This window comes from Mus caroli, unplaced genomic scaffold (assembly GCF_978045245.1).
Source record: "Mus caroli unplaced genomic scaffold, Mus_caroli_1 scaffold_5, whole genome shotgun sequence".
Classification (NCBI taxonomy): Eukaryota; Metazoa; Chordata; class Mammalia; order Rodentia; family Muridae; genus Mus; species Mus caroli.
Window position 1 is genome coordinate 35,036,333 of NW_028227260.1, and position 72,089 is coordinate 35,108,421.

The 72,089-nt window shown below is 38.7% G+C and overlaps 2 protein-coding genes, 2 long non-coding RNA genes and 2 pseudogenes across 4 annotated transcripts; 2 read left to right on the forward strand and 4 right to left on the reverse strand.

The window, feature by feature from the left end:
- Nucleotides 1-7,201: 7,201 nt before the first annotated feature.
- LOC147004545 (uncharacterized) lies at nt 7,202-8,780 on the reverse strand. Its single transcript, XR_015047077.1, has 3 exons — nt 8,719-8,780; nt 7,686-7,740; nt 7,202-7,273 (listed from the first exon to the last, which is right to left on the reverse strand). It is a non-coding gene; the product is annotated as an uncharacterized LOC147004545 (long non-coding RNA).
- A 5,525-nt stretch (nt 8,781-14,305) lies between these two features.
- On the forward strand, nt 14,306-14,419 carry LOC147004546 (small nucleolar RNA SNORA17; annotated as a pseudogene).
- A 13,743-nt stretch (nt 14,420-28,162) lies between these two features.
- LOC147004547 (melanoma antigen preferentially expressed in tumors-like) lies at nt 28,163-43,839 on the reverse strand. Its single transcript, XM_085837584.1, has 4 exons — nt 43,746-43,839; nt 31,448-31,747; nt 30,421-31,002; nt 28,163-29,318 (listed from the first exon to the last, which is right to left on the reverse strand). Exons 2-4 carry the CDS (start codon nt 31,735-31,737, stop codon nt 28,808-28,810), a joined length of 1,383 nt encoding a protein of 460 aa, XP_085693710.1. The 5' UTR covers nt 31,738-31,747; nt 43,746-43,839; the 3' UTR covers nt 28,163-28,807.
- A 6,668-nt stretch (nt 43,840-50,507) lies between these two features.
- On the reverse strand, nt 50,508-52,051 carry LOC147004548 (uncharacterized). The gene is made up of 3 exons (XR_015047078.1): nt 52,016-52,051; nt 50,991-51,045; nt 50,508-50,579 (listed from the first exon to the last, which is right to left on the reverse strand). It is a non-coding gene; the product is annotated as an uncharacterized LOC147004548 (long non-coding RNA).
- A 5,432-nt stretch (nt 52,052-57,483) lies between these two features.
- On the forward strand, nt 57,484-57,597 carry LOC147004549 (small nucleolar RNA SNORA17; annotated as a pseudogene).
- Nucleotides 57,598-61,314: 3,717 nt separating this feature from the next.
- LOC147004550 (melanoma antigen preferentially expressed in tumors-like) lies at nt 61,315-64,721 on the reverse strand. Its single transcript, XM_085837585.1, has 3 exons — nt 64,429-64,721; nt 62,597-63,181; nt 61,315-61,828 (listed from the first exon to the last, which is right to left on the reverse strand). Exons 1-3 carry the CDS (start codon nt 64,716-64,718, stop codon nt 61,315-61,317), a joined length of 1,389 nt encoding a protein of 462 aa, XP_085693711.1. The 5' UTR covers nt 64,719-64,721.
- Between the last annotated feature and the right edge of the window lie 7,368 nt (nt 64,722-72,089).

Sequence of the window (72,089 nt, forward strand, 5' to 3'; positions counted from 1 at the left end):
TAGTCAAAATAAAGAAAAAAAAACTTATGTTTCCTGTTTTTAGTGTTTCAGAGGTGCAATCTTGAGAGAGGCTAATTGTTTGGGGCAAAACACTCTGGTAAATAAGAAACCAAGAACAATTGCAAAATGAGGACTCGAGAGAGGCTGCCAGACTGGCTTTGTGGGAGACACCTGTAGAAGGCAGTGATGAGGTTTGGAGAATGACAGACAAGGACACGCTGAAAACATTGCCAGCAGCAGACCCTCATGAGCCACAGCTCAGATGCCATATCACCAGTGTGTCAATGAGTAAACCCCACCACCAGGTAACACCTTAGGACTCATATAATCCCATGCTTGAGACCACGCAGCAGCTCTACGTGTAGTGCCACTTACCTTCAGTAAGGGTCAAGATTGCAGAAACTTGAGATTCTCGAGTTCCCGACCCACGAAGGCCTTAGGCTGCAGCAGCCTCCTTCCTCTCACAGATGCTCTACTGTTGGGTGATATATGAGTTCAGTGAGACCCAAATTCCAACACGAATCTCGGTGCTCTCTTTCCTTCCCCTAGTCTGTACTCTTTATTTTATAGTTCATTATTACTTCTACTTTTAAAATAGAACACTTTTATTAATTACTTGAAAATTTCATACATGCATGCAATCTATTCTGTTCATATTTGACACCAGTCCTGCCCACAAATCTTAGATATACCCCACCTCTAAACTCCTCCCAACTCCATGTGCTCCTTTTCTTAGCCATTGGGTACAATTAAAACTTCTACTTTTAACCAAATTGAGTTTAAACTTCACAGTTTACTGTCCAATAATAATAATTTCTGTCAGTATCTGCTTCATATTTGTTGGGGCACATTCGCTGGCTTTAATTCTTTCTCTGTGTTTCTTTATATAGTTTAGTTAGCTACTACAGTGGCCTCTTTTCTTCTTTTTTGGATTTGAGAATGAGCCCTCCACTGTGAGAAAGGTAAACTTGAAGATATCCACATCCAAAATAGTATAGAAGTCATAACACAAAAATATAACAATTATGGAAAACTGGGCAAATGAATACAAATACTCATACACCATTTAAAAAAATACTGAAGTGTTTAAAATGCTGAACAAATAGTTTGACGGAATACTTGAGGGGGCTAGAGGGATGGCTCAGCAGTTAAAATCACTGGCTGCTCCTCTAGAAGAAATTGGTTCAACTCCCAGCACCTATATAGCAGTACTGTAGAACTGTCTGAAACTCTACTCCCAGGGTATCTGACACCCCCATACAGGTGCACATGCACGCAAAACACCAAATGCACATAAATAAAATTACATCAATTATTAAAACAGGAAAGTATACTTGAAAAAAGTTCAGGAACATTCACACATATGAACGAAATGAAGAAATCAACTCAGAACATGTCTGTATAGGGGAGAAACATAGATGAGAAAGTCATGATGGGTTTAAAAGAAAACAAGCAGAAATTCTGAAATTCCAATCGATAAAAACCACAGAGCCTGTCACTACTAAGTTAAGCTTTGAAGAAAAGTTGAAAGAAATTTCACAATTATAAATGAATAAAGAAAAAAAACCTCTTTAGCACAAGGCTCTGGAATATGACCAGAAGACAAAATGTAACCTGAAGGTATAGAAAATATAGTCGCTTAAATTATACCAGAAAATTTCCTGATGCTACAGAAAGAAATGAACTTTAAGCACAAGAGGCACTTAAACTGTAAAACAGGCATGACAAGAAAATAACTTTTGTACTATGTATTAGGAATAAAATGTAAGGCTATGAAACCATGGATATTATACTAAGTTTAAAGAACAAAGACACAACATTAAAAGCTGAAAAAAAAGCCATCTATTTCACTTAAAAATGAAGACCAAACCTAATAACAGCAGTCTTCTTGGCAGAAACGGAAAAGCCTTGAAAATAGCAAATGATGTAATTTAAGCATTAAAGTAAATAAAAGTCAAGAGCCATTATAACTAGGAGTTATATCCTAAAACCAATGAACAAATAAAGATTTTCCTGATAGCATAACCTATATATGCTACTAAGCCAGCATATAAGAAATGCATTTAAAGAAATACATACAAGAGAGGAATAAATACAGTGTTAATTGTGAGGAAGCTAGAGACTCCTCAAATTTTATGATCATATAAGATAAAGACTGTAGAAAAAGCTCTACAATTCTGTAAACCATCATGTGTCCAGTACAATGGGGGTGGGGGGATAGCAAGGACAATTGAATAAACCATGAAATAAACAAAAGATTTCCCTGAATGAAAAAGGCTCTCAATAATAATCTTAAATACAACAGTTCTAAATAATGAATTTAAGATATAAACTCGCTGACTGCATTTCAGATATGCATAGATGGTTGCTGCCTGGAGGAAATCAACCTTTTTGGTCAAAAAAGTAAAAACTGAAAATGAAAGGGCTGAAGTTAAAATACTAGGTTATTGGAAGCAGGAAACAACCAGGACTATGCTCCCATCTGATAAAGTAGATGTCAAGTCAAAACAAATTTTTCAGAAGACACAGACTGCCAATAAATATTAATAAAGAAAACAACCCACCAATATGCTATTATCAATATAAATATGTAAGCACTGAATATTGATGTATATAATATAAAACAAACAATCCTGTAGCTACTCAGTGTGTGATGACAATATCCAAATCTTGTAAAATGATAAATAAGACAAACATAAATTTGACAGTATACTGTAGACACAATTCACTATTGATCAAATAGAGTTAGATATTATGCTGGTTTAGTTTTTGTCAAATTAACAAAAGCTAGGGTAATGTGAGAAGAAGGAACTCAGGAGTTGCCTCCATCACACTGCTTATAGGCAAGGCTTTGGAGCATGTTTTTGATGAGTGATTGATGTGTGAGGGCCTACCCAGCTCTCTGATGGAGAAGCCACTCTTGGGCAGGTAGTCCTGGATTGTATAAAAAGGCATTTGAGTAAGCCAGGAGAAACAAGCCAGTAAGCATCCTTTCCTCATGGTTCTTGCCTCCAGGTTCCCGCCTTGACTTCCCTGGATGATGGACTTAAAAGCTAGAAGGTGAAATAAACGCTTTCCTCCTCACATTCCTTTTGGTTGTGGTGTTCATCACAAGACAGCAAACCAGAAAAAAAATCTCTATAGAATACTCAATAGCTACATAATACACAGCTTCTCAACAGCTCATGGGATATTCCATGATATAGATGATAATTTAGGTCAATAAGCAGGTAAAATATATTTAAACTTAAAAAAATATATTTTTGATCTCGTTTGATCAGAAAGCAGTAAAACTATAAATCCCCATAAAGAAAAATTGCAGAAATGAAACAATTTAAATAAAATTAAACATTACACCCTAGAGATCAATAGCTCTGTGAAGAAATCAGGGAGGATTTTGAAAATTCCTGCTATCAGTTTAGGGGAGTATAAGGAATTCCACAAGCAATATATGCTATTGCCATTACCCACAGCTGACTACCGGGACTTAAAGTTATGACCCTATTTTGGTAGACACCACACATTTCAGGCACAGGAATTAGAGGAACTGAGCTTGAAACAGCCTTCAGCTCACTTCCCTAAGGATGAGTTCTCATTCAATGTTGTACACAATGTGAGGGAGAAAAGCAATCAATAGTCAGAATTAGCCTTAGGCTTATTGTGTTAGTTACACTTCTATTGCTGAGAAGAGGCACCATGGCCAAGGAAAAATATAAGACCATTTAATACGGGGTTTGCTTAGAGTTCCGAGGTTTAGTCCATAACCATTAAGGGGAGGAGTATGGTGACAGGCAGGCAGGTATGGTTGTTGGAGGAGTAGCTGAAAGCTTACTTCCTGATCTGCAGGCAGGAGGAAGATAGAAAGTGAGAACATGACTGGCACTGGCTTTTGAAACCTCAAAACTCACTCCCCAGTGACACAAGTCTCCTTTAACAAGGCTGCACCTCCTAATCCTTCCTAAACTCTCTACCAACAGGGAACCAAATACTCATATACTTGAGTCTATGGGGGCTCTTCTCATTCTAACCCCTACATTCCATTCCCTGGCTCCCATAGGCCTGGAGCCATATCATAATGCAAAATACATTCAGTCAAACTTCAAAAGCCTCCACAATCTAAAGACGGCTTAAAGGTAGAGGAGAGGGCCTAAAGATTTTATTTTTCCTGAGACTCAATGTGATCTCTGAACAGTAACCATTGTAAATTCAAAACCCAAAACTCAAATCACATACTTCTAACATATAATGTCACAAAATATACATTACTATTCCAAAAGAGAGGAGGAATGGGACATGGTGAGGAAATACTGGCTCAAAGAAAGAATGAAACTTAGCAGTAAAAATTCGCTATCTCTGTGTCTGATGTTAAAGGGCTTATTAGATGGATGGATCTTTTATATCCCACAATTCCACATGTTGTTGACTACATCATCAGCTTTCCTTAAGGATGCAGCAAGCTTCCAAACCTTCTTTCTGCTCATATTTTCCTTCATAAAACCGCAGCCACATGGCTTAAGCTAACAACTACTGCTTGCTTGGGCTAAAATCTGCCCTCTCCATGACTTACATTTGCATAAGCTGTGACTTACTAACAGTTTCTGATAGTATGCCCTGGCTACAGAAGACAACAAAAGCCCTGCTGACTTGTCTTGCTGCCATAGCTTAATTGTTATCTGTCAACCAAACTCATATCTCAAATGAAAAGGGTAAAAATTGTAGGAACCAATATTCATAAGTTGTAGACTAAAATAAAATGGTGTTTTTAATAAGAATGGCCTCCTATAGAATCATAAATTTTAATACTTGGTCTATAATTAGTAGAACTATTTGGGAAAGATTAAGAGGTTTGCCCTTCTTGGCATGTCATTGGCTTTGAGGATTCAAAACCCCATGCCATACCCAGTCTCAGTCTCTGTCTCTTCTTTCCCCCTCTCTCTGCCTGCAAATTTCAGATGTGAGCTATCAGATAATCCTCCAGCTCCATGCCTGTCTTTCTGCCTACTGCTGCCACACTCCTTACTATGATGATCATAAACTAACCCTTTGAAACTATAAGCAAGGCCCCAATTAAGTGATTTTCTTTTATACTGTCTTGATCATAGGGTCTCGTCATAACAATAGAAAAGAAACTAAGAAGTGGGTACCAGAGAATGCTATACTGCTGTGACAGGCCTGACCATGCTATTTATGGATAGAACTTGTACCTTGGTGTTTTCAATTAGGAAAGTGGTTAAACTCTTTATGTGACGATCAATGGGAATCTTAGTAGAAACTTGAAAGAGAAAAATAGTCTCAGCTGGAGAGGTTTGAAAGGGTAACAATAGCAACTGGCCTAGAGACCACACTTAAGATGTTTTGGCAAAGAATGTGGCTGCTTTTTGCTCTTGTCCAAATAACCTGCCGGAGGCTAAATTGAGGAGTGTTAGACTAGTAGTGTTGACAGAGGAGATTTCAAGACAACCCAGTATTTTCTGTCATGTTATTAGTGATCTCTCTTATGCAGATGAACACAGCTCTTTTCATGGCGATAGCATGCTGTTTTGTTGCTATCGTTCTATGATATAATTTGAAAGCAGCTAATATTTACTCACTGGTTCTTGTGTGTAGAAGGTCTTTCCCTCTTAATTGTCTTCTTCAATTTCTTCACTGGAATAAAAATTAGACTGTCCAAATTAGATCCTAGAACAATAGAAACAAAAATAGCATGTTAGTGCCAAAAAAGGAGATGTCCAAGTTGCTAGAAGAGAATAAATATCCCAGAAATAATACTATACATCCACAATCACCTGATTTGTGGGGAAAAGTGCCCAAATATACAATGACAGAAAAAGAAAACCTTTTTAAACAAAAAGAGCTAATGAAACTAGCTATGTAAATGTGGAGAGATAAACTCATATCCCTGTCTCTATTTACAAAAATCAATTTAGAATGAATGAAAGTCCTAATGTAAGTTGCAACATCTTGAAACTTTTTAAAGAATAAGTACAAGGCAAACAGTTTTAAGGCACAGGCATAGTAAAGCTTCCCTAAGATACATTCTGGAAACAGCTCAGGAAACAATAGCAGCTACTGACAAATTAAATTGGATGAAATGAAAAATATTTGCAGAGCAATAGAAACAACAATGTGACAAGAAACAGGACGGGAATATTATTTTCTAGCTATAAACATTTTATAGAGAATTCATATACACTTTAAAGAACCTAAAACATTCAGTATCAAATATAGAAGCTGCCACACTGGTAAATAACAAATTAACTAAACTTGGCTCGAGAGAAGAAATATAAATAGTTAATAAATGTACTCATAAATGCTTAACTTCCTTAGCCCTAATAAAACTGATAATCAAAAGTACATTTGTGATGCTAAATAACAAAAAATGCTAGTGATGATGTGGGAGAAAGGAACTCTTATATAATGCTGGTGAAAATATGGAAATCCTTATTGAGGCTCCTGAAGAAAAGGAAATCTAGAAGTATTTTACTGTCCACGCATAGCATCCAAAGAAATCTAAAAGAACACACCATAGAAATACCTGCACATTCACTTTTCTGATGTTGCTTTTTACAATAATCCAGGAGTGAATTCATCCTAGAACTCTATCAACTGTGAACAGATTCTAGAAGTAAGGTGTATGCATGCACTGGAGTTAAGACCAAGTGGGAAAGAGAAACAAAATGGTGGCATTTGTAGGAAAATACATAGGAGTAAGAACCAGCCTGGTGTGGTGGCTCACGCTTTTAATCCCAGCACTCGGGAGGCAGAGGCAGGCAGATTTCTGAGTTTGAGGCGAGCCTGGTCTACAAAGTGAGTTCCAGGACAGCCAGGGCTATACTGAGAAACCCTGTCTCAAAAAAAAAAAAAAAAAAAAAAAAAAAAAAGAAAAACAACAACGAGAAAGAATCATCAGGTTACTCAAAAATCCTCCAGATTTATGAGATAAATATTACATACTTTCTCTAAGGAAAAACTTAGATTTAATATATATTCATACTTACACAAAAATATGCAATGAGAGCAACACAGAGTCTGTTTGAAGTAAGGAGAATAAAGAAGGAGTGGGCACTGAGAGAGAACAGGAGCAAAGGAGCAGAATATACATACTGGAAATGTAATACTATAACAACACAATGTATAATTTTTTAAAAGGATGAACCCACAGCAACTTGAAAAAAATTCTTACCAATCCTCTTCAAATGTTTCAGGCTTATATGGCAGAATGGGACTATGGAGAAATGACAACTAAATTCAGCCAAGTCTTGTGAATGGCGTTCTGAAATACAAAGGGAATCGATTAGAATAACATATATGCAGCACTAATTGGAGTCAGTGGGGTATCAAAAAAAAAAAAAAAAAGACATGCAGACAAAGTTTGGAAGAGGACATGCTAGAGAGGGAATGTGGGAGGAATTGGAGAGAAGAAATGTGGGGTGAATAAGATCATATTTCCTTGCATGCATATATAAAATTCTCCATAGGGAAAATTTATAATAAAATAAAAAACACTGAAAAATTAAAATGAAATCTATAATAAGTTGTACTTCAATGCTAATCTCCTAGATTTGGTATTTGTAAAATGTCCATAGTAGAGATATCTGAGAGAACATATTTTAGAACCCTAAAATTATTTTTTAAAGCTTTAAAGATAAAAGTCAGGCATGGAAGAAAATACCTGCAACACTTACTCTCAGAATGCAGAGATAAAAGATCACAAAGTTGATGACCAGTCACAGCAGGGCACTGAAAAAAATTCAAAATGCCTTGGAAATGAAATCACACTTATCTCCAACAGGTAAATGAACAGATATTTGTACTAGACACAAAAGTATTTTAAAATATAAATTAAATAAACTAAAAGGGAAATGAATAAATTATCTCCACTGCTCACTTTTCTACTATTTTAAAAAGCATGTCATATAAAACTAGTGAGACTAAGAGGCAAAGGAAGAAAAAAATTGTTTTTTGTTTTTGTTTCTTCCTTTTTCTTTGTGATAAGGCTTCACCATGTACCCATACTGACTCAATGGAAAAAAAATAGTGGAGTTTGTGAGTTTTTAATTTGTTTCTTGGTTAGTTTTTCCTCTTGGAGGAAAGAGTTTATTTTAATTTACAAGTTAATCAGGGCAGGAACACAAGGTCTTACCATAAACCCAGGCTGATGCAAAGCATTAAAAAAAATTAAAAAAAAAAAAAAAGGTGTTCTGTATTTAAAAAAAAAAAATGGTGTTCTGTAGGTTTTGCTTTTCTTTATTTATTTGGCTGCGTTTTTTCTTTTTCTCCCCCTCCACCACCACCAGGCCCCCTAAGGCTTCACTGTGGAAATAGACTCAAGTAAAAGATGAAAAAAATAGTTTTTTGGTTTTTTTGTTTGTTTGTTTTTGAGACAAGGCCTAACTCTCTACCCAGGCTGTGCCAAAACGCGAAATCCACTTGCTTCAGCCACCAGTACACCATCACACCTGGACTAAAATAAATCTTTGAAGAAGAGGTGAAACGATGTGTGGAATATTTTAAATAGAGAATGTGAAGAGATTGGTCACAAAATGAAGTGACACACACCTCAGGAACCAATACCTCTACACAGTAACACAAAATTGACCTTCGAGCATCCAAGGCGGAACCCGTAAAAACCCGTAAGATTGATAAGTCCCAAAAACCCCGTGTCTATGTCCTTCATCCCAAATAAGTTCAATTTAAAAAGAAATGTCTGTCATTTACCTCAGTGAGAGGGTCGGGAGAATCTTCTGACTTTTCCGGCACCTTTGTCGCACGGCAGCAGCTTATTTCTAGTCAAGAGATCCTCAAAAGCGGAGAGTGAGAAAGCACGCGCAAGCCCAAGGGCGCGGGTCCTCAAAAGCCCCTCTGAGGACCCCAAGGGTTCCTTTTCAAACTTAGCGCTCTGACTGGGGGATTCCTATTGGCTTAGCTTGGGTCAGCTGACCTCTCTCCACCTCAGCTCCGTGCGGTTCTCCAGGCTACGAGGCCCTGTCCTGACTGGCAAATCACGTTTAGGTACCTACGCATCTGCCTACATCTTTTTTCAAGAAAAGTTACGTGGAATATATGAGTATGACTTAAGCACTGCCTGACTTTCTCCCAAGCGAGATTTCAAACTCTGAGAACTAAGGTCACATCTAGAGGACAAAAGAGCAGAAGTTTTTAGCTGGTGGTGGCTCACGCCATTAATCCCAGCACTGGGGAGGCAGAGGCAGGAGGATTTCTGAGTTCGAGGCCAGTCTGGTCTACAGCGTGAGCTCCAGGACAGCCAGGGCTATACAGAGAAACCCTGTCTCAAAAACAAAAATTAAAAAAAAAAAAAAGAGAGAGACAGAGAGAATGAGAATACGTTTTTGACTTAAAAAAAAAGGCCATTGAAGGAGAGATGGTTCAGAATACTAGTTCCTGGGAACTCAGTGCCTTCTTCTGACCTCCATGAACACCAGGCAAAACACTCATATATGTAAAATAAATATGTCTAAAAAGTTTTAAAACACAGACAAAAAAGTTATCCTTAATTCTAAAATTTTGGCAAATGGTTTTTATTTACAGCATTTTTTCATGGCTGGAAACACAGTCATTTTATTTATCTTAAATTTGTTAATATAGTCAAACAAAACGGGGTGTTTTATTATACTATGTGTTGATAGATTCAATTTGCTAATGTTTTATTGAGGAGTTTTACAACTATGTACAAAAACACTTCCTTTTTCTTTCTTTTTTTTTCTGACAGTGTTGTCTGGGTTGGTACAGACAGTCTTGGTGTCAAAATAAAATAGAAAGTGGATCATATTTATATCCTTGAAAATGTTATGCAAAGTAGATTTATTTCATCTTTAAATTTTGTTGGAATTCACCCACGTTTATTACTATGAACCCAGAAATTATCACTATTGCTTTGAACAGCTTTTAAACTATTATTATCTTTAATTGCTTGAAATCTAATAAAAATTTCCATTCTTTCATGGTTATTGATTGTATCTTTCAAAGAATTGTCAGGTGTGTCTAGTTTTCACATGAAACCACTATTAATAACAAAACCACTGTTAAAATAACCAACGTCTTATAAAGTACATTTGAGAACATATTTGACATTATTGATAGGAAATATATAAATATATCATACAACAAAATAAGGAGGCAATGAGTAGTTTAAAAGGGCCAAACTTGAAAGGATATTTCTTCAAAGACAATGAAAAAGCATATCATGTGCTCAATATTTGTAACTATCAGGGAAATGAAAATGAAAATGACAAAGAACCCAAAGTCTTCACATTCATTGATGACTATTACCCTTTCCTAAGAGTGGGACTTTAAAATTACATATTCACCCTGGATCAACTTGTGTCATTTAATAAAGAAATATATTTAGGAAATACATATACTCATATAACAAAATCTAATTTAAAAATGACTGTTGAATTTTGAAGGCCGCAAAGAGAGGCATATGGAACAATTTGGAGGAAGGAAACGAAATGAGAAAATGATATAATTATAATTTCACAAATACAATAAATAATAAATAAACTTTACTTTCTTATATATCTAGTAATTTCATATGTACATCCTCAAAGGTATTGGAAGAAGAAACTTGAACAAGTATTTGCAAGGCAATAGGCATGTCAATATTATTCATAATAATACAAACATGGAACTAAGTCAATTTTGACTGTACATATGAGTGGATAAGCAAACAATGACATGTTCTATTAGGAGAATGCTGTTTGTCCTAAAATGGAGTGACAGCATAGTAAATACAAAATGAATAAAACTTGAAATTTTGTGCTAGAGAAATAATATGAGACAAAAATACAAATGCACTGTTCCATTCATAGGATATAGTTAAAATAGTAAATTTATTGATATAGAATCATAGTCACTAGAATTTTAGCAGACAGGAGAATGTGAAATTGATGGTCAATGGCAAAGCAACACTTGGCAATGAAAAAAAAAGCTGTGAAGGTTGATTTTTACTCACTTTTCATAATAATATAAATTCTTTTAGTGCCACTGAACTGTAAATTAAAAATGGATGACATTATAAATTTTATGTAATGATATCTTTACTATGCTAGAAAAAGGTGTAGTACTCTCCAACTCAGGTCTCAGTACAAAATTTTCGCTGAAGAAATGATATATCACTTGAGGAAAGGAGGGAACTAGAATGATGGGAGGAAAAAAAGGACAGAAGCACCCCAATTGTAGGTAAGGCTTTGCATTCATTTTTATTTTAATTCAGCTGTGGGGGCCCACACTTACCCCTACACAGCATTTCTTGGATACAGCCAAGGCTCTTCTGTCCTCCTTTGGAAGGCTACCTAGACTGATAGGGTACAGTCATTTTGATTTTTGAATGGAGCTTTAAGGGATCTATGGTTCCCTTTGTCATAACATTCCTTCTTCCTCATTCTAGCAAGAAAGTGAGCAGAAAAATAATTAAGCACTCATTGTACTATGTGTCCTTCTAGCCCTGTCACTAAACAATTATGTTTATAATGACAGATAAGACCTCAAGGGACACTTAATTAGCCATCATTTACCACTTGGGTGAGAACATTCTCTGATGAATTCCTGGGGAGCCACCACACATCTCCTAACCTATGTTAATAGTGTCATGCTGCCCTGTTTCAGAACAGGGTCCTGATCAACATCTCATCTCCAACATAAAAAGCTATCCAGAACAGAAATAGACGACAGAATTTGAAAGAGAGTACAATGAGAGTACATGGAAGAGATGGCAAGATAAAAAAAATTATATTTCAATTTCAGAATATCAAAATATATTTTCAAATCCCATCATAAACTATACCGTGTACATTGCTTTATTCTACCTTTAAAGTTTGTCTGCTGTGGTATCATAGATTCTGACAGAATATACACAAAGGACTATCAGGTGTTTCTGAGACTGTTGACTGTGGAAAAAACTATCTTGAAAATAGATTTATGAGAAAATATGTGGAGGAATTTTAGGTTTATGGTGAAAAGATTCCCACCTCCAGATCCTCTTGACTTAGCCTACAGAGAGGAAGATGATAGGTATCTCAACCATCCCCACCCGAAAAGTTTTCTCTGTCAAGAGTTCCTGCTGGGAGTCACATGGACATGTTTTTCCTACAAGCAGGATCAGTTGCTGCACCTTCATGCCTCTCCCATTTGTAAACTCTCTTTTATTGGATGCTTACTAGTATGATGATGTTGGGTGGCATTTCCCCTAATTTCCTACTAGGCTTCATTTTAAGTAATCTCTCTCTCTCTCTCTCTCTCTCTCTCTCTCTCTCTCTCTCTCTCTCTCTCTCTCTCTCTCTGTGTGTGTGTGTGTGTGTGTGTGTGTGTGTGTGTGTCTAAAGAGGTAGAAAGAATAGAAGAACCAGAGGAGATGAGGACACATGAAATCAAAGCCTTCAAAAATCGATAATATCAATATCAATGCACATATGAACTTACGGAGACTGGGACAATATACAAAGATTCTGCACAGTCTGGACCAGGTCCCCTGTGTATATATTATGACTTTCAGTTTAGTGTTTTTTAAAGGATTCCTGAGTGTGTGACCAAGTGGTTCACTGGTTCTTATGCCTTTTCTCAAATGATTTTCTTTCTGTTTACTTGCTTTATCCAATTCCAATATGTTAGGATTTCTTTTATCTTATTTTATTATCCTTTAGAAGCCTGTTTGGCTTGTAAAGTGAGACAGAAAGGGATCTGGATGGGAGGGAAGGTAGGGAAGGATATGTAAGGAGGTGAAGGAGGGAAAAACAGAATATACTATTTGAAATAAGAAATTTATTTTCAAGGAAAGAGAAAACAATTCAAAAGAATTTGTGTGTGTGTGTGTGTAAAATAAAATTAGAACACGTCATTCTCTAGCCTCCATACAGCCACTACAGTGGTGAACTCACTGAAACTATAGTTGACTGCACACAGTCCAGCCATCAGTCAGCCATCAGTCAGTCCAGAGCAGAGGATGAGTTCATGGAGCCTCCGCTCTATTTCTGGTTTTTTTTTTTTTTTTTTTTTGGTTTTTTTCGAGACAGGGTTTTTCTCTATAGTCCTGGCTGTCCTGGAACTCACTTTGTAGACCCGGCAGGCCTCGAACTCAGAAATCTGCCTGCCTCTGCCTCCGGAGTGCTGGGATTAAAGGCGTGCGCCAACACGCCCGGCTTCCGCTCTATTTCTGAAGTGCAGGTGATTTGGGCAAAAGAGAATTATTGTCTTCAGTTGTTTACCCACTGCTGAACCCACAAGACTCCTCTGCAAACCTTTAAAGCCATGACCCTCAGATGATTCAGACTGATTTCAAGAGTTCACAGAATGAAATAGTCATGGATATGAAAATGAGATCAGGGCAAGGAAGGGAGGAGAGAAGAGCTGGGGAGAAAGTGGTTACTATGATTGCTTACATGTGTGGTACTGCTAAAAGCTTAATTCATGAAAGATTTTAAGGGTAAATAGCCATAAATGAAGACAGTCCATGTCAATCTCAGGTCTTAAGTACACACACACACACACACACACACACAGAGGTCTCAAGTACACACACACACAAATACATACACACACACAGGGTCCAAGTACACACACACACAAACACACACACAGGTCTCAAGTACACACACACACACACACACACACACACACACACACACTCACATATACATGTATGAATATGTCCACATAATAAAAAACCACTAAGGTAAGTTACTTCATTGAAGCATCCATGTTTTAGTTATGCTTTACTCATTCCCAAGTTCTTATTTTTAATAAACTCCAACTCTGGCTAAAAAACAATTAAAAAATAATCTCGTGGAGAGGGCTGGAGAAATGTCACAGTGAATTAAGTACTTGTAGCATAAGTATGAAGATCTGAGTTGGCATCCCCTGCTTTCAGGTAAAAACCTAGCTTGGCAGTGAATGCCTGAAATAGCAGAACTTGAAGGCAGAGACAAAATGATCAGGGGGTCCTATGGTCCAACGAGTCTAGCTAAGTGGTCTGTTCTAGACTCAGCAAGCAACTCTGTCTCATGCAATAGAGTGGAGAATGACTGAGAAATAGAGCTTGAGGTGATCTCTTCCATGAAGCAAGTGTGTTTATGTGTGTATCATCCATCCATCCATCCATCCATCCATCCATCCATCCATCCATCCATCCATCCATGCATTCAATAAACAAGCAAACCCTGCAGAATCAAGCCTTGTGGGGAAAATGTACTAGAATCAACATCACTCTATGTTTCTTTGAGATAGAAGACCTTGAATGTAGATTAGCACTTAATTCTTGAGGAGGGATATTCTTAGGAATTCCTTTCTACTTGCCCCTGGAAGCACTGCATGTGTGGCTGCTCTGTCACATATGTCAGAGACCGCAGAAGAGAGGTTCAGTTTTCTCACTTATGAATATCTGAATGATTAGTAGCCTAACAATCCCTGAAAAAAGTGAGCTTGAGCTGACCACCAGTCTGGCACCTTGCAGGCCCTGTCGGTTTTCCAGTATTGGGAGCAAACCTGAGACTAGAAGAGCCTCCCCTGAATCTGAGGGTCCTGAGTAGGAGTGAGCGTGAGACAGATGACCCTTGCCTTGGGACACTCTGGTGGGCCAGTAGAGGAGCAAGCAGATCACCACCAGTTCTGCACAACCCAGGCCTGCGGATGGGTAGACCAGGTCCCAAATGACCCCTGTCTGATGCCACAATTCGGGAGCAAGATATAGCACTCCTGGCCACTCCCTAGACAACACCAGACACTAGGACCTCGGGTGCTTCTCAGAGGATCAAGTAAGTGGTGGAGAAATGGAAGAGAAATAGAAGGATGTGGGCATAATGAAGAGAGGCAGAACTGGAGACATGAAAATGGTGAGGAATGGTTTGATATGAGTGCCAGTAATTCCACCTGGGACCATGGTGGGGTCCTGGGCCAGTGCTTCCACTGAGAACCACACCTCAGTCTGTACCCTGAAGCAGTAGGGGTCTGTTACCACCAAAGTCCAGATGGATGTCCCTGATCTGTGCTGTCACCGGGGGAAATACTGATGTCTGAGGCATTTGCAGAACAGGCCCAAGCCCTTGCCTGGGCATTCTAGAAGAGCTGACCCTGGTTGTAGAAGAGCAGAGAGCTAACCCCTAGCCAGCTACAGTACTCGAATGGCTGTGCACATTGCTGAAGTTGTAGGTGAGACAGGCCCCAAGGATAGACAGGAGTGAAAGCAGGCCCTACCACTTGTCTCCCATGCAGTGGCATGGATGAAGCAGAGATACACTCCTTCCTCCTTACCCTGTCCCTCAGCAGCTGCATCATTCAGTAGAGCCGGCCCTGCACCTCAACTGTGCAGCACAGTAGAGCTGGCCCTTGATGTGAGGATTGTGGGTGAGCTAGCCCCCAGGGTATGAGTGTGGGAGAGTCAGCCCTCCTCCTGTTCCTAGTTCCTTGGCACCTATGGCCCCGAGGTCATGAGTGGTAGAACTGGCCTTAGCCCTCACTGGCTGCAACACTCCAGCTGGCTGCAACAGCCAGCTCAGATACCTCTCAAGCCCAGATCCAGGGCTTTGAGGTGGCCTACCTCAACAACTACTACATCACTGAACTTCTGAAGTGCACAAAGTAGCTAGTCCTACAGATCCAAAACTTTGTTGACTTAAAACTCAAACAGGAAAATTTGACAACATTTAAAATGGTGCGGTATAAACCCAGTCTCATGTAAGTGTGGTCAAGTAAAGAGCTGACACAGCTTATCAACTGTGTGAAAGAAAACCCCAGATAAGAAGCCATAAATACACAGTCTCCTGTGGCCTTAAACACAAGACTCCTGCAAGGAGCCTCCAGGTTCACAGGCTGGAGGACAGGTTGGAACGTCAGTTCTACAGAGATTGGAACTTCCTAGGTTCAGAGGCCAGCTCTCATGGGCAGGTTTTCAACCTCAGAAACAGCCATTCCTTGCCACACGCTGCATCTGAACTTGCCTCTTAGAATAAAAGGTTCGTAGAAGCTATTTACTTTGAACTAACATCTTGGAAAAATAAACAAACCCCCCTAGAAGCTATCAACATAGCAGACCACTAGCTGTCAAATGAACATCAGCTGAGGATGTCAACAGATAATGATTTAGACATATATGAACCTTCTCCCACCTCTATGTATTTGCTTCTCCGGTTACCAACCAATGTAGTCTAAATTTGCCTTGATTTATGACTTTATTTCTTTATGCTGTAAGCATGCACACACAGACACACACACACATACACATTCACACACACACACATACACACTCAAGCTGTAATCATAGACAGACAGAGACATACACACACACACACACACACACACACACACACACACAACATACACACACACACACAATACACACATGACACAGTTTCTTTTCCAGAACAGGGAATTTGAGATAAGGTAGATATGTGTTTCCATGCCATGGTCATGCATAATGCTCCAGCACTAAATACTGCTTAATCCCTTTAAGGTGAGACCTGTGTTTGCTTTAAAGTAATGATAACAACAGCAACAATAACCAGGAAACTCTTTCACTTCCAGTAGTATAGAAAGTTTTATTCAATACAGAAAATGACCTTAAGTTCTCCCCAGAGGCCACCATGTTCCCCTCTCTCAATGTTTTGAACAAGGTCCCTTCCTTCCATCCAGTATTGCTGTTGTCTTCTGGTGCACATCAGGGCTGTACCACAAGGTGGCACTAAGACACAAGAAGCTTAGTGTTCATAAAGATCTAAAGAATAATCTAGGTGTTGGGGATGTATGTACTGGGTAGCAGAATTCTCTTCTTGCATGGACTCAGTAACAGCAAAAATGTTCTGGCATAGGAGTGTCCATCAGTAGCATAGACTTTGTGGAGCACGCTTTTACAAACTCAGGGTTTATTTTGTCCACACCCCAGACATGAACGTATAATGATTCCTTAAAAACCCAAGTTAACCGGGCATGGTACTGCACAATTTTAATTGAAACACTCACCATACATAAGTAGGCAGATTTTTGAAGAACCTGAGGGCAGCCTTTCGTCTATAGCAAATTCCAGGCCACTGAAGACTCTGTCTAAAAATTCAGTTCATAAACCTTAGTGCAAAATTTAATTATTCTCAAAACCCCAATAGGTTTAAGACAAGACCATTCGGTCAGGTCTCCACTGCAGTAAGAATTATCTAATCCTAATTGCTTCTAAGGAGAAAAGACACACCTTTGCTCCTAGTGTGCAAACCTCCAGTCCTGAACTGTTTGACTCTGTGGCTTTTGGTTTTGCACCATTTGGTTTGAGTGCACAATAGAGCAAAACTCTCTCTCATGGTTAGGGAGCATAGGCTAAAAGAGGCAGGACAGGGTCCCTACGCCCTTCCCTTCAAAAGCACACGTCTGATGTCATAGGGCTCTGGCAAAGCCTTGCCTATGACAAGTAAAGATACCTTGTTTACCTTCTTCCAGAAGTGTTACCTTGACAACAGAGATTCAACAAATAGATCATTGGAGAATATCCAAGGTTCAATCCCATATATATGCTAGAGTTGTTTATGCTGAGTGTCCACATTACAAAAGGCTAGGTGTTCCGGGAGACCCTTGGGAAAAGGCAGCCTGTGTCAGGGAACACAGGAGGAGAGTGAGCCGATAGAGATGCTCCCTCGGGACCTGGCAGCTGTGTGCAGAATATACTAGAGAGGAAGAGACTCGGAATGATTGCAGAAATTTGGAGCAACCTGTGAAAGGGTGGGATGTTGGAGAACAAGCACTCTACTGCCTGGGAGAAATCTTTGTCGTGTGCAGAGCTCACTCTGCGCCTGAACCAGTGAACGGAATGCAGGTTTGGGGATCATCAGCAAACAGATCTGTGGTAATGTGCCCGGAGATTTACTGCTCAGAACCGCTGTTACAGTGAACAAACCATTTTTTTAGATATTTAACTGGAAACAACTTACAGGACTCAGCTGTGATGCCACCTAGTGGCCAGAGTCAGAATTTTACCTCTGAGAGGCTGCACAGCTGACTGTAGCCTGGACAGAGACCAAGAGAAGGAACATGTAGGGATGGTATCAGTCTGAGCTTTAGGAATGTTTTCAATCACTAGAAGGGTTTGCTTTTGACCATCCTTTTCTAGGACATTTAGCCTGAACGGGCAAGCCGAGCACTTTCTGTAATGAGAGAACGTGTACTTGGTAATGTATGATGCTAGAGGAGACATTATCACAGGCTCAAACAGGAGGGCATGTGCGCAGTCATGCTAACAAAACATTTTTAATGCATTTTGTTCTTCCATAGCACTGAATAAAACGAATGCTTTTTCAATGGTCTGTTTATCCCAAATATTTGTGTTAATATACTCATAATTTTGTGACTTTTTAAATTGTGAAATTATGATTTGCTTGACTACAGAAGTTTAAAAACCTGATAAAATGATCTCTTAGAGTGAAATCATTTTCTCAGAGTCCCAGTTCCCTCCTCCTGAGTCAAATGTGATTCTTTCCCTGGAATGACACACAGTCTTCTGATACAGTGTTGTAGTCTACACAGAGTTATGTCTTCCACATATCCAACCTGTCTTCCATTAGGAGAACCATAGCAAACATCAAAGTTATTCTTTTCCATTTAATATTCTCACAATTCATCTGTAACTCACCAGTGTTTGTGTTTTGACATAGTAAAAATGTTGTATGAACTACATGATAAAATTACTTCCTCTCCTCCCTGTTAGTGACTGAATCTCACAGATAACAGACAATAACCCAGGAGTTAGAATACTCTTGCATGTATGTTTCCCTTGTTTGATACGATCCAATGTTATTATACTGTTTGGATGTAGTTTTAATTTCCAATAATATTACTACTGTGACATAGAACTTATAAATTGATTTCTTTAGAAAAATTTCAAACTACCTGAAGGGAGATTTACTAGTAGTTCCTACAGCTGTGATTCCTTTCAGAGCCCAGAGTGAAGGGAAACCCCAAAAAGCTTTACAGGAGGTGGGGGTGTGGGTGAGCTCCAGTTTCTCCAAAGTCTTGAGACATGTCAAGAAATTAATAAAAACCACAATTTAAATGGAGAAGAGTAAAAAGTCCAGAATCTTATGTTAATAAGGTGTGATGGTTTGTATATCCTTGGACCAGGGAGTGGCACCATCTGAAGGTGTGGCCTTGTTGGAATAGGTGTGACCTGGTTGGAATGGGTGTGTCACTGTGGGTGTGGGTATAAGATCCTCACCCTAGTTGCCTGGAAGTCAGTCTTCCACTAGCAGCCTTTGGATGAAGACATAGAACTCTCAGCTCTTCCTGCTCCATGCCTGCCTGGATACTGCCATGCTCCCACCTTGATGATAATGGACTGAACCTCTGAATCTGTAAGCCAGCCCCAATTAAATGTTGTTTTTTATAAGACTTGCCTTGGTCATGGTGTCTGTTCACAGCAGTAAAACCCTAACTAAGACAGAAGTTGGTACTGGGAGTGGGGTATTGCTGTGATAGGCCTGACCATGCTTTTATTTGAAAGAATGTGGATTTTGGGACTTTGGATTTGGAAAGCAGTGGAATGCTTTAAATGGGGCTTAATGGGTCATCCTAGTAGGAATATGGAAGATTTTGTTGCTGGGAGTGATTTGAACTGTGTTGACCTGGCCCAAGAGATTTCAAAAGAGAAGAATTTCAGAATGTGGCATAAGGACTGGTTTTGTGGTATTTTGGTGAAGAATGTGGCTACTTTTTGCCCTTGTCTGAAAAGTTTGCCTGAGGCTAAGGTGAAGAGACTTGGATTAATTGCATTAACAAAGGAAGTTTAAAAAAAGCCCAGCAGAGACTCTGTTCTCTGGTTAAGTCTCACAAAGAGAAGTTTGAACAAGCATAGCAAGCTTAGAAAGGCCAAATTTAAAATATATGGTTTGAGTATTAAAGGCATACCAGGAAGTGAAATGGAGCAAAATCCTGTGTTCTAGGAGATAACAGATTAAGGGAGTGGGACCTTGGGGCAAGATCCTACCCAGCTAAATTAAATCCAGGCATGGTGGTACACACCTTTAATCTCAGGAGACAGGCATGCTGATCTCTGCATTCAAGGTCAATCTACAGAGCAAGATCCAGGATAGCCAAGCTTAGGCAGTGAAGGATTTGGAAAACAGAAAGCCAGTGACAATGTAATAGTACAAGTGGGTCATGTTCTAGTTTCTGCAAGCAGCAGAACTCGGCAGCTTCAGCCATGTGGCTCTGGCTCTAGAGTTAAGAATGGAAGGAACTACTGGGACAATTGAAGCTGGTTAGCTGGAGCTAAGAAATTAGCAGTGATTAAGAAGAGACCAGCATCGTTGAGGTGAAATCTTCTGGAAATTGTTTTCTGGGAGCACAAAGAAGCTGTGTTCCAGAGATACCCAAGGTTGTACCTCATGCTGCGGCTGGACTTGGTAATGTGTAAGAGTCACTCAGGTGGTACTGCTTGTGAAGCAATGAAGGGATCAGGGAGAGAAGCTGAGGCTTAGCACTGTGAGAGGCCAGGGAAGGCCATTGGAGAAGGTGAAGCCTCAGCTGTAGTTGATGGTCCAGGATTGAAGGGGTCATGCAAAGGATTTGAGGCTTGTCACCCTGAAGAGAGCCTATGAGAGGCTATTGGTGAAGCCTAGTTGGAGTGGAACACCCCAGTGTATTGGAGATGTCAGTACCATGGGATGATCACCAAGAACAGCAGCCGTAATGGAGTGGATCAACCTAAGCGTAGAGTGCTACAGAGGACAGAGATGGAGAAGTGATGCCAGTCCTTAGGAGGAGTCCAAAAGATCAAGTGCAATCCCAGACACTGAAAGAAGAAGCTGTAACATTGAAATTGCCTTGGAGACTCAAAGATGTCAAAGATGCCAGAGCCATGGGATACATGCTGAGGAAAGCTGCTAATAGGGAGTGCAACCAGCCCAGGAGGAAGCAGTTTGTTGCAGTCAAAAAAGATGAAAAAGGAGTGGAGATCTGAAGACCACTTTGACATCAGCCATGGAGATGCAGAGTTTGGAGTTTGCCCAGCTGGTTTCCTGCCTTGCTTTGGGGATTACAGTTAATTAAGTTGAATGAATCTCAGAAGAGACCTTGAACTTTGGACTTTTAACATTCTTGCAACTGCTATAGACTATGAGGACTTTGAAAGTTGCACTAAATGCATTTTGCATTATGCTATGTTTAAGTATGGTCCCCATAGACTCCTGTTTTTGAACAAGTCTATGGGGACCAGGGAGTGGAATGTGATGGTTTGTATATCCTTGGACCAGGGAGTGGCACCATCTGAAGGTGTGGCCTTGTTGGAATAGGTGTGACCTGGTTGGAATGGGTGTGTCACTGTGGGTGTGGGTATAAGATCCTCACCCTAGTTGCCTGGAAGTCAGTCTTCCACTAGCAGCCTTTGGATGAAGACATAGAACTCTCAGCTCCTCCTGCTCCATGCCTGCCTGGATACTGCCATGCTCCCACCTTGATGATAATGGACTGAACCTCTGAATCTGTAAGCCAGCCCCAATTAAATGTTGTTTTTTATAAGACTTGCCTTGGTCATGGTGTCTGTTCACAGCAGTAAAACCCTAACTAAGACATAAGGTATCAAAAAACCCACATTTTTCTAACGTGTTAAATTTGCCCCAAATCAGCACCTCATTCTGATAATCTTAACTAGTACTGACTTGAAGTCCTGCTGACCACGTGACGTCCATTTCTTATTGTTTCTCCTAAGGAGAACACAGATAGGTACACTAAAGCACCATGTCATTGGGTGTCTGGAATTCAGTGTTTTGGAACCAAGTTTCTGAGTCTTGGGTTCATGGCAAGGGCTCCTTCACATACTACCTCTGAGGAAACCAAAGTAAAGATCACAAAATAAGAGCATGGCTGATTGAGTCTATGACCCTGATTGGCACATTCTGCAACAGATCACACTTGATAAACAAAACACAGGGTTTGCTTAATTGCTGCTCCCTCACAGCATGGGATGCTGGAGGTAAATTCAACACATCCATAATCCCCAGTACCTGACTCCTCAGCCCTTTCAGTACCAAAGCAACATCACATCAGGACCTCAGCCACCTGCTGCCTACTGAAATCATTAGAGTGTAACTGACATCATCTACTTCACAGATTTCCATTCTTTTCATGAAATTAGACTCAAGTTCTCAACCCTTATACAATAAAACGTAATAAAACTTCCTATAAAAAGCCTCCCTAAAATAGTAGAATATTTTTAGCTGTATAGTGTAAGCATTGCATACCTTAACCATGTAAACTACTATGTACAAATGGAAGTTGCCCATTGTATGTGGTAATGCCTTCTCCTGCATATGAAACCATGCAATCTGCTGCTGAACTCCATAGATTAGAACACTCAGTACCTCACATGATGCTACAGAGAGTGAAAGTTACAACACCGGATGGGAGAAAGTGTTTGTAAACCATATGTCTAATATAGTGAGTGTCTGACAGGGTCTCTAACAGGCCCAGACCATTGCAAACATGGTGCCTGCAAGTCCTCCACTCTCCTTCTCCCCGGCTAAATCATTAGATTACATTTATTTATTAGTATAACGTTTATCTGTTTGTACACGGAATTATTTACTTATTTTATGTATATAAGTATACTGCAGCTGTCTTCAGACAGAGAAGAGGGCATCCGATCCCATTACTGATGGTTGTAAGACACCATGTGCTGCTGGGAATTGAACTCAGGACCTCTGGAAGGGCAGTCAGTGCTCTTAACAAGTGAGTCATCTCTCCAGCACTAGATTACATTCTTATCATTAGGCACCAAGGTCTGTTCCCTTATTTGGACACCTTCCTATTCCTAATGCATTCCTGAGTCTCATCCCTAGGGTCTGGCTGTCAATCACTAAGGTCTAGCAATCAAATGTCATTATTGGGTACACTGATTAAAATGCCCAGTCAGGACATACAAACCTATCTTAGCACAGACTTCCCCATTTTCTGCTCACAAACTGCTCCCAATGAGACACCTGCTGTTTTTGCCTAATTCAGAGGCAGCCCTCCTCCCCCTGCCTGCCCCCTTTCCAGTCAATGAATGGCCTTTGTGCTGAGAATTTTGTGTCTGGTTTTGTCTGCTCCGAGGTCCCTTTCCATGTCAATATCCAGAATGTGTAAACAAAGTATCAACAGTTAAGAAATTATTTTAGGGTTGTTTTTTGGGGGGAGGTGTGAGGGGTACAGGATGGCTCAAGCCATTTTATCCAGAGGGTTGAGTGTGGAGAGAGGGATTGGAGAAACTCATGCAATCAGACATCCTTGTAGGGAGAGATGTCAAAGATTATGGAGCTGCCATCTCCCCATTGTGATCACATTTGGCCCAGACCACCAACGTGATTTTAAAAATATGGATGAAGGACTCAGTTACACATTTCTATAAGATATTAAAATAACCAATAAGTACATGAAAATACAGTTTCATTCAGAGAAGTGAATGTCCAAACTGCACTGTGCTTGGCCTCAGACCCCGATTTTGCTATTACATAGAAATAAAAATAAAAACCAAGAGCTCCTTTCAACATTCGTGCAGCACCTAAAAGGTTGAGATTATGCAAACAGAATAAGGTATGGTCACCAAGGACAGAAGTTCTCAATTATAATAATAAGTTCTGCAGGTCTAATGTATAGTATAGGGGTGGTGACAGTTGGAAAAAGTGATCTGCATTATACTCAAAATTTGTTAAGACATCAGGAATATATTCCTGTCACAAAGAGCTAGCTCTATGGTTCAATGGATGTGGTCAGTAGCTCTGATGAGATAATCATTTCACTATGTATACATACAACACAGCAACTCTCGACATCACTTATACAGATACATTTCTACTCATTTTTTATACAGCAATGAAACTGAGAAATAAAACAGTGATTGAATATTAATTACCATCAGGCTACACATTGTGACTGGCCTGCCTTGCAATTCCTAACCAGGGCACAGAACAACAGGCAAAGTGCCTGTACTGAAATGTGTGCTCATCCTTGTCAAATACTCTCTGTGTTCACATCACCCAGGTGAAGTTAACTTCCTATCCATGCCTTTTTACAGGTGAAAACTTGAAAAATGGAGGCCAAAAGGACCTCTAAAATTCGTGACTACACTGTCAGTGAGGGAAAGAAATTGAGATTGTATTCAGTCCACTGTTCTGAACTGTGGGAAAATGTCCTGAACTTACTGAGTATTGAAAAATGGGTTGACAAAGGAATGCACATTAAAAGTAACTGTCAGTATATGGCTGAATTTAAAGCTAGAGAGAAACAAGATTGCCCCCTTGGAAGAAAATAACAACAACAAAAAACAAAACAAAACAGCAACATCAAAAGAAAAATCTAAAACAACTTTGCAATTGGGGGACAGAAGAGGAGTTGAGAGTTCCTGGGACATTTAGGATCTCAACAGAGAGTCAAGTAATCCATTTTTGATCTTGTATCTTTATAGACAGAAAGAAAAACAGAGAGACAGACACACACATTGAGACACAGCGAGAGACTGGGAGACAGAGAGAGAGAGACTTTGAGAGACAGAGAATGAGAGGGCATGAGCAAGAGTCACTGAGAGATAAAAAGCAAGAGAGTGAGAGAGAATGAGAGAAAGTGAGTACAAGAGGGACAGAGACAGAAAAGACCCAAGTCTGCAGATGTAGATGGCAGAGGATAAAGGGGCTGAAAAAAGGAGAGAAGACAAGAATCAGAACAGATTCAAAGAGCACTACCAAAACGAACAGTGATTGGAACCCAGAGACAGGGAATACTAAGGTAGGCACAAAATTTGGGAAAAGCTACACATCTAGCATTTGACCTGAGGAATGGTAAGATTTTTTGAGAGAGACCTCGTTGACTGTCCTGGAACTCTGTATATAAACCATGGAAAGAGAGAACTGGCATAGATGTGCCTGCCTCTGCCTATTGTGTACTGGGATTAAAGTTGAGCCACAAAGCCCTGCAGGAAGCTATTTTAAAAAATACTTCTGCTGAGTTGATGGCTAGGCAACTCTAAAGGGTAACATCTCTATGTGCAGGTTTCACTCTGGGAACCCAGGGCAAATATATAAGAGGGCTACCTTGTAAAAAAAATTTTCTCATACACTTGTATGTATACATGTGAGTGTTTGTGCTAGAAATGAAACTAAGGTGTTTCATTATTATCACTTCTTCACCTTATTTTGAGACAGGGTCTCATCCTGAATCTGCAGCTCTCTATCTTTGCTGCAGTGCCTAGCAAATGGGTCCTGGGGTCAACCTGTCCATATCAGTCAGTGCTGGAGACTCAGGGACACACTACCATGAGAAAAGAACTGGAGGGACGGTAATGGGGATATATTCACTTCAAACATATTATATCCATGTACACATACCAAATAAAATGTCAAAACAGGGACCCATGCACCCAGAAACTCCATCCAACCAGTGGAATGAATTTCTTCTGTTCTGGTGCCCTGAGCAGACCTTGGGCTCGAACTCCACAGCCAGTCCCACAACACCCAGAGGAAGCTGCACTCCCAGGTGCCCAAACATGCCCAGGATCATAGGATCATAGGTAAGGAGGACACAACATCTGCACCAACACCGGAAGTAACTGTGACCAGTGGGACCCAGGCACCCAGGAACTCTCCCTGACCAGTGGCACGGGTTCCTGCTGGCCTGGGGCAGTGTCCTGACCAGTCCTTGGGAGCTAACTCCGAAGCCAGTCCCACAACATCCTGCAGCCACACCTGACATCCTGACGTCAATCCCTCAAAGTCACATGGCAGAAAGATAGAACCAACTCCTGCAAGTTGTCTTCTGAACTCCACATATGTACGTGTGCCACATGCACAAGTTTAAAAGAAATATCTTTTAAATAAATGGTACATTCTTGCGTACTAAATGTGACAAATTATTGAAACGCGTTGATAGATGGTACAATCACAGACACACACACACACACACTTAAATCACCACTCAAAAAATAGATTTAATTATGGAATTTTCAAAAACTTATTTTTCATTTTTATAGGAAATCACAGTGAAAAGACTGACCTTTTAGAGACCTCGGACTTTTAATGTACTGAAAAAGTTAAAGACTGGTATTTTAAAAAAATCATACTCTGTTTGATCGATATATATATATCATATATATATCAATATATCAATATATCAATATATATATATATATATATATATATATATATATATATATATTGGGGATAAATAAAAGTTATAGTTTAATAGTTATGTGTGTCAAGTTGACAAGGGTCAACTGTACTTCTAGTCTTTTATCAACCTGACACCAAATTAGAGATGGAGGAAGAACTACCTTCATCAGATTGGCCTGTGTGCAACTTTGTAGGGCATTTTCTTGGTTAAGAGTTGGTGAAGGAGGGCCCAGGCTACTATGAGCAACTGGGCCAAGTTGTATGAGACAAGGAGCTAAGCAAGCCACAAAAGGCCACTAAACAGCTTTCTTCCATCTTTTCCTGCCTCTGCTCCTGTTCAAGTTCCTGCCTTCCTCCAATGATGGGCTGAGACTGGGACTGTAAGCCAAACACACCTTTTCCTCCCTGGACCTGTTTTATAACAGTCACTTAGGTTAGATTTCAAATCTATTGAAAACAACATATCGAGAACATTGTCATATAATAGGAATTCCCTAGAATACCATACACATTGTCAGTACAACAATGAATACAAATTCTCTCTTCATTTTGGGGTGTGTTTTTCACATCAGGGTACAGTCCCTGACAAAACCATGGCACCAAGGATGGATGGAGGACAGGGCAAAACCGTGCCAATATGGACCGAGTTGCATCTTCCCCAGTGCTGTGATCGTGTTATCACACAAGTGAGGATTGCACTGCTGAGAGCATAAGAATCCCACTTATTCGAGAATATATAATAAGAGTCAGATGGGAAAAAGTAAAAACGAAAAACCAAAGTTCAAAGAAACAGATAAGGTTAATTTCAAATAACAACATTTTATTTAATACAAAGTTCTAAAACCATGCAATTTTAAAATTGGAAACAATGTAAGGGAAATTGGTCATTACAGTGGCATTTTATTGGATCTTTAAAGTTTTGTGCACTATCCCATGATGCAAGTATTACAAAAAACATGAACAAAATAAATGTTGTATACAAGGGAAATATGACAAAAATTATAGCATATTTTAATATGTTTTCCTTACTAATTTATAAATACAATCTCTTTCCACCAAAGAAAAATTAATAAAACATGTTAACTGCCTTGACAGTTTTCTTATTGTGTTAAGCATATAAATTATAGTTTGACTTATCTGTCAGTATTACTACTAAAAACAAAATTCTATTACTTTTTGTCTATGGTCAGACTGCAACTGAGTATGACTTCACTTTAAAAGTAAAAAAAAAAAGATACAAGTGATTGTTTTTACTAAGTTATTTCAGCAGAAAAACATTATGTTTAAGTTGATACTTCTGTTCTTTTTGTTACTCAGTACTTTAAATGTGGTCATTTTGGCATTTCAATATGTGAAAGGGACAAGTGCTATTTGTTATCTTTACCATGCCTTTGCAATGCAGTGTGTTGTCTCAAGAAATTAACAATACAAGTAAGATCTTTTTGTTTCCATGTTGGTGGGAGGGGGAAGATACATATGCTTCGGTATATGCATGTGGGAGCAGGGCATTGCTATCTGGTATTTTCTTAAACCACTCTTAAACATATTTTCTGAGGCAGGAGCTTTCATTGAACCCAGAAATCACTAATTTGTTAGACTGTCTGGTCATGTAACTAAGGCTCTTCATTCCTCCACCCTTTAAGTACTGGAGTTACAAATGTAGACTTTGGTGTTCAGCGTTTTACAAGTATGCTAGGCATCAGAGCACTGGTGTGCTTGTGTGGGAAGCAGCTGGATAAATGAGGCATTTCCTTAGCCCTGTGTAAATTGCTAATTACTGATGTGGCATACATCATTTCTAAGTAAGTCTAGGATATGCAAACTGAATTCTTAATTATATCATATTTTAGAGAATGAAGTATGTTGGACTCAGTATCCACAGGTGAGTAGTATGTATTGTATCAAATGAGGGATATATATATATATATATATATATATATATATATATACATATATATATATCTCACACACACACACACATATATATATATGTGCAATGATTTATATTGATAAATGTACAGTGTCAAGAGATCTAGAGGAAATAGGGGAAATATTGTGGCCAGGATCCTAAACACTACCACAAAATTTATGGGACAAAGGCTGGATATTCAGCTGAAGACTTCATGGTGAGTGTGGAAACTTTACAATGGGCTTACATCAAGGAAGTAGGTCATTGTATTTATGTTCTTGAGGGGGTTTATCTAAATCTCAGAACCTGTGCTATCTTCTTTCCTGGTCCACTGGTAAATCCTGATAGTTTTCCATAAGCAACCCCAAACAGCCTAAACTAACTTATGGGATGATAACAGTCTTCAAACGCCACTGTCATTTTCACAAACACAGACAGGAAAGGCTGTCATTGTCTTGATTTGTGTGATGTACCCAGAAGCAAACCAAACAGGATGGCCAGGGATATAGCATTGCAGGACCTGATCGTCCTGAAAATATAAATGCCACTGGTGTCAGTAATCTGGCAATAGTGACAAGAAATACTCAGAAGAAACTCTTGAAGTCTCTCAGTTTTTGCTAAGTTATTCTCTATAGGATTCAGCTACAAACCTATCCTTCCTAAGTGCAATTCTGTACAATGTAAGAGCCTTATAGATTGAGTCTATGGGTCCAGGAAATAACATTTAGTACTTAAACGGTACATATCAGTTTAAAAATGCATTGGACTGTGACATTTACTAAGAGTAAGTAATCCCCTTCATGTCCTCTCTCCGTGCAAGTTCTAGCATTGCTTTCACTTGTAGTTGTACAATGGCAAGTTTCTGTCTGTCTAAACTGCCCTGAAAATGCCATCTTTCAAAGCAATGTACAGGAACAGGATAAATCACATATTTTAGCTCCATCATGGGTGTTAAATGATGCATGATATTCACAAGCATAGGCATGGTGATGGGGTTAGAAGCAAAGCCCAACACACGGAGATGGGTGCATCTAATCAGGGCAGGGATAAGAGCAGAGATTGCAGAATCATTTATAAGGCAATGATTTATCTCCAGATGCTGAAGAGTACCAGAGAGATTTGACAGAACAGTGTGAAAGGGCCCAAAGTCATCCCAATGCATCAGGTTGTTACTAAGATTTAATAGTTTTAGGTGAGTGACATGAGGACTCTGGGACATAAATTTGATGTCTCTGTATGAAAGACCACAGAATGGCAGCCACAAGATATCCAAGCCAGGCGGTAAGACTCTGTAGGGAGAAACAAAAATACATCCTGGAGAATGATGATTGAATTAGGAAAACTATACTGTTATATCTAGAATAAAACTGTCAATGTGTCACCATGTTTAGTTCACTTAATAGTTTGGGGGACGCTGAGAAAGACAGTTTTCTTGTTTTTTCCTTTCTTTTTTTTTTTTTTTTTGAGACAGGATATTATTATGTAGCTATAGCTATCCTTGATCTATATAGACCATGATAGCCTTGAACTCAGAATATGCCTGCCTTTGTCTCCCAAGTGCTTAGATTAAAAGCATGTGCCAGCAGGCCCAGTTGAAAGTTTAGTTTTCAGCACTGAAATTCAATTTCTTTTCAACTTAAAAACATGTACAATATATTATACCAGATGATTCTAAGAAATGTTAAAAAAATTAATCCACGGAGTATTTACAATAATATCCATTGTAGATTTTTTGTTCTCCTTTTTAGTGGGGAGGAATGAGAAAGAGCAGGCAACTGAAAATTCCCTTTGGGCCAGTACCTAACTAACAACTTCTACTTTCATGGTCTTTACCTTGGAGATTATAGATCAGCAAAGTAATCTGACGTTATGAACTATGGACATCTGTAGATTATGTACAACAGTGCAGTGGCAAAAAATGTCTTTCTACATCTCAATTCCTCTCCCTTCTCCTCTCCCTCCTGTCTAGAGGGCTTGTGATTTTTTTCACCTTTATAGTTCTGCACTTAACAATAGTATCTATACATTGCTGGTTGCTTAATTTTTGTAATCCTGTCTTTCTCCAGTTTCACATTCTCAGAAGTGATGGAAGTGGAAAGCATAAAAGGTTTTGAGTTGTTTAGAAATATCCAAGAATGCTTTCTATCCTGTCTCAATAGACTGTACAGGAAGCCCAGGGACCTACCCCAAACTCTTTTTTATGATTCATTTATTATTATATCTAGGTACACTGTAGCTGTCTTCAGATGCACCAGAAGAGAGAGTCAGATCTCTTTACAGATGGTTGTGAGGCACAATGGGCTTGCTGGGATTTGAACTCAGGACCTTAGGAAGAGCAGTCGGTGCTCTTAACCACTGATCCATCTCTCCAGCCCTACCCCAAACTCTTACCTGAGCACTCTGTTCAGATGATTTTTGAGGTGGAATGAAGAGAAGCTGAGTTCCTTAAGGTGTTCCATACGCTGCAAGTGACTGAGAAAATTTTTAAAGACTTTCCCTCTCAGAGATCTAAAAGTCACATTAGATAGAGTCAGGCTTTCTAGGTGGCCCATCTGGCACAGGATGCTGGTGATATCACTCAGTGAGCCTCTATCAACTGACAACTGATCAACACATTGGAGATCAAGAAATTTCAGGGTGTATTTGCATTTACGCAGTTTTTCAATTTGCAAATCTCGACAGCACACGTGCAAAAACCCCAAACTCTCTTCAATTTTTCGCATAAGCAAAATCCAAAAATCCTTTTCAATTAAGGAGCTATCAAGGAAAAGATCCAATATTAGTTCTACAGGCCTGGGTAAGAGAGTCTTACACCCCGAATTTATGAAACAAAGCTGTCTTTCAATTTTTGTGATAGAGGAGTCAGAATAAGTACAAGAATGAAAACACGAAGGTGATTTGGTGCTGACTTGAGGGCACGTGATCCTACATTTTGTGTCTTGCCTTAAATCTAGGATCCTCAATTTAGGTCTCCTGTAAGGATAAGAGGAGATAGAATATATGAGAAATAGCAAATGATAATGAAACCTAGAAGGATCAATGATGGTATATAAAAATGACACAAGGATGACAAATCCTTGTATCCACAGCTGGTACTTCTTATACTAATTACAAACATTCCTTTCCCATGACAATCCAACCTCCTTTCTCCCATTTTTTTATATACCTCAAACTGTCTCCAGTCTTAAATTTCCTGTCTTTCCTCTATGTAATAACACCTGTTACATAAACCCATCAAGAGTACCCTCAATAGAATAGATTATATAACAAACATTGTAGACACCAGTTTTCAACTTAAGTGTTGGGACAACAGACTCACACATAAATCTTCAACATTCACTAGAAACGACTTCTGGGAGGGTAGTAGGCTATGGTATATCCTCCTGTGTCTTATCATGTCTTTACTAAAATGTCTTACCAAAAAGCAGAAGTCTGTGCAGGACATACTGGAAGATTCTCAATAATGGCTTTTAGGAGTGCATGTTGAGGCCCCCGTATTCTCAATGACCCAATATGGAGACAGTAAAAGGGCCAAACTTTCACCATAGCACTCAATGTATTCTTATGCCCACCCTTGAAGGCAGCAATGAACAATGGAACAAAAAGCTCTCTTGGAATGTCCTCCAGAGCTTGGATTGCTGCAGACTCGTTGCTGAGCAGACTCTGTATAGCAAGATCCAACAGTCTGTTTGGGGTCTTTCTACCCATCTTTGTGAACCTGCACCAGGATGAGAGACATTAGAAGTTCTGTGAAAATACAAACAGTGTTAGCAAAATAGAAAATATTTAAAGACTAAATGGTGAATCAGGTGGCCACTACTAGATAGTTCTACTGTAGACACAGACTAGAAATTGACTCATGAGTATAAAAGGTAATAGTAGCACAAAGTATGTGCTACTCTTTACCCCCTTGGAGAACATCTACTCCCTCACATGTGTATTGGACATGTGTATACGATAAAATAACATTAAAAGTGGGTCATAAATAAGCAGAAATCAGTTTTGGTCACTGAGTACAGAGCTCCCAGTATTCGTCTTCATAGAATACAGGCCATGATGAAATAAAAGATAAATCTGCACAAAAGTGGTACAATAGGAAATATTAAAACACCAAATTGTGCTTAAAGAGAAAAAAATGACACACTAGCCCATCTGTATCACTATATTTGTGGCAGATGAAGATACACCAAAAATGCACAAGATACACATGAAAGAAGATGGATAAAAACTTAAAGTTAAAAGAAAAAAAGAACTTAAAGTTTAACTTAAACATATTCAGAAAAACTACTCTAGTCAAAATTAAGCCTAAAGATGAAAAATAATACAGAAAAATCAAAGAATGGGATATTGTTTAGGGCAAAGACTTAAAAGGAACTGTTCAATATTTTGTGCCATATGTTGAAAAGTAAGAAATAGTCAATCTGATAATACAATACTGACTTCTAGGGCTTGAGAATGGTGCCAGGGGTTAGGGTGGAAAAAGAGAGATATGATTCATGTAAGCTAGAGCTAATATGAACATATCACAACGAATCTTTTTAAGTTGTATTATGAATACTTATTACAAATAATAAATAACAAATTAATATCAAATACGTGATATAGATGGCTTAAAACTGCTATCTCTGAAACACACAGACTGAGGGGAAGAATAAGTCAATGTGGATATGAAAAACATTCAAGTTTGTTAATGATGAGAAAAGACACCAAAGGAGGGATTTTATAACAGAAAAGAGTTCAAATGCTCCTGCCTTTTACTTCTACTCCTGGAACAACAGCAACAGCAACATCAACAACAACAACAACAACAGCAAGAACAAACCCTCTAAAAGGCCTAGATAATACTGAAGAACAGAAAATGTCGTGATTACATAAGACAGACTATAAAAATGTAGTATTACGTGAATAAGAAAATGAAGGAAAATTCCAGGCAGAAACATTAAACCACCAGAAAATAAGATTATTGTTACTTATCACCTACCTTGTATGGCACTTTGCCACAGTACATATTATGTCACTGTTCTTAGATAAAATAACTTGATGACTAAGATAAATTTATCATATTTAAGAACAAAAATGTTATATTTCTTGAGACTTCAGGGATTCCAATTTCAGGAAGAGAGCATTTAAATAGCTATCAAAATATGTTCCATGTCTTTAAAAAGATGGGCTTTTGTTAGCGCTCAATGTGCAAGAGAGTTTAATTACAACCTACTAGTCACAAACTTTCTTATGTGCGAAAAGAAAAGTCAAACAGCCTTGAAACAAAGGAACTGGGCAGTCTCAGGAAGCAAAGTGACTGATTTCACACATTATAAACATTAGTAAAACATATTCAAGAATTTTCTGTTGGTGCTATATTACAAGGTCACTGCGTTCCCAGGATTATCTGAAAATATTCCAACATTTTGGTTTAAAATTTATTTGTGGATATGTCTGATATAATTTAATAAGGATTCTGGATTCCATTGTAAAGATTGTGGAGCAATGGTATTCAAATTTGACTTTTCCCTGAGAAACTCAACATTAAAAAACAAAACAAACAAACAAAAAACCAGTCTGCTCTGCATAAGTTGACATATAAATTTAATGCAATTTCAAAAATACCTACAAAATTTTATGGTGTTAGACAGCCTGATGGCAAAGTGCATAAGAATAGCTAAGAAGATGAGCCCTCTGGGCCACGCTAAGCCACCCTGAGCAACCTGCCAGTCTAGGGGGACCACCAATCTCCCTTCTCTCCCTGCCTCTCTTCCACCTCTACCAGACTCCTGAATCATACAGGTATGCTTCCCTTCCCCCACCCATCTTCCCTGCTGCCTGATCTCTCTAGGTAAAGCCAAACTGCCCTGAGCAGCCTGCCATCTTGGAGTGGGGGACCTCTATTCTCTAGCTGCCCTCCCCCTACCTCATCAGACTTAAGACTATTAAACCATACAGTTTGGCTTCCCTTTCCCCACTTGTCTATCCTGCTCTGCCTGAGACCCATCATTCTTCCTGTCTGCATCTCCATCTTTCAGATGGAACCCCTGGCAGATCAATATGCTTGTTCCTGGACACCAAAGTCATCCCGTCTCACTGGAGGTCTGCCCTAGCCAGGGACACGGGATTGCAGGAGGATTGCTTGAACAAGGGACACAAGAGGTCTGCCCCAACAAGAGAAAGAATTTGACTAACACAGATACAGATACTTACAGCCAATCATGGACTGAGATTGAAAAGTTAGGGAAGGAGTGAAGTGACAACCGCATAAGGAGATCAACAGAATCAATTAACCTGGCCCCAGGGAGCTCCCAGAGACTAAGCCACCAACCAAAGAGCATACAAGGGCTGGTTGGTGGACCCTGGCATGTATACAACAGAAGAGGAGCTTGTCTGGCCTCAGTGGAAGAGGATGTGCCTAACTCTGTAGATCCTTGATGTCCCAGGGAAGGGTGATGCAAAGGGTGGGGACATGTAAGGTGGTTGTGAGGTGGGTGGGTGGCATGGGTAGGGGAACTCCCTCTCCGAGGTAAAAGGTAGAGGAGATGGGGTAAAAAAAAACACTGGGGGGAGAGATGTGGAAGGTGGGCAACATTTGAGATGTAAATAAATAAAAACATTTTTTTATATAAAAGAGAATAGCTAAGAAGAAAGAAGACACCAGAGTAGGGATTTCTGATACCATAATAAGAAAGCATAAACTCTGTGGACAACTGTAATTACAGCATCTTGTCACTGTTACAGGAATCGACAAATAGTTTAATAAAGTAGGATAGAAATCCTAGAAATAGAAGTCAACACACCAATGGACAGTGATGCTTAATAAAAGCAGTGTGCTGAAGAGATGGCTCAGCAGTAGTTAGTGTACTGGCTATCTATTCAAGGGCACAAATTCAATTCCTTGCAACCATCCATAACTCCAATTCCAGGGGATCTGATGCCCTCTTTTGGCTACTGTGAGAATTTCACAAATGTGCTACACAGACATACAGGCAGGCAATACCCCATACACATAAAAAATAATATAAATAAAGAAATAAAGGTGATATGGACAAACCACTAGAGGAAAACAGACATGCAATGTGCAGAATGATACTTGTAAATCCAAGACACATGCCATGTGTAAAAGTAGATGAAAATTTAAAGACTTAACCAAAATGTTGAATTACACAGCTTCTTGAAGAAAACATGACAGGTATTCTTTAAGCTTACTATAGTGAAGTTTTTTGTTTGTTTGTTTGTTTTGTTTTTTTGTTTTTGGTTTTTTTTTGCAGTCTTCTTTATAATTAGATATTTTCTTTTTTTGAGAAAAATTTTTAAATTTTTTTATTACATATTTTCCTCAATTACATTTCCAATGCTATCCCAAAAGTCTCCCCATACCCTCCCCCCCCACTTCCCTACCTACCCATTCCCATTTTTTGGCCCTGGTGTTCCCCTGTACTGGGGCATATAAAGTTTGCAAGTCCAATGGGCCTCTCTTTCCAGTGATGGCCGACTAGGCCACCTTTTGATACATATGCAGGTAGAGTCAAGAGCTCCGGGGTACTGGTTAGTTCATAATGTTGTACCTACAGGGTCGCAGATCTCTTTAGCTCCTTGAATACTTTCTCTAGCTCCTCCATTGTGGGCCCTGTGATCCATCCAATAGCTGACTGTGAGCATCCACTTCTGTGTTTGCTAGGCCCCGGCCTAGTCTCACAAGAGACAGCTATATCCTGGTCCATTCAGCAAACGCTTGCTAGTGTATGCAAGGGTGTCATCGTTTGGAGGCTAATTGTGGGGTGGATCCCTGGATATGGCAGTCTCTAGATGGTCCATCAAGTGAAGGGATTTTTAAATGGCACTCAAATTTCAGAGGTAATGAAAAGAAGCAATATGCAATCTGACCAAACAAAAAACAATGTATTAAAAAATATCAAATGCAAGAATTTCAAAAGGTAGTTTACAGATTAAAATGATGTCGTAGTGTAACATAACAGACCAGTGGAAATTATGTTTCTTATACAGAAAATTCAAAAACTAAGGAAACAAAGGACAAAAAGATATAGAAATGAAGAAAAGATACAGATTAACAGTTCAAACAAGGAGGAGAGAGGGAGCCTCCATGGGGGAAGATGGATGATGAACACATTGCCAGGAGAAAGAGTAAGTACCTGGGGTTCCACTGAGGAGGTAGCTATGCCAGCAATTAGAAGAATAGATTAGGAATTACAGCCCAGTAATTGTCAAATCCAAATTAAATAACATAGTCTGAGTCTCAGTTATTTATAAGCTATTAGGGAATAAGCTTAAATTCGTTGCTCTACATGTTTCAAGGCCAAGAAAGGAATGATTTGTGCTTTAAAAAATAGTATTGGATCCTTCTGGTTTCTGTCTGTGATCCTGTGCCACAGCACTCCCTACCCAATTGGATATCTCCTGGAGAGAGCTGGTATCTCCAGAGAGACAATACACCTGTGAGCACAGGTAAGGCCAACACTTCTGTTCAAATTCCTGGCCCAGGAGGGATCCACCCATAGCCATCAGAACACAGGAACCAAGTAACAGCAGGTTTTCTTTTGCACCCCGAAGCTGACCCTGTGCCACAGCTCTCCATACCCACATTCCTCCCAGAGAGAACTTGTCTCCCAGGAGTACTGACACACAGGGTTGCAAGAGGTATAAGCCACAGTCAGAGACAGCAAGACCAGGTAACACCAGAGATAAACAGATGGTGAGTGGCAAGGGCAAGAACATAAGCAACAGAAACCAAGGCTTCTTGGCATCATCAGAACCTAGGTCTCCCACCACAGTGAGCCCTGGATACCCCAACACACGAGAAAAGAATCTGATTCAAAATCTCATCTCATGATGATGATAGAGGACTGTTAGAAGGACATAAATAACTCCCTTAAAGAAATACAGGAGACACAGGTAAACAGCTAGTTTACATTAAACAGGAAACAAAAAAAAAATCCCTTAGTGTATTACAGGAAAACACAGCAAAGGGGTGAAGGAATTGAACAAAACCATCCAGGATCTAAAATTGGAAAAAGAAACAAAGGAAGACCACTCTGGAAATCGAAAACCTAGGAAGGAGATCAGGAGTTATAGATGCAAGCATAACCAACAGAATACAAAAACTAGAAGAGAGAATCTCAGGTGCAGAAGATGCCATAGAAAACATTGACACAGCAGTTGAAGAAAATGCCAAATGCAAAAAGCTGCTAACTCAAAACATCCAGGAAATATGGGACACAATGAGAAGGCCAAACCTACGGATCACAAGTATAGAAGAGGAAGAAGATTCCCAACGTTAAGGGTCAGTAATATCTTCAACAAAATTACAGAATACTTTCCTAACATAAAGAAAGAGATGCCCATGAACATACAAGAGGCCTACAGAACTCCAAATAGTTTGGACCAGAAAAGAAATTCCTCCTGTCACCTAATAATCAAAACACCAAATGCATTAAACAAAGACAGAATATTAAAAGCAGTAAGGAATAGAAGGTCAACTAACATATAAAGGCAGACTTTTCAGAATTACACCAGACTTCTCACCAGAGACTATGAAAGCCAGAAGATCCTGGGCAGATGCCATACAGACCCCAAGAGAACAAAAATGCCAGCTCAGGCTACTCTACCCAGCAAAACTCTCAACTACCATAGACAGAGAAAACAAGATATTCCTTGACAAAACCAAATATACACAAGATCTCTCTACAAATCCAGTCCTACAAAGGATAATAGGTGTAAAACACCGATACAAGGAAGGAAACTTCTCCCTAGAAAAAGCAAGAAGTTAATCTTCTTTCAACAAACCCAAAAGAAGATAGCCACACAAACATCAAAATAGCATCCAAAATAACAGCAAGCAACAATCACTATTCCTTAATGCCTCTTAGCATCAATGGACCCAATTTTCCAATAAAAAGACATAGAATAACAGACTGGATATGTAATCAGGACCCAGCATTATACTACATACAGGAAACGCACCTCAAAGTCAAAGAAGAACACTTCCTTAGAATAAAGGGCTGGAAAACAATTGTCCTAGCAAATGGTCCCAAGAAACAAGCTGGAGTAGCCATTTTAATAGCAAATAAAAGCAACTTTTAACCAAAAGTTATCAAAAAAGGATAAGGAAGGACACTTCATTCTTATGAAAGCACACATCTACCAAGAAAACTCTCAATTCAGAAGATCTATGCTCCAAGTGAAGGGCACTCACATTCATAAAAGAGACTTTGCTAAAACTCAAAGCACACATTGCACCTCACACAATAATAATTGGAGACTTTGACACCCCACTCTCAGCAATGGACAGATCATGGGAACACAAACTAAACAGAGACACACTGAAACTAACAGAAGTTACAAAACAAATGGATTTAACAGATATCTATAGAACATTTCATCCTAAAACAAACGGATATGCCTTCTTTTAAGCACCTCATGGTACCTTCTCTAAATTGACCATATACTCGGTCACAAAACAGGCCTCAACAGACACAAAAATATTGAAATAATCCCATGTACCCTATCAGATGAACACAGACTAAGGCTGGTCTTCAATAACAACATAAATAATAGAAAGCCTACATACCTGTGGAAACTGAACAACACTCTACTCAATGATAACTTGATCAAGGAAGAAATAATGAAAGAAATAAAAAACCTTTTAGAGTTTAATGATAATGAAGTCACAACATACCCAAACATATGGGACATAATATATGTATTCCTAAGAGGAAAACACATAGCTCTGAGTGCCTCCAAAAAGAAACTGGAGCAAGCATACACCAGCAGATTGACAGTACACCTAAAAGCTCTAGAAGAAAAGGAACCCAACTCAACCAAGAGGAGTAGAGGGCAGGAAATAATCAAACTCAGGGCTGAAATCAAACCAGTACAAACAAAAAGAACTATACAAAGAATCAACCAAACCAGGAGCTGGTTCTTTGAGAAAAGCAACAAGATAGATAAACCTTTAGCAAGTATAACTAGAGGGAACAGGGGCAGTATCCTAATTAACAAAATTAGAAATGAAAAGGGAGATAGAACAACAGAATCTGAGGAAATTCAAAAAATCATCAAATCCTACTACAAAAGGCTATACTCAACAAAACTGGAAAACCTGGATGAAATGGACAAATTTCCAGACAGATACCAGGTACCAAAGTTAAATCAGGATCAGACTACCGATCTAAACAGCCCCACATCCCCTAAAGAAATATGAACAGTCAATAATAGACTCCCAATCAAAAAAAAAAAAAAAAGGCCAGGACAATATGGGTTTAGTGCAGAGTTCTATGAGACCTTCAAAAAAGACCTAATTCAAATAACTCCTCCAAGTATTCCACCAAATAGAAACAGAAAGTACTCTACACATTAAGTTCTATGAACCCACTATTACTCTAATACCTAAACCACACAAAGACCCAACAAAGAATGAGAACTTCAGACCAATTTTCCTTATGAATATCAATGCAAAAATACTCAATAAAATCCTCGCTAATCAAATCCAAGAACACATGAAAATGATCATCCATCATGATCAAGTAGGCTTCATCCCAGGGATGCATGGATGGTTTAATATATGGAAATTCATCAACGTATTCCACTATATAAACAAACTTAAAGACAAAAACCACAGGATCATCTCCTTAGCTGCTGAGACAGCATTTGATAAAATCAAACACTCATTCATGATAAAAGTCTTGGAAAGACCAGGAATTTAGGGTCCATACCTAAACATAATAAAAGAAATATGCAGCAAACCCATAGCCAACATCAAACTAAATGGAGAGAAACTTGAATCAATCCCACGAAAATCAGTGACTACACAAGGCTTCCCACTCTCTCCCTTCCTATTCAACATAGTACTTGAAATCCTAGCCAGAACAGTTAGAAAACAAAAGGAGATCAAAAGAATATAAACTGGAAAGGAAGAAGTTAAAATATCACTATTTGCAGATGATATGATAGTATATATATAAGTGACCCCAAAAATTCTACCAGAGAACCCTTAAACCTGATAAACAGCTTCAGTACAGTTGCTGGATATAAAATTAATTCAAACAAATCAGTGGTCTTTCTCTAAACAAAGGATAAAGAGGCTGAGAAAGAAATTAGGGAAACAACACTGTTCACACTAGTCACAAATAATATAATATATCTTGGTGTGACTCTAAGGAAAGGAAAGATCTGTATGATAAGAACTTCAGGTCTCTGAGAAAGAAATCTAAGAAAATCTCAGAAGATGGAAAGATCTCCCATGATCATGGATTGGCAGGGTTAACATAGTTAAAATGGGTATCTTGCCAAAAGCAATCTACAGATTCAATGCAATCCCCATTAAAATTCCAACTCAATTCTTCACAGAGTTAGAAAGGGCAATTTGCAAATTCATCTGGAATAACAAAAATCCTAAGATAGCAAAAAACTATTCTCAACAATAAAAGAACTTCTGGTGGAATCACTATGCCTTACATCAAGCTGTACTACAGAGCATTGTGATAAAAATTGCATGGTAGTGGTACAGCGACAGAGGGTAGATCAATGGAATAGAATTGAAGACACAGACATGAAACCCACACTCCTATGGTGCTCTAAGACAAGGGAACTAAAACCATCCAGTGGAAAAAATACAGCATTTTTAACAAATGGTACTGGCACAACTGGTGGTTATCATGTAGAAGAATGCGAACTGATCAATTCCTATCTCCTTGTACTAAGGTCAAATCTAAGTGGAGCAAGGAACTCCACATAAAACCAGAGACACTGAAACTTATAGAAGAGAAAGTCGGGAAAAGCATTGAAGATATGGGCACAGGGGAAAAATTGACAGTACACACACACACACACACAACCACACACACACACACATATATATCATAGACCTCAGATATTGGGACAGAGAAATATGCCAGCAGGTAAATATGCTTATGCAGGCAAGAGTAAACAGGGCAAAAGACCTAAGGGACAACAGCCTAGAGTATATTGGCAGGACAATTTTACAGATTTTAAGCTAGGAAAATATGGTTACAAATACCTTCTAGTGTTTGTAGATACTTTCTCTGGATGGCTTCAGGCTTTCCCCATCAAGAGGGAAACAGCTACTATGGCAGCTAAGAAGATATTAGAGGAAATTTTCCAGAGGTTCAGAGTGCCCAAGGTAATTGAATAGGACAACAGTCTTGCTTTTGTTTCTAAGGTAAGAAAGGGATTGACAGAGATATTGAGGACTATTTGGAAGCTCTGTTGTGCATAACATCCCCAGAACTCAAAGCAGGTAGAGAGAATAAATTGAACCTTAACAGAGACCTTGACTAATTTGACCTTAGAGACTGGCTCAGACTTGGTGGTACTTCCTTCCCTTGTCCCTGTTCCAAGCACTGAACACCCTTTTGCATTTTAATCTGACCCCTTTTGAGATCCTGTTTCATACCCCAGCTCCTTTGGTGTCCACTGGGCCCTCCCTGGAGGTATCCCAACTCACTGATAGGAACCTCTTCTTGAAGCTCCAATACAGCATGAGATTCGGCCCAAAATGACTGCCTTAAATCCTCCAGGGATGCCAGTCCCCTCACGATTGCCAGACTGGTGTCTGGATTTATATAAGGAGGCATTGGGTACAGTCACTGGGACCCCAGTTGAAGGGACCCTTCCTGGCACTGCTAACCACTCCCACAGCCCTCAATGTGGACAGTATTTCTGCCTGGGTGAATGCTTCCTATGTGAAACCTGCAAACACCCTGCACCTTAGAGAGAGACCCCTGCTGGATGGTACAGAAGATGGACAATATGCTCAAGCTCAAGATAACTTGATCTTGATCACGACAGCCTTGTGGTTCCTGTGGATTCTGTTTGCTTACCCTATCCTATGTGACCTTCCGCCAAACCTGTTAGAGCACTCATTGTCTCCATTCTCTTGGGATTGAGGGCAGCCAGGGAAGCTACCAGGACCTCCACTTTGGTCTTACAGTCTGAGGGCAGCCATTGATTTAGATATAGAGAGAATAGAAACTTTCATCGGTCACATTAAAGAATCATTGTCTTCATTATCAGAAGTAGTACTACAGAATAGGAGGGGATTAGGCTCTACTTTTCCTCCAGCAAGGAGGGCTAGGTGCTTGCTGACTCAGCTGAGGATTGTTGCTTTTATATAGACCATTCTGGGGTTGTTAAAGATTCTATGGCAAAGGACAAAGAGGGACTATTCAAGAGAATGAGAGAAAGGGAAGGAGCCCAAGGATGGTTTGAGTCTTGGTTTAACAGCTCCCCCTGGTTTATTACATGGATTTCTGCTTTGTTAGGACCCCCTGATCATTTTGTTTCTGATTCTGACCTTTGCCCTTTACACTCTAAATCTCTTAGCTTCTTTCATTAAAGATCGTATAGGTAAGTACAGTTGATGGTCCTGAAACAAAAATATCAAGAGCAGTAGAGAGGACAGGGATATGAGCTGCATGGCTATCCACAATAGCTTCAGGATTAAAGCAAGCACAAGAAAAAGTGGAAAATGAAGAGGTCAGCTCACAGCAGATGGAAAAATTTATCACACCCCTCCCCTCCTAGAAGAGACAGGACAGAGAGCACACAGATACCCCTTTCCTCCTGGAAGAGGCAGGTCAGAGAGCATGTAGGCAAGAATGAAGAGGTAATTAACCCCTACTATGTCATTCCCTAAAGACCAATCAGTTTAAAGGGTACACTGTTCCACCAATCGTACTGTGCCTAGTTGCTGATGCTCTATTTTGCCCTGGAAACGATATAAAAACTTGCCAAAAATGCTGCTTGGGGTCACCACCTGTCTTTCTCTGCAGGATGACGACCCCAGCATGCTGAAACAAAAAAAAATTCCTCTTGCTTTTGTATCAATCCCTGGTTCCATGTTGTTCACTCTGGGCATCCCTGGTAAGCTAAGGCTTATCAGAGTCTTACAGAAGCAGATGGACTATGAAGTTCAAGGTGTTCACAACCATACAGTGGGTTAAAAATTCACTTTGCTGCAGGCTATCATACCTTTAAAATTACAAATCTATATAAACAAATAAAAGAGAAGTCAGGGTAAGGAAAATTAGACTATTGAAATGGACAAGCATTAAAACACCAGGAAGGGGTAGGACAAGTAAAAGTCATTGAGACACAGAAAGGTGATTCATCCAAGAGTAGCAAGCTCTCAAAACTCCAAAACTAGTTCCATGGTGGGGGTAGTTGGTTTGAGGAAAATTCACTTCCAAATATAATGTGCTTCTGATAAAAACAAAACAGAACAAGATGGACACTCTGGCCCCAAAGTTAAGCCCATGATTCTCATAAGCATTAACTCAATCTCAGAAATGTAGGGACAGTGAAGCTGCAGTTGGCACTAGTCAAAATAAAGAAAAAAAACCTTATGTTTCCTGTTTTTAGTGTTTCAGAGGTGCAATCTTGAGAGAGGCTAATTGTTTGGGGCAAAACACTCTGGTAAATAAGAAACCAAGAACAATTGCAAAATGAGGACTCGAGAGAGGCTGCCAGACTGGCTTTGTGGGAGACACCTGTAGAAGGCAATGATGAGGTTTGGAGAATGACAGACAAGGACACGCTGAAAACATTGCCAGCAGCAGACCCTCATGAGCCACAGCTCAGATGCCATATCACCAGTGTGTCAATGAGTAAACCCCACCACCAGGTAACACCTTAGGACTCATATAATCCCATGCTTGAGACCACGCAGCAGCTCTACGTGTAGTGCCACTTACCTTCAGTAAGGGTCAAGATTGCAGAAACTTGAGATTCTCGAGTTCCCGACCCACGAAGGCCTTAGGCTGCAGCAGCCTCCTTCCTCTCACAGATGCTCTACTGTTGGGTGATATATGAGTTCAGTGAGACCCAAATTCCAACACGAATCTTGGTGATCTCTTTCCTTCCCCTAGTCTGTACTCTTTATTTTATAGTTCATTATTACTTCTACTTTTAAAATAGAACACTTTTATTAATTACTTGAAAATTTCATACATGCATGCAATCTATTCTGTTCATATTTGACACCAGTCCTGCCCACAAATCCTAGATATACCCCACCTCTAAACGCCTCGCAACTCTATGTGCTCCTTTTCTTAGCCATTGGGTACAATTAAAACTTCTACTTTTAACCAAATTGAGTTTAAACTTCACAGTTTACTGTACAATAATAATAATTTCTGTCAGTATCTGCTTCATATTTGTTGGGGCACATTCGCTGGCTTTAATTCTTTCTCTGTGTTTCTTTATATAGTTTAGTTAGCTACTACAGTGGCCTCTTTTCTTCTTTTTTGGATTTGAGAATGAGCCCTCCACTGTGAGAAAGGTAAACTTGAAGATATCCACATCCAAAATAGTATAGAAGTCATAACACAAAAATATAACAATTATGGAAAACTGGGCAAATGAATACAAATACTCATACACCATTTAAAAAAATACTGAAGTGTTTAAAATGCTGAACAAATAGTTTGACGGAATACTTGAGGGGGCTAGAGGGATGGCTCAGCAGTTAAAATCACTGGCTGCTCCTCTAGAAGAAATTGGTTCAACTCCTAGCACCTACATAGCAGTACTGTAGAACTGTCTGAAACTCTACTCCCAGGGTATCTGACACCCCCATACAGGTGCACATGCACGCAAAACACCAAATGCACATAAATAAAATTACATCAATTATTAAACAGGAAAGTATACTTGAAAAATTCAGGAACGTTCAAACATATGAAGGAAATGAAGAAATCAACTCAGAACATGTGTGTATAGGGGAGAAACATAGATGAGAAAGTCATGATGGGTTTAAAAGAAAACAAGCAGAAATTCTGAAATTCCAATCGATAAAAACCACAGAGCCTGTCACTAATAAGTTAAGCTTTGAAGAAAAGTTGAAAGAAATTTCACAATTATAAATGAATAAAGAAAAAAAACCTCTTTAGCACAAGGCTCTGGAATATGACCAGAAGACAAAATGTAACCTGAAGGTATAGAAAATATAGTCGCTTAAATTATACCAGAAAACTTCCTGATGCTACAGAAAGAAATGAACTTTAATCACAAGAGGCACTTAAACTGTAAAACAGGCATGACAAGAAAATAATTTTTGTACTATGTATTAGGAATAAAATGTAAGGCTATATAACCATGGATATTATACTAAGTTTAAAGAACAAAGACACAACATTAAAAGCTGAAAAAAAGCCATCTATTTCACTTAAAAATGAAGACCAAACCTAATAACAGCAGTCTTCTTGGCAGAAACGGAAAAGCCTTGAAAATAGCAAATGATGTAATTTAAGCACTAAAGTAAATAAAAGTCAAGAGCCATTATAACTAGGAGTTATATCCTAAAACCAATGAACAAATAAAGATTTTCCTGATAGCATAACCTATATATGCTACTAAGCCAACATATAAGAAATGCATTTAAAGAAATACATACAAGAGAGGAATAAATACAGTGTTAATTGTGAGGAAGCAAGAGACTCCTCAAATTTTATGATCATATAAGATAAAGACTGTAGAAAAAGCTCTACAATTCTGTAAACCATCATGTGTCCAGTACAATGGGGGTGGGGGGATAGCAAGGACAATTGAATAAACCATGAAATAAACAAAAGATTTCCCTGAATGAAAAAGGCTCTCAATAATAATCTTAAATACAACAGTTCTAAATAATGAATTTAAGATATAAACTCGCTGACTGCATTTCAGATATGCCTGGAGGAAATCAACCTTTTTGGTCAAAAAAGTAAAAACTGAAAATGAAAGGGCTGAAGTTAAAATACTAGGTTATTGGAAGCAGGAAACAACCAGGACTATGCTCCCATCTGATAAAGTAGATGTCAAGTCAAAACAAATTTTTCAGAAGACACAGACTGCCAATAAATATTAATAAAGAAAACAACCCACCAATATGCTATTATCAATATAAATATGTAAGCACTGAATATTGATGTATATAATATAAAACAAACAATCCTGTAGCTACTCCGTGGGTGATGACAATATCCAAATCTTGTAAAATGATAAATAAGCCAAACATAAATTTGACAGTATACTGTAGACACAATTCACTATTGATCAAATAGAGTTAGATATTATGCTGGTTTAGTTTTTGTCAAATTAACAAAAGCTAGGGTAATGTGAGAAGAAGGAACTCAGGAGTTGCCTCCATCACACTGCCTATAGGCAAGGCTTTGGAACATGTTTTTGATGAGTGATTGATGTGTGAGGGCCTGCCCAGCTCTCTGATGGAGAAGCCACTCTTGGGCAGGTAGTCCTGGATTGTATAAAAAGGCATTTGAGTAAGCCAGGAGAAACAAGCCAGTAAGCATCCTTTCTTCATGGTTCTTGCCTCCAGGTTCCCACCTTGACTTCCCTGGATGATGGACTTAAAAGCTAGAAGGTGAAATAAACGCTTTCCTCCTCATATTCCTTTTGGTTGTGGTGTTCATCACAAGACAGCAAACCAGAAAAAAAACTCTATAGAATACTCAATAGCTACATAATACACAGCTTCTCAACAGCTCATGGGATATTCCATGATATAGATGATAATTTAGGTCAATAAGCAGGTAAAATATATTTAAAATTAAAAAAATATATTTTTGATCTCATTTGATCAGAAAGCAGTAAAACTATAAATCCCCATAAAGAAAAATTGCAGAAATGAAACAATTTAAATAAAATTAAACATTACACCCTAGAGATCAATAGCTCTGTGAAGAAATCAGGGAGGATTTTGAAAATTCCTGCTATCAGTTTAGGGGAGTATAAGGAATTCCACAAGCAATATATGCTATTGCCATTACCCACAGCTGACTACCGGGACTTAAAGTTATGACCCTATTTTGGAAGACACCACACATTTCAGGCACAGGAATTAGAGGAACTGAGCTTGAAACAGCCTTCAGCTCACTTCCCTAAGGATGAGTTCTCATTCAATGTTGTACACAATGTGAGGGAGAAAAGCAATCAATAGTCAGAATTAGCCTTAGGCTTATTGTGTTAGTTACACTTCTATTGCTGAGAAGAGGCACCATGGCCAAGGAAAAATATAAGACCATTTAATAAGGGGTTTGCTTAGAGTTCCGAGGTTTAGTCCATAACCATTAAGGGGAGGAGTATGGTGACAGGCAGGCAGGTATGGTTGTTGGAGGAGTAGCTGAAAGCTTACTTCCTGATCTGCAGGCAGGAGGAAGATAGAAAGTGAGAACATGACTGGCACTGGCTTTTGAAACCTCAAAACTCACTCCCCAGTGACACAAGTCTCCTTTAACAAGGCCGCACCTCCTAATCCTTCCTAAACACTCTACCAACAGGGAACCAAATACTCATATACTTGAGTCCATGGGGGCTCTTCTCATTCTAACCCCTACATTCCATTCCCTGGCTCCCATAGGCCTGGAGCCATATCATAATGCAAAATACATTCAGTCAAACTTCAAAAGCCTCCACAATCTAAAGACTGCTTAAAGGTAGAGGAGAGGGCCTAAAGGTTTATTTTTCCTGAGACTCAAAGCGATCTCTGAACACTAACCATTGTAAATTCAAAACCCAAAACTTAAATCACATACTTCTAACATAAAATGCCACAAAATATACATTACTATTCCAAAAGAGTGGAGGAATGGGACATGGTGAGGAAATACTGGCTCAAAGAAAGAATGAAACTTAGCAGTAAAAATTCGCTATCTCTGTGTCTGATGTTAAAGGGCTTATTAGATGGATGGATCTTTTATATCCCACAATTCCACATGTTGTTGACTACATCATCAGCTTTCCTTAAGGATGCAGTAAGCTTCCAAACCTTCTTTCTGCTCATATTTTCCTTCATAAAACCGCATCCACATGGCTTAAGCTAACAACTACTGCTTGCTTGGGCTAAAATCTGCCCTCTCCATGACTTACATTTCCATAAGCTGTGACTTACTAACAGTTTCTGTTGTATGCCCTGGCTACAGAAGACAACAAAAGCCCTGCTGACTTGTCTTGCTGCCATAGCTTAATTGTTATCTGTCAACCAAACTCATATCTCAAATGAAAAGGGTAAAAATTGTAGGAACCAATATTCATAAGTTGTAGACTAAAATAAAATGGTGTTTTTAATAAGAATGGCCTCCTATAGAATCATAAATTTTAATACTTGGTCTATAATTAGTAGAACTATTTGGGAAAGATTAAGAGGTTTGCCCTTCTTGGCATGTCATTGGCTTTGAGGATTCAAAACCCCATGCCATACCCAGTCTCAGTCTCTGTCTCTTCTTTCCCCCTCTCTCTGCCTGCAAATTTCAGATGTGAGCTATCAGATAATCCTCCAGCTCCATGCCTGTCTTTCTGCCTACTGCTGCCACACTCCTTACTATGATGATCATAAACTAACCCTTTGAAACTATAAGCAAGGCCCCAATTAAGTGATTTTCTTTTATACTGTCTTGATCATAGGGTCTCGTCATAACAATAGAAAAGAAACTAAGAAGTGGGTACCAGAGAATGCTATACTGCTGTGACACGCCTGACCATGCTATTTATGGATAGAACTTGTACCTTGGTGTTTTCAATTAGGAAAGTGGTTAAACTCTTTATGTGACGATCAATGGGAATCTTAGTAGAAACTTGAAAGAGAAAAATAGTCTCAGCTGGAGAGGTTTGAGAGGGTAACAATAGCAACTGGCCTAGAGACCACACTTAAGATGTTTTGGCAATGAATGTGGCTGCTTTTTGCTCTTGTCCAAATAACCTGCCGGAGGCTAAATTGAGGAGTGTTAGACTAGTAGTGTTGACAGAGGAGATTTCAAGACAACCCAGTATTTTCTGTCATGTTATTAGTGATCTCTCTTATGCAGATGAACACAGCTCTTTTCATGGCGATAGCATGCTGTTTTGTTGCTATCGTTCTATGATATAATTTGAAAGCAGCTAATATTTACTCACTGGTTCTTGTGTGTAGAAGGTCTTTCCCTCTTAATTGTCTTCTTCAATTTCTTCACTGGAATAAAAATTAGACTGTCCAAATTAGATCCTAGAACAATAGAAACAAAAATAGCATGTTAGTGCCAAAAAAGGAGATGTCCAAGTTGCTAGAAGAGAATAAATATCCCAGAAATAATACTATACATCCACAATCACCTGATTTGTGGGAAAAAGTGCCCAAATATACAATGACAGAAAAACAAAACCTTTTTAAACAAAAAGAGCTAATGAAACTAGCTATGTAAATGTGGAGAGATAAACTCATATCCCTGTCTCTAATTACAAAAATCAATTTAGAATGAATGAAAAGTCCTAATGTAAGATGCAACATCTTGAAACTTTTTAAAGAATAAGTACAAGGCAAACAGTTTTAAGGCACAGGCATAGTAAAGCTTCCCTAAGATACATTCTGGAAACAGCTCAGGAAACAATAGCAGCTACTGACAAATTAAATTGGATGAAATGAAAAATATTTGCAGAGCAATAGAAACAACAATGTGTCAAGAAACAGGACGGGAATATTATTTTCTAGCTATAAACATTTTATAGAGAATTCATATACACTTTAAAGAACCTAAAACATTCAGTATCAAATATAGAAGCTGCCACACTGGTAAATAACAAATTAACTAAACTTGGCTCGAGAGAAGAAATATAAATAGTTAATAAATGTACTCATAAATGCTTAACTTCCTTAGCCCTAATAAAACTGATAATCAAAAGTACATTTGTGATGCTAAATAACAAAAAATGCTAGTGATGATGTGGGAGAAAGGAACTCTTATATAATGCTGGTGAAAATATGGAAATCCTTATTGAGGCTCCTGTAGAAAAGGAAATCTAGAAGTATTTTACTCTCCAGGCATAGCATCCTAAGAAATCTAAAAGAACACACCATAGAAATACCTGCACATTCACTTTTCTGATGTTGCTTTTTACAATAATCCAGGAGTGAATTCATCCTAGAACTCTATCAACTGTGAACAGATTCTAGAAGTAAGGTGTATGCATGCACTGGAGTTAAGACCAAGTGGGAAAGAGAAACAAAATGGTGGCATTTGTAGGAAAATACATAGGAGTAAGAACCAGCCTGGTGTGGTGGCTCACGCCTTTAATCCCAGCACTCGGGAGGCAGAGGCAGGCAGATTTCTGAGTTTGAGGCCAGAGAAACCCTGTCTCAAAAAAAAAAAAAAAAAAAAAAAAAAAAAAGAACAACAACAATGAGAAAGAATCATCAGGTTACTCAAAAATCCTCCAGATTTAGGAGATAAATATTACATACTTTCTCTAAGGAAAAACTTAGATTTAATATATATTCATAGTTGCACAAAAATATGCAATAAGAGCAACATAGAGTCTGTTTGAAGTAAGGAGAATAATGAAGGAGTGGGCACTGATAGAGAACAGGAGCAAAGGAGCAGAAAGTACATACTGGAAATGTAATACTATAACAACACAATGTATAATTTTTTAAAAGGATGAACCCACAGCAACTTGAAAAAAATTCTTACCAATCCTCTTCAAATGTTTCAGGCTTATATGGCAGAATGGGACTATGGAGAAATGACAACTAAATTCAGCCAAGTCTTGTGAATGGCGTTCTGAAATACAAAGGGAATCGATTAGAATAACATATATGCAGCACTAATTGGAGTCAGTGGAGTATCAAAAGAAAAAAAAAAAGACATGCAGACAAAGTTTGGAAGAGGACATGCTAGAGAGGGAATGTGGGAAGAATTGGAGAGAAGAAATGTGGGGTGAATATGATCATATTTAATTGCATCCATATATAAAATTCTCCATAGGGAAAATTTATAATAAAATAAAAAACACTGAAAAATTAAAATGAAATCTATAATAAGTTGTACTTCAATGCTAATCTCCTAGATTTGGTATTTGTAAAATGTCCATAGTAGAGATATCTGAGAGAACATATTTTAGAACCCTAAAATTATTTTTTAAAGCTTTAAAGATAAAAGTCAGTCATGGAAGAAAATACCTGCAACACTTACTCTCAGAATGCAGAGATAAAAGATCACAAAGTTGATGACCAGTCACAGCAGGGCACTGAAAAAAATTCAAAATGCCTTGGAAATGAAATCACACTTATCTCCAACAGGTAAATGAACAGATATTTGTACTAGACACAAAAGTATTTTAAAATATAAATTAAATAAACTAAAAGGGAAATGAATAAATTATCTCCACTGCTCACTTTTCTACTATTTTAAAAAGCATGTCATATAAAACTAGTAAGACTAAGAGGCAAACGAAGAAAAAAATTGTTTTTTGTTTTTGTTTCTTCCTTTGTCTTTGTGATAAGGCTTCACCATGTACCCATACTGACTCAATGGAAAAAAAATAGTGGATTTGTGAGTTTTTAATTTGTTTCTTGGTTAGTTTTTCCTCTTGGAGGAAAGAGTTTATTTTAATTTACAAGTTAATCAGGGCAGGAACACAAGGTCTTACCATAAACCCAGGCTGATGCAAAGCATTAAAAAAATTTAAAAAAAAAAAGGTGTTCTGTATTTAAAAAAAAAATGGTGTTCTGTAGGTTTTGGTTTTATTTATTTATTTGGGTGCGGTTTTTCTTTTTCTCCCCCTCCACCACCACCAGGCCCCCTAAGGCTTCACTGTGGAAATAGACTCAAGTAAAAGATGAAAAAAATAGTTTTTTGGTTTTTTTGTTTGTTTGTTTTTGAGACAAGGCCTAACTCTCTACCCAGGCTGTGACAAAACACGAAATCCACTTGCTTCAGCCACCAGTACACCATCACACCTGGACTAAAATAAATCTTTGAAGAAGAGGTGAAACGATGTGTGGAATATTTTAAATAGAGAATGTGAAGAGATTGGTCACAAAATGAAGTGACGCACACCTCAGGAACCAATACCTCTACACAGTAACACAAAATTGACCTTCGAGCATCCAAGGCGGAACCCGTAAAAACCCGTAAGATTGATAAGTCCCAAAACCCCGTGTCTATGTCCTTCATCCCAAATAAGTTCAATTTAAAAAGAAATGTCTGTCATTTACCTCAGTGAGAGGGTCGGGAGAATCTTCTGACTTTTCAGGCACCTTTGTCGCACGGCAGCAGCTTATTTCTAGTCAAGAGATCCTCAAAAGCGGAGAGTGAGAAAGCACGCGCAAGCGCAAGGGCGCGGGTCCTCAAAAGCCCCTCTGAGGACCCCAAGGGTTCCTTTTCAAACTTAGCGCTCTGACTGGGGGATTCCTATTGGCTTAGCTTGGGTCAGCTGACCTCTCTCCACCTCAGCTCCGTGCCCTTCTCCAGGCTACGAGGCCCTGTCCTGACTGGCAAATCACGTTTAGGTACCTACGCATCTGCCTACATCTTTTTTCAAGAAAAGTTACGTGGAATATATGAGTATGACTTAAGCACTGCCTGACTTTCTCCCAAGCGAGATTTCAAACTCTGAGAACTAAGGTCACATCTAGTGGACAAAAGAGCAGAAGTTTTAACTGGTGGTGGCTCACGCCATTAATCCCAGCACTGGGGAGGCAGAGGCAGGAGGATTTCTGAGTTCGAGGCCAGTCTGGTCTACAGCGTGAGCTCCAGGACAGCCAGGGCTACACAGAGAAACCCTGTCTCAAAAACAAAAATTAAAAAATAAAAAGAGAGAGAGACAGAGAGAATGAGAATACGTTTTTGACTTAAAAACCAGGCCATTGAAGGAGAGATGGTTCAGAACACTAGTTCCTGGGAACTCAGTGCCTTCTTCTGACCTCCATGAACACCAGGCAAAACACTCATATATGTAAAATAAATATGTCTAAAAAGTTTTAAAACACAGACAAAAAAGTTATCCTTATTTCTAAAATTTTGGCAAATGGTTTTTATTTACAGCATTTTTTCATGGCTGGAAACACAGTCATTTTATTTATCTTAAATTTGTTAATATAGTCAAACAAAACGGGGTGTTTTATTATACAGTGTTGATAGATTCAATTTGCTAATGTTTTATTGAGGAGTTTTACAACTACATACAAAAACACTTCCTTTTTCTTTTTTTTTTTTTCTGACAGTGTTGTCTGGGTTGGCACAGACAGTCTTGGTGTCAAAATAAAATAGAAAGTGGATCATATTTATATCCTTGAAAATGTTATGCAAAGTAGATTTATTTCATCTTTAAATTTTGTTGGAATTCACCCACGTTTATTACTATGAACCCAGAAATTATCACTATTGCTTTGAACAGCTTTTAAACTATTATTATCTTTAATTGCTTGAAATCTAATAAAAATTTCCATTCTTTCATGGTTATTGATTGTATCTTTCAAAGAATTGTCAGGTGTGTCTAGTTTTCACATGAAACCACTATTAATAACAAAACCACTGTTAAAATAACCAACATCTTATAAAGTACATTTGAGAACATATTTGACATTATTGATAGGAAATATATAAATATATCATACAACAAAATAAGGAGGCAATGAGTAGTTTAAAAGGGCCAAACTTGAAAGGATATTTCTTCAAAGACAATGAAAAAGCATATCATGTGCTCAATATTTGTAACTATCAGGGAAATGCAAATGAAAATGACAAAGAACCCAAAGTCTTCACATTCATTGATGACTATTACCCTTTCCTAAGAGTGGGACTTTAAAATTACATATTCACCCTGGATCAACTTGTGTCATTTAATAAAGAAATATATTTAGGAAATACATATACTCATATAACAAAATCTAATTTAAAAATGACTGTTGAATTTTGAAGGCCGCAAAGAGAGGCATATGGAACAATTTGGAGGAAGGAAACGAAATGAGAAAATGATATAATTATAATTTCACAAATACAATAAATAATAAATAAACTTTACTTTCTTATATATCTAGTAATTTCATATGTACATCCTCAAAGGTATTGGAAGAATAAACTTGAACAAGTATTTGCAAGGCAATAGGCATGTCAATATTATTCATAATAATACAAACATGGAACTAAGTCAATTTTCACTGTACATATGAGTGGATAAGCAAACAATGCCATGTTCTATTAGGAGAATGCTGTTTGTTCTAAAATGGAATGACAGCATAGTAAATACAAAATGAATAAAACTTGAAATTTTGTGCTAGAGAAATAATATGACACAAAAATACAAATGCACTGTTCCATTCATAGGATATAGTTAAAATAGTAAATTAATTGATATAGAATCATAGTCACTAGAATTTTAGCAGACAGGAGAATGTGAAATTGATGGTCAATGGCAAAGCAACACTTGGAAATGAAAAAAAAAAAGCTGTGAAGGTTGATTTTTACTCACTTTTCATAATAATATAAATTCTTTTAGTGCCACTGAACTGTAAATTAAAAATGGATGACATTATAAATTTTATGTAATGATATCTTTACTATGCTAGAAAAAGGTGTAGTACTCTCCAACTCAGGTCTCAGTACAAAATTTTCGCTGAAGAAATGATATATCACTTGAGGAAAGGAGGGAACTAGAATGATGGGAGGAAAAAAAGGACAGGAGCACCCCAATTGTAGGTAAGGCTTTGCATTCATTTTTATTTTAATTCAGCTGTGGGGGCCCACACATACCCCTACATAGCATTTCTTGGATACAGCCAAGGCTCTTCTGTCCTCCTTTGGAAGGCTACCTAGACTGATAGGGTACAGTCATTTTGATTTTTGAATGGAGCTTTAAGGGATCTATGGTTCCCTTTGTCATAACATTCCTTCTTCCTCATTCTAGCAAGAAAGTGAGCAGAAAAATAATTAAGCACTCATTGTACTATGTGTCCTTCTAGCCCTGTCACTAAACAATTATGTTTATAATGACAGATAAGACCTCAAGGGACACTTAATTAGCCATCATTTACCACTTGGGTGAGAACATTCTCTGCTGAATTCCTGGGGAGCCACCACACATCTCCTAACCTATGTTAATAGTGTCATGCTGCCCTGTTTCAGAACAGGGTCCTGATCAACATCTCATCTCCAACATAAAAAGCTATCCAGAACAGAAATAGACGACAGAATTTGAAAGAGAGTACAATGAGAGTACATGGAAGAGATGGCAAGATAAAAAAAATTATATTTCAATTTCAGAATATCAAAATATATTTTCAAATCCCATCATAAACTATACCGTGTAGGTTGCTTTATTCTACCTTTAAAGTTTGTCTGCTGTGGTATCATAGATTCTGACAGAATATACACAAAGGACTATCAGGTGTTTCTGAGACTGTTGACTGTGGAAAAAACTATCTTGAAAATAGATTTATGAGAAAATATGTGGAGGAATTTTAGGTTTATGGTGAAAAGATTCCCACCTCCAGATCCTCTTGACTTAGCCTACAGAGAGGAAGATGATAGGTATCTCAACCATCCCCACCCGAAAAGTTTTCTCTGTCAAGTGTTCCTGCTGGGAGTCACATGGACATGTTTTTCCTACAAGCAGGATCAGTTGCTGCACCTTCATGCCTCTCCCATTTGTAAACTCTCTTTTATTGGATGCTTACTAGTATGATGATGTTGGGTGGCATTTCCCCTAATTTCCTACTAGGCTTCATTTTAAGTAATCTCTCTCTCTCTCTCTCTGTGTGTGTGTGTGTGTGTGTGTGTGTGTAAAGAGGTAGAAAGAATAGAAGAACCAGAGGAGATGAGGACACATGAAATCAAAGCCTTCAAAAATCGATAATATCAATATCAATGCACATATGAACTTACGGAGACTGGGACAATATACAAAGATACTGCACAGTCTGGACCAGGTCCCCTGTGTATATATTATGACTTTCAGTTTAGTGTTTTTTAAAGGATTCCTGAGTGTGTGACCAAGTGGTTCACTGGTTCTTATGCCTTTTCTCAAGTGATTTTCTTTCTGTTTACTTGCTTTATCCAATTCCAATGTTAGGATTTCTTTTATCTTATTTTATTATCCTTTAGAAGCCTGTTTGGTTTGTAAAGGGAGACAGAAAGGGATCTGGATGGGAGGGAAGGTAGGGAAGGATATGTAAGGAGGTGAAGGAGGGAAATACAGAATATACTATTTGAAATGAGAAATTTATTTTCAAGGAAAGATAAAACAATTCAAAAGAATTTGTGTGTGTGTGTAAAATAAAATTAGAACACGTGATTCTATAGCCTCCATACAGCCACTACAGTGGTGAACTCACTGAAACTATAGCTGACTTCACACAGTTCAGCAGTCAGCCATCAGTCAGTCCAGAGCAGAGGATGAGTTCATGGAGCCTCTGCTCTATTTCTGAAGTGCAGGTGATTTGGGCAAAGGAGAATTATTGTCTTCAGTTGTTTACCCACTGCTGAACCCACAAGACTCCTCTGCAAACCTTTAAAGCCATGACCCTCAGATGATTCAGACTGATTTCAAGAGTTCACAGAATGAAATAGTCATGGATATGAAAATGAGATCAGGGCAAGAAAGGGAGGAGAGAGGAGCTGGGGAGAAAGAGGTTACTATGATTGCTTACATGTGTGGTACTGCTAAAAGCTTAATTCATGAAAGATTTTAAGGGTAAATAGCCATAAATGAAGACAGTCCATGTCAATCTCAGGTCTTAAGTACACACACACACACACACACACATACACACAAGTCTCAAGTACACACACACACAAATACACACACACACACAGGTCCCATGTACACACACACACACACACACACACACACACACACACACAGGTCTCAAGTACCCACACACACAAATACATACACACACACAGGGTCCAAGTACACACACACACACACAAACACACACACAGGTCTCAAGTATACACACACACACACACACACACACACACACACACTCACATATACATGTATGAATATGTCCACATAATAAAAAACCACTAAGGTAAGTTACTTCGTTGAAGCATCCATGTTTTAGTTATGCTTTACTCATTCCCAAGTTCTTATTTTTAATAAACTCCAACTCTGGCTTAAAAAACAATTAAAAAATAATCTCATGGAGAGGGCTGGAGAAATGTCACAGTGAATTAAGTACTTGTAGCATAAGTATGAAGATATGAGTTGGCATCCCCTGCTTTCATGTAAAAACCTAGCTTGGCAGTGAATGCCTGAAATAGCAGAACTTGAAGGCAGAGATAAAATGATCAGGGGGTCCTATGGTCCAAGGAGTCTAGCTAAGTGGTCTGTTCTAGACTCAGCAAGCAACTCTGTCTCATGCAATAGAGTGGAGAATGACTGAGAAATAGACCTTGAGGTGATCTCTTCCATGACGCAAGTGTGTGTATGTGTGTATCATCCATCCATCCATCCATCTATCCATTCATCCATCCATCCATCCATCCATCATCCATCCATCCATGCATCCATACATACATGCATGCATGCATTCAATAAACAAGCAAACCCTGCAGAATCAAGCCTTGTGGGGAAAATGTACTAGAATCAACATCACTCTGTGTTTCTTTGAGATAGAAGACCTTGGATGTAGATTAGCACTTAATTCTGAGGTGGGATATTCTTAGGAATTCCTTTCTACTTGCCCCTAGAAGCACTGCATGTGTGGCTGCTCTGTCACATATGTCAGAGACCGCAGAAGAGAGGTTCAGTTTTCTCACTTATGAATATCTGAATGATTAGTAGCCTAACAATGCCTGAAAAAAGTGAGGTTGAGCTGACCACCAGTCTGGCACCATGCAGGCCCTGTTGGTTTTCCAGTATTGGGAGCAAACCTGAGACTAGAAGAGCCTCCCCTGAATCTGAGGGTCCTGAGTAGGAGTGAGGCTGAGACAGATGACCCTTGCCTTGGGACACTCTGGTGGGCCAGTAGAGGAGCAAGCAGATCACCACCAGTTCTGCACAACCCAGACCTGCGGATGGGTAGACCAGGTCCCAAATGACCCCTGTCTGATGCCACAATTCTGGAGCAAGATTTAGCACTCCTGGCCACTCCCTAGACAACACCAGACACTAGGACCTCGGGTGCTTCTCAGAGGATCAAGTAAGTGGTGGAGAAATGGAAGAGAAACAGAAGGATGTGGGCATAATGAAGAGAGGCAGAACTGGAGACATGAAAATGGTGAGGAATGGTTTGATATGAGTGCCAGTAATTCCACCTGGGACCATGGTGGGGTCCTGGGCCAGTGCTTCCACTGAGAACCACACCTCAGTCTGTACCCTGAAGGAGTAGGGGTCTGTTACCACCAAAGTCCAGATGGATGTCCCTGATCTGTGCTGTCACCGGGGGAAATACTGATGTCTCAGGCATTTGCAGAACAGGCCCAAGCCCTCACCTGGGCATTCTAGAAGAGCTGACCCTGGTTGTAGAAGAGCAGAAGAACTAACCCCTAGCCAGCTACAGTACTCGAATGGCTGTGCACATTGCTGAAGTTGTAGGTGAGACAGGCCTCAAGGATAGACACGAGTGAAAGCTGGCCCTACCACTTGTCTCCCATGCAGTGGCATGGATGAAGGAGAGATACACTCCTTCCTCCTTACCCTGTCCCTCAGCAGCTGCATCATTCAGTAGAGCCGGCCCTGCACCTCAACTGTGCAGCACAGTAGAGCTGGCCCTTGATGTGAGGATTGTGGGTGAGCTGGCCCCCAGGGTATGAGTGTGGGAGAGTCAGCCCTCCTCCTGTTCCTAGTTCCTTGGCACCTATGGCCCCGAGGTCATGAGTGGTAGAACTGGCCTTAGCCCTCACTGGCTGCAACACTCCAGCTGGCTGCAACAGCCAGCTCAGATACCTCTCAAGCCCAGATCCAGGGCTTTGAGGTGGCCTACCTCAACAACTACTACATCACTGAACTTCTGAAGTGCACAAAGTAGCTAGTCCTACAGATCCAAAACTAGAAGATCTCCATGACACAAGGCTACAACAGAATATCCAAGAGTCCCAATGAGGTCCCATATCAACAGAGTAGCAGAAATCAGAGGACTCATATGAGACCAACAAGTCATTGCAATTAATATTTGCAAGCAAAGTTGCATGGACAAAAGTGTATACTGTGGAACACATTGATACACTCTGGCTTCCAAACGGAGATTTTTTTTAATATGTTGGAGAGAGGTTGCAAGTCTGGAATGTGGGTCTGTGGGGAAGGGGAGATGAGTGGGATTGCATTGCATGATGTGAAATTCACAAAGAACCAAGAAAAGGTTTCAGAAATGTTTTAATCATCCCTGAGGATAGATAATCTTCAAATTAAATGAAAGCAAGGAATTGAGAATAACCTATGTTAGGACCAGAAAATGTATAGAATTACATTGGAAAGAAGAAAACCTAAAAAAAATATTAAATGAATTCCATGGACTTAAATGTTAGTAACATTTTACTTAATCAAAGATGACAAAATAATGTGATGTTAAGAAGACAACATTATAAAACATTTGCTTGTTACATTGATATTTGAATAAATTTTAAAATTCTACATTTTAATATAAAAGCAATATGAAAGAGATGAAGGTAATTAATTCTCCATTCTTGTTTTGAGTCTTTCAACAGCTTTGTTAACAAATCATATGCCAGAATTTTGTATGTGGCTTTTGTTTAAATTTCTTCTTGAACTTGATAATCTTTTAACACATAAATGTAATCAACACACATGTTAATTATCAGATAAATTTTAGTGCTCTGTATCTCTAAAATATAGTTCAGTATCATCTTGACATGTGAGAACTGTTAACAAAATTCTGTAGCTTTTAACCACAGTTTCATTTAGTTGATCTGAAATCCAGTATAATTTCAAACTTAAAACAATATAGACACACTGGTGCTTCTGTTATTCTTATTAGATATTTAAATGCAGAAAGGTTTATTCATAAAAACACTGCATAAATGATTTTTTCATTAAACTTGTATGTCATTTAAATGCAGTGATGTTGACATATCAGGATTGACAGGAACAAACTAAATTTTATACACTTTTTCTACGTTTTAGCAATGTAGTGTATTAACTTTTCAATACATTAACAAAAATAGCATACTAATTAATAGGTTTTTATGTTTTTTTCACACTACATCTTGAGCAAACTACACTTTTCTGTTTATGGTAATCGTATTTCAACTATAAACAGCTCCATGCATAATGCATTTGCTACACAATATTATGGCAAATGTGTAAAGTTCAATAGAAAAAAATCAGAATATCAAACTGAGTCAGGTATACCACGAAGGAACTAGTGGTAAAAGAAAAAATATCTAAAGAAATAATAGTCGGAGTTGTGGCTGGACTCCTAACTGTCTTTCCAAGTTCATATTGGTCTCAAGCTGATGGTTCCATGGCAGGCAGTTGAAATATTTGAGCAGGCTAGTTCAAGGATGCAAGTCAATGTAATCACACTCCTGATGGCTGTGTGGGGACTCAGAGCTCTCTCTCTCCTCCCTGGCCTCCTGAGTTGAAAGGAACTCCCTCTGTCAAAACTCCTAATCATATGCTGTCTCGCCAAAGTTCCAAAGGAGTGGAGTCAAACAACCTTAGTGAGACGTCTAAAACAAAGAAACAAAGTTCTCTTCCCTTCCAGTCTGTTATACCAGGCATTTTGCACCAGGCCAGATGGTAGACATCAAACAGATGTGAGATCTTGCCTCCAAGATGGTAATATTGAATCCCTGAATCCTGCTGACGAGATCCAACATCATAAAGTCCGTTTTGCATTGAAGAGAATATGTATTAAGAGCAGGGAAGATGAAGCTTGGGGTCTAAGTGTGTAAAACACCTTCCAAGTGGCTTTATCAACCGAAAAACCAGAGAAATATTCAGTCTATGAGTTTTTTGAGGCAGAAACTTGTCTTTTCATTCTTGCTGTCTACAATAATATCCCAAAATAATCCTCACTCAATCAACATGAAATATAAATTGAACCACTTAATGGTAGTAGTTACAGATATTTTTTTGTCACTGTTAAATCCAGGTGGTTTCCTTTAAACAACTGAAGACAGCTGAAAGATAGAAGCTTAAAACAACTTATGCAATAAAAATGTTGGTTTCAATAGCCACCTGTGTCCAAAATCACATCCAGGAAAAGTTCTATTGTCACAACTGGCACTAAGTACGCACACAGGTTAATCTCAGTGAGGACAGGGTGTTGTTAGTATTTTATAAGAAAACTTTCCCATATCCTCTACTTAAAATTTTAGTTGGTAAGATGAAATGCTATCCACAGCAATAGCTGAGAGACACATAGGTACTCTCAAAGTTCTCTATCTTCTTGTAAATTATTCTCTATAGAAATCTGTTACATACCTATACTTCTTAACTGTATTTTCCTACAACATAAGAACCTTTTATATTCTGACTATGGGATTAAGAAAAAAGTTAACACTTAAAGGAAACATATCAGGTTGAAATTGTGTTCGACTGCATAATTTAATCAGAGTAAGTGATCCAATTCATATCACTCCTTTCTGCCTCCTGTAGCATTAATCTCAATTGTGTCTGCACATCTTCAACCTTCTGTCTATCTAAACTGCCTTGAAAATACCTCCTCCCATAGCAATGGACAGGGATGGGATAAATCACATATTTAAGCTCCTTCAATGGTGTTAATAGCTCCAGAATTCTCATGAGCATTCCCATGGTAATTGGATTTGAAGAAAAGCGAAACACTCGAAGTTGAGAACAGCTGGTCAGGGCTGGGATAAGAACAGAGATTGTAGAATCTGTTAAAAAGCAATGATTAATTTCCAGATGCTGCAAGGTGGTAGAAACATTCTGCAGGAGATAATAGAATGGCTCACAATCTTCCCAATATATTGGATTGTTGCTGATATTCAGCAACTTTAAATGATTGGCTTGAGGGCACTCAGAGAGGAACTTGAAGTCACTGTAAGAAAGTCCACAGAATGGCAGATACAAGAATTCCAAAGCAGCAGATAGTACTCTGTAGGGAGGAAACACAAAAGTTATTCTGAAAAATGAGGACCAGGTGAGGAGAACAATATTCATGAACCTAGAACAAACTGTTTTAAGCTTATAGTGTATTAGCACGTAATGATGTGATCTTCAACACACTTACTAGACTTGTGAGTCTGTAAAAGTCAATTTAACAGTCTCACATATAATATTTTAACCTTTACAAGGTGTACAATATGTTGTTATAGGGTCCTGTGAAGACTTAGTGAAAACATTATCTACTTTGTAATTATAGCACGATAAATTGTGGAACTAGTTCGCCTGCTTGGAACAGATAGGACAGAAGGAGCAACCAACTGGAAGCTCCCTTTTGCCAGTCCATAAATGGCAGCCTCCACCTTCACAGCCTAAACCTTGGAGATAGCAGATTAGGAAAATCATCTGACATCAGCCTATGGGTATATGGCTAGAGTACATGCACCAGTGCCACAACATAAAGTCTTGCTTTCAGTTCCTCCTCTCTTGACTGCTAGAGAAGGACTGCATGCATCTTTTCTCCTTTATATTTCTGGATTGAGCTCAGTTCCTGGCCATGCTTAGGTGGCTAAGGTTTTTGAAAGCCTGCTTTTCTCTTCAAGTATAGAAAGATGGCCTTTCCTGGTTGTTTTTAAACTCCCAGCATTACCCATGCTGAGCTAGGAGACATGATTATGGAAAGCTTAAGAGTATCTAAGAATTCTTTCTCTTATAAAAACTGGATATTAATTTAAACCCAGTATCTATCCCAAGCCCTTACCTCAGGACATTTTCAAGATGATCTGTGAGGCAGAATGAAGACAAGCTGAGCTCCTTCAGGTGATCCATACGACTCAATTGGGTGATAAAATTTCTAAACGTTCTCCCATTCAAAGATCTACAAGCGATTTCAGACAGGCTAAGTTTGTCCAGTTGTACTACACGAGATAATAGGTTGGTGACTTCAGTAAGAGGAGATCCATCAATTGCCAGGTGATGAACACATTTCAGATCCAGATGGCTTAATGCATGTCTGCATTCACACAAATTATTAATTTGCAAATCTCTGCAGCACAGATGCAGAGAGCCTAGGCTCTGCTCTACTTTATTCAGAAGCAAAGCAAAAAACTCCCTTTCCCTCAAAGTACCATCAAGGGAAATGTCCACTATTAATTCCATAGGCAACTTAGAGGGCTGAGCCTCAGACTTGGAACTTGAAAGACCCTCCTGGCCTTCAATTTTGAAGATAGAGTGCTCAGAGTGAGCACAAGAATGAAAGCAAATTGTCGATTTAGTAGTGATCTCAGGACATACGGTCTTGCAGCCAGCATCCTGCCTTAAATCTAGGATCCTCAGCTTAGGGCTCCTGTAGGTTAAAAAGAAAAAAGAACAAAACAAAACAAAACAAAGCAAAAACAAAACAGACAAAAACCAGAGGATCTGAGGGGTGGCAAACATCAATATAACCAAGCAGGAACAATAGTAGTATAATGTCGTGACAAAATAATATTTTCCTCTATCATTTCATATACAACGTACCAGCACAACTTTCCTATGAAAATACTTTATCCTTTCCTATTTTCTATAGCATCTAATGCTCACAAATCTTGCTCACCTGTTTCTTTGCAATGTCTCCATTTTGTACAGCTATCAATAGTAGCCTCGCTCACCTCTATTACACAATTAAAACCCTAGGTAAGACATCAGAGTTACTAAGGTAATCTCAACTGACAGACCAGCCACCTCACATGCATTTTCAGCAGTTGCTATTACTAACTGTGGACGATAGAACAGCATAACTAACTGCTGTGCTCTTGGAACAGGCTCCTTTATAAGGTTTTGCTATCTTACCATGTGTGAAATACACACATTCTTACTGAAGTGCTGAGTTCTTGGAAGAAACATCTGAAGACCCCTTTGTGTACTTAATGTTCTCATGTGGAGACAGAAAAGGGCCAAAGCTTTACATTGCTCTCAGGGTCTCAGAAATCCCATCCATGGAGGCAGCAGTGAGCAGAACAAAACTGACCTTGGGATTTCCTAAATTTCATGGATTACTGTGGGTTCACAAAAATCAAATCACTGTATTCTTGGTCTACACTTCAGTTTTTATTTGTATTTCTCTTCCATGTGCATTGGAGTTTATCCTGTATGTGGGTATCAGATCCTGTAGAACTGAAGTTACAGTTTTGAGCTGCATTATGGGTCCTGGAAATTGGACTTCTCTGTAATAAGAGCTATTGCTCTTAAGTGCTAAACTATCTCTGTAGCTCTTCGTCTACACTTTTTACATAGACTTACTGCCAATAACTCCTTCCCATGAAAAGTAAAGAACACTGGTTTTTCCATTTTTCTTCGCAAATCCTCAGCAATCTTAACATTCATATCTTTGTTTAATGCAAATAATAGCATACTTCAAACCCACCAATAGTTCCCTCAATCACTTACATGCCATATTCAACACTATAAGACAGTTGTGTTAAGGTGACCTCACGTGCTGGACTAACCGTCCTGTAAACTTTTTCACTATTTGCATATACTACATCTGAGAGGATAGCAGATAGAGGCATATTCTTCTGTGTCTTACTATCTCTCTATTATACCAGGTCTTACCTAGTAGCTGAGTTCAGGGCAGGGAGGAATTGAAGACTCTCAACCAAGGCTTCCAGGAGTTCACACTGGGGTTCCTGCACACTTAGTGCCCCAATGTGGAGACAGGCAAAGGGCCAAGCCTTCACAATTGCTGTCAGTATATTCTTGTGTCTACCCGTGAAGGCAGCAGTGAACAAAGGGACAAAAAGCTCCCCTGGGATCTCCTCCAGGGCTTGGATTGCTGCATGCTCATTACTCATTAAACTCTGTGTAGCAAGATCCAATAGTGTGGGTGGGTCCTTGGTGTCCATCTTAAGGAACCTACATTTTCAGTGAGAAACATTTAGAAAACATGACAAATATCCACAGTATTTTCTTTGCAACCATTGTTAGCAACATAGATAACTATCTGTATAATATATAGGCAATAAAACATCTACTTCTAGAGACGTCTACTTGTAGGGCATAGAAATTGGTTTGTGAGTATATTAAGGTCTATTTGTCCATGAATATACATACAACCCTTTTTCATATGTATGTATACATAAATAAGTGTGTGTGTAATAAAATGCCAATAGAAATGATCACTAGGTTATCAGAAGACAATTTTGTTCACTTTGTTACCTGACTTCTGATAGTTTATCTCAAAAGTACACAAGCCATCACAAAAGTCGTTGATGGGCAAATCCAGACAAAAGTGATGCCATCATTACCTTGCAAATAGAAAATACTAAAACATTAAGTTACCTGTGATTCTGAGAAAGCAAAATGAAACACATAATCAAAATATTCACCACTTTTCCCTTTGATACCAAAACAATGAACTTACTGTAAAGAGTTGTCCAGAGACCTCCACAGAGCTCTTTGACATACACCCAACTTGTGCTGAAACACATACCATGCAAACACACAAACTGTTTTTTAAAAATAAATCAGTATCATAGGAACATATAAAACTGAAATGTCACGTTAAGAAAAGACCTTAAGTTTTCATTAACTTCTTCTCTCACACAGACTGTCTCCTGCTGGGTAGGATAAGAACACAGTAAGATGAAACCCCCAACACTAAACTCAGTGCCCCCTCCTTCCAAACTCAACTCTTAAAAACACATGCATGATCTTCATCCCCGAGCATGGAGAGCCTCTGGGGAGAGGGAGAACCTGCCACCCCTACAGGTATAAAAACTATGAATACTTAGCAGAGATTCATGGGACACATACACACACATCAGACAAACACGCACGCACACACACACACACACACAGAGAGAGAGAGAGAGAGAGAGAGAGAGAGAGAGAGAGAGAGAGAGAGAGAGAGAGAGCGAGCATAATGAAAGCCCCTAAAAGGAACTGTGTTAAACAACTGATCTATGAGTGGTCAGGGATCAGCACCAATGCAAAAGTTAATAAAGATGAGATAAACCACTGTAAATCTTCAGTTGGAACACTCCAACCTAGAAATAAGCATCTCTAAGTGATGGACCCTTTAGAAAATATTTTGCCCATTGTATTTTATTCTTTTCTTTCTGCTATCCATTTATATCGTCTAAAATGTACATTTTTTTCAAATTTATTTATTTTTAATTTGTTTTCTACACCCCATATTACATTCCCTGCCACTCATCCACCCTCTGACTGCCCTACATCACATACATCAACCCCACTCCACCACTTCTCCATGTGGATGCCCCTGCCCCTACCCCACCTGACCTCTAAATTCCCTGGGGCCTCCAGGCTCTTGAGGGTTAGGTGCATCATCTCTGAATGGACACAAAACCAGAAGTCCTCTACTCTATGAGTGTTGGGGGCCTCATATTATCTGTGTGTTTGGTGGTCCAGTGCTTGGGAGATCTCAGGGTTCCAGATTAATTGAGACTGAGTGTCCTCCTGCAGGGTCGCCCTTCTACTCAGCTTCTTTCAGTCTTCTCTAATTCAACAACAGGGTTAGGCCGCTTCTGTCTATTGGTTGGGTGCAAATAACTGCATCTGACTCTTTCAGCTGCTTGTTGGGTCTTCTTAATGGCAGTCATGATAGGCCCCTTTTTGTTAGCACTCCATAGCCTCAGTAAGAGTGTCTGGCATTTTAAACCTTCTAGTTTTTATTTCTGTCTTTACATTTACCTAGTTTTGTTCACACATATCTTCTGATTCATGCAGTCTTTCCCTCTTTCCCCTCCTCTTTCTAACATGCTTCCATTTTCCTTCTACACTTTCCTTTCCCTAATTCAGCATTGCTTCCTCTTAGGTTCCTCCACCCACCTAATTAACTTCATTCATTTACTATTTCCACTTTGACCCCCATTCAGTTTTAACTTTATGGCTCACCGCACACTAGTTTTTTACTTTCTGCTATATTCTCATTTGAGCTGTAGTAGTTAGATTTAATCAACTTCCTGTCTATTACAGTCATGGTCTGTATTGGTGTTGCAGCTGTTATAGTGGTTATTTCTGTCCTCTGGACAGTAATGAAGATTTAGCCTGCAAGAGGAAGATGTTCAGTAACATTTCCAAATAAAACTAGAAGAAATACCAATAGCGAGTGATGTAGAAATGAGAGCACAGAAGCACAATTACTATGAAATCCTGGAAATGATCATAACCCCTAAAATGTAACTGCTGAAACTTGAGACAATGAAGTGACTGGAAAGCTGCACTGAGAATTCAAACTCTGTACAAAATAAGATTCAGTTGTTTCAAAGAAGGTACAAAGTAGCAGGTGAAGGAATGTAGCTAAGGAATTAGAGATGCAAACTAGAAACATAAATGAGAACATCAGCAAGAAACTGAATTTGAAAACAAAGAATAAAAATATTAGAACTAAAAAAATCAAAGAAAAAGCCGGTGGAAAAGTTCACCAGCAAACTGCACCACTTAATCTAATGAATATTGGGGCTGGAATAAAGATCCAAGGAAACTCTCCATTTAAACATTACTATCATACAAAGAAATAAATAATAATGTGAAACTCTGAGAAAACTTAGCTCAGGTTAGGACTTGCTCACAGCATGCTCACAGCCTTCAGCAAAATTATTATGATCAAACTAGTTTCCTATCAGTGCCAAGAGGAGCTTCAGGATACAGAAATCAATAGATGTAATTCAGTCCTTAGACATATTTAGAGGAGAGATTGAAGGATTATATGAAAAATGAAACAGTGGAAAAAAGTATGCTTGCTTTAAAAGGTCACATTCCCCAAAATGGAAGGATACACAGAAAAGGGCTTGAGAAAAGCTAGCGTTCTGCTTGTGACAGCAGTCCTGAAGTGTCTCAGAGCACACCTCAACATAAAATGGTTCTACATAACAAACTTGTAAAGCACATTATACTGAACTGTGAAAGCAGAAACCATTTTATCTAAAGTCAATGGATAAGAGACTAGGATCAGCTCTCTAAACCCCTGTATTCTGCTTGAAGGTTTTGCCTACAGCAGTAATGCAAAATGAGGAAGTAAATGGGCTATAAACATAAAGGAGAAGGTTAAATAATCTCTCTATGGGTAAATGATAAGCTCCTACAGTTAAGAAGAGTACCAACAGTTGAGCACAAGCACTAAGATGTGCTTTAACACTTTCACCAAGAAAAGCAGTATGCACAGCAACATAAAATTCTGTCCAGTTCATATTCACCAGAAACTTTGGTACTAGAAATTAAGCAGGAATGCAATCCCATGCAGTGTTTTCAAAAACTTAAAACACCTATAAAGAATCCAAACTAAGGGAGCTAAGTACTTGAACAGTGTAAACTTTAAAACACTGAAGAAACTCAAAAAGACATTGGCAGAGTGAAAGGCTTCCCACTACATAGAACAGCAAAACGACCATGTTACTGAAAGTTACCTACAGAAGCAATGCAATGCCTTGCAAAATCCCAATTATATTTACCTCAAAGAAACACAATGGCTCAAAATAAGTAGACAAGAACAAAAGACTGTAGGGAGCCAAGTCATCCCCCTGCAAAGGCAATGCTGGAGCAACCACAGCACCTGCTCTCAGGCTGCAGAGCCATAGAAACAAAAATGAATGTTATTACAAGAGACAGAGCTATGTGGACCCCAGTCAATAGAATAGATGACTCAGAAATAAAACTATACAGCCACGGCCACTTATGTTTTTTTTTAAGTATGCCAAAAATTTATATTGAAGAAAACTGTTTCAACAAACAGAGCTGGTTAAAGTGGATAAAGAAGCCGAGAGACCCTAATGCAGGATGAGATGTACTGAAACCTCTGTAACACTACATGAGGGAAAAGTTTAAGATATCAGCATATTAAAGCCTTTCTAAACCGGGACCCTTGGTGTCTAATCAGCTCAGAAAATAGCATGAACTGACAGATTGGAAAAACCAAAACAAATCAAAGCAACAAGAAATAAATAAATAAATAAATTAATTAATTAATTAATACTGTACAAAGGTATTCCATATCTACACAGTTCAGTCCTTACTGTTCTAAAGGACCAAGTCATAAAATCCATCCTACCACGTTAATGTAGGTTGAGGTTGAACTTCAATACCTCGTGCCACAGTCGTTAAAGTGTCACCAAGTCCTTCTCAGGAATATAAATTCGTGAAGAGCAGGTTAAAGGCTATATGGAGAACCTTAAACAGGCAGTAGGAAAGGATTAGTCCCATGAGTGAAGTTCAGAGAAACCGTTTCCTCAAAACAAATGAGAGCAGATTCAGAACCATTGAGCGATCCATTCGGATCACAGATTAATCCCTCTACCCTGGCCATTCAGCCCGCAAACACGTTTAACTTATTTAAAGAGACTATTGTAGTTTACCCAAGCAGTTAAGTCCTCTGACTTCCCATGTCCTCCACTTTGGCAGCCCCTCGTTATCCGCGAGGCTTTCCCCATAGCAGGGGCACCATTGTCTTAATGGCGACTGCTCCTGTAACTGCCATGGCTCTAATTTAAAGCAGCAAGTGGAGAATTCTCATTGGCTACTCAGCGTCAGCTGACTTGTCTCTAGATCCTTCCGCTAAGCCTCACCATGGGCCACATTGACAGCACATTCAGAGTATGTGTCCGTCCACCTGCCAAGATAGTCTTAGATTTAAAACCAACCAACCAACCAACCAAAAACAGTTTCCCCTCAAACTTAAATAAATCTATGAGTGAGGCATAACCACCACCTACCCACGGATTATTCCAGGTGTCAAGTTCAGATAACGCACCATCAGAATTAGTGGCCACAGTAAGTTTTCTTTTGAACTCATGGATTACTTATTGGAAAAACAGGATTCTACCTTAGCACACTATTTTCTCTTGTCAAAAAGCTTGCCAAGGTGCCTGCAGTCACACAATTTGGGATGCTGGAGAGATGATCTCTTCTTATTTGAAACAAAACTAAGCAGCAAAGAGACAAAATATTTACCAAAGGAAAACCACGAAGAATGACAACAGACAGTAGAAATAAACAAGGATTAAAAATACATGTTTTGATCTCTGTACAGAGAAACCATTATAATATTTTTATTTTTTAAGATATTTTCTTTATTTACATTTCAAATGTTATCCTCTTTCCTAGTTTCTCCTCAGAAACCCCCCTATTCACTTCCCCTTCCCCTTGCTCCCCGCCATTATAATATTTATATTGATATCTCAAGGAGAGAATATCTACTCATGTTAAAATATTGCTATCAATAAAGATAAAAACCCCTAATTACGTAATATCCAATTTTTACCCTAGAATGCTGATTTTACTCTTCTCTATTTTTTCTTTTTCACATTATCATGCAATTTACTCATATCCTACTATCTACTTTATTACAAATGTCCAAAATGAAAGAAAAAATGCTCTGAGCATTGTAGAATATTGAGTTTCAGCTCAAGAGGTTTGAGAGAGTAATCATTTGAGCAACCGAGTTAGAGGCCCTTCTAGTTATATTTTAGTAATGAATATTCTGTACCATTGTATGTATTAAGTATATAGTTTTCTGTTTATTTTGTGGGGACATAATATGAGGAGATTTTTTTTTTGAATCTCAGAAGAATCTTTGTACTTTAGACTTTTAAAATGGTCTGAAGGTCATATTAGCCTCTTATCCCATGATGTCCCACAAGGTCATCCTCTGCTACATATGCAGCTGGAGCCATGGGTCCCTCCATGTGTATTCTTTGGTTGGTGGCTTAATCCCTGGAACTTCTGGGGGTACTGGTTAGTTAATATTGATGTTCCTCCTATGGGGCCTCAGACCCCTTCAGCTCCTTGGGTCCTTTGTCTAACTCCTTCATTGGGAACCCTGTGCTCTGTCTAATGGATGGCTCTGAGCATCCACTTCTGTATTTGTCAGGCACTGGCATAGCCTCTCAGGACACAGCTATATTAATCTCCTGTCAGCAAACACTTGTAGGCATTCACAATAGTGTCTGGGTTTGGTAACTGTATATGGGATGGATCCCCAGGTGGGGCAGTCTCTGGATGGCCTTTCCTTCAGTCTCTGCTCCACACTTTGTCTCTGTAAGTCTTCCCATTGGTATTTTGTTCCCCCTTCTAACACTCTGGTCTTCCTTCTTCCTGAGCTTGGTGTGGTCTGTGAATTTTACCATGGGTATTCCTAGCTTTATTTCCTAATATCCACTTATCAGTGTCTCTGAGGTTTCTTAAGACCAGTTATCTATTCATCCACAATTTTGTGGAACATATTTTCTATTTCTTTTACCATGTTTTCTTTCCTCCTTAATAATTATTTTCCAGAGCCACGGTGTTTTCATTGTGTTCCAGATTTACTGGTTGCTTTGTTCCTTGTGTTCTGGTGGGTTTTTTGTTGGTGTTTGTTTTGTTTGTTTTTGGTGTGGGTGTGTGTGTTTAAGTAATTTTGTTTGATTAAGTAATGATTTTTTTCTACCCTAATATATTCTTCACTATGAGATGTTTTGTTACTTTCAGACACACATAGACACACACACATACAAACACACATACACACACAAATTATTATTTCAGGTTGAGTTTACATCTCAGTTTCTATCTCAATTTTTTTTCATGCATTGAACTTTTTCATTACCTTATTTAACTGTTTTTTTTTTTCATTGTCTTCATTCAGACATTGGTTCCTATCATCTTTGAGTTCCTTGGAAATATTGAAAATTGCCATTTTGAAATTCTTATATACCAGCTATGTTGCTTAGAATATTAGTCTGTTAAGTGTTGATTTGAGAAAAATGTATATTGTCTTGGCTATTCATGCAGTTTCTGTTTTGCGACAGGATCTACTCATTTAGAGTTAGGATGCTTATGGTATTTCTTGGTGTATATGTCTTGTCTCAATTTTGGGGGTGAGTGTGTTTGGATACTTACTGTTATCCCACTTGTCAGTTTATCATCTAGCTGAGTGACCCTTGGTTTTCACCACTGAGCTACTCTAGGGCTCTCGTTTCAGACTACACGTGATTTCTGCTTTGTATTGTGTTATTATCTATGTATTACTTATTTTTATATTGCTATGATAAAACACTGTGAAAACTGCAACTTGTAAATATAGATTATTTGGACTTATCATTCCAGAGGTACATGAATTCCTGATTGGAGAATGAAGGGATGGCAGGTGAAAGTTCACATCTTGAACTGCTTACATGAAACAGAGTGGATTCTGAATGGTACAAGTTCTTAAACTCATTCATCATAACTCTAGTGGCATACCTCCTGTTGGAGAGTGGTTCTGATGCTTTGATTCAATC

What these genes read in the sequence shown, in the direction of transcription:
- LOC147004547 (XM_085837584.1), bottom strand. Translation starts at nt 31,737, where the DNA reads ATGGGTAGAAAGACCCCAAACAGACTGTTGGATCTTGCTATACAGAGT. An exon ending in GCACAGACTTCTGCTTTTTG is followed by an intron (nt 31,003 to 31,447) that starts GTAAGACATTTT and finishes TTATCCTTACAG; the next exon opens with GAGACCTAAATTGAGGATCC. An exon ending in CATCTGAACAGAGTGCTCAG is followed by an intron (nt 29,319 to 30,420) that starts GTAAGAGTTTGG and finishes TTCTCCCTACAG; the next exon opens with AGTCTTACCGCCTGGCTTGG.
- LOC147004550 (XM_085837585.1), bottom strand. Translation starts at nt 64,718, where the DNA reads ATGGACACCAAGGACCCACCCACACTATTGGATCTTGCTACACAGAGT. An exon ending in GCCCTGAACTCAGCTACTAG is followed by an intron (nt 63,182 to 64,428) that starts GTAAGACCTGGT and finishes TTTAACCTACAG; the next exon opens with GAGCCCTAAGCTGAGGATCC. An exon ending in CATCTTGAAAATGTCCTGAG is followed by an intron (nt 61,829 to 62,596) that starts GTAAGGGCTTGG and finishes TCCTCCCTACAG; the next exon opens with AGTACTATCTGCTGCTTTGG.